Source organism: Ursus maritimus, unplaced genomic scaffold (genome assembly GCF_017311325.1).
Source record: "Ursus maritimus isolate PB19 unplaced genomic scaffold, ASM1731132v1 scaffold_24, whole genome shotgun sequence".
Taxonomy (NCBI): Eukaryota; Metazoa; Chordata; class Mammalia; order Carnivora; family Ursidae; genus Ursus; species Ursus maritimus.
In genome coordinates this window covers 41,765,732-41,837,397 of record NW_024424897.1, presented here as the reverse complement: position 1 = coordinate 41,837,397, position 71,666 = coordinate 41,765,732, and the positions used below count along the sequence as shown (strand labels likewise).

At 41.4% G+C, this 71,666-nt stretch overlaps 2 protein-coding genes and 1 pseudogene across 2 annotated transcripts; 1 reads left to right on the top strand and 2 right to left on the bottom strand.

The window, feature by feature from the left end:
• Positions 1-21,619: 21,619 nt before the first annotated feature.
• Positions 21,620-23,859, bottom strand: LOC103667402 (annotated as a pseudogene).
• A 5,383-nt stretch (positions 23,860-29,242) lies between these two features.
• On the top strand, positions 29,243-60,497 carry NUFIP2 (nuclear FMR1 interacting protein 2). Its single transcript, XM_008695324.2, has 4 exons — positions 29,243-29,964; positions 35,077-36,801; positions 49,270-49,302; positions 51,942-60,497. Exons 1-4 carry the CDS (start codon positions 29,673-29,675, stop codon positions 51,992-51,994), a joined length of 2,103 nt encoding a protein of 700 aa, XP_008693546.2. The 5' UTR covers positions 29,243-29,672; the 3' UTR covers positions 51,995-60,497.
• Positions 58,799-67,418, bottom strand: CRYBA1 (crystallin beta A1). Its single transcript, XM_008695323.2, has 6 exons — positions 67,388-67,418; positions 65,979-66,043; positions 64,548-64,666; positions 63,229-63,370; positions 62,343-62,485; positions 58,799-61,678 (listed from the first exon to the last, which is right to left on the bottom strand). The coding sequence occupies exons 1-6, from the start codon at positions 67,416-67,418 to the stop codon at positions 61,531-61,533; spliced, it is 648 nt and encodes a 215-aa protein (XP_008693545.1). The 3' UTR covers positions 58,799-61,530.
• Between the last annotated feature and the right edge of the window lie 4,248 nt (positions 67,419-71,666).

Here is a 71,666-nt window from a genome sequence, read left to right as displayed (position 1 = left end):
CGCTTAACCGCTGAGCCACCCAGGCGCCCCTAAAATTGGGCAAAGGTCTTGAATAGACATTTCTCCAAAGAAGATATACAAGTAGCCAGGAAGCACATGAAAAGACACTTGACATAATTAACCATCTGGGGATCACGATATACCATTTCATACTTAGAGTGGCTATTATATAAAAAGAAAACAAGTGTTGGTGCATTGGTGGCAAAAATTACAAATGGCGCAGCCACTGTGAAAAACAGTTTGGCAGTTCTTCAAAAAGTTAAATTTAGAATTATCATATGACCCAGCAATTCCAGTTTTCGGTGTATACCCAAAAGTATGGAAAGCAAGAACTCCAACAGCTGTTTGTCCATCCACATTCACAGAAGCATCATTCACCATGGCCAAAAAAGCGGAAGCAACCCATTAACAGAGGAACAGATAAGCAAAATGTGGTATACACACACAATGGAGTATTATACAGCCTTAAAAAAGAATGAAGTTCTGATACATGCTGCAACAAGAATGAACTTGAGGACATTATACTAAATGAAATAAGCCAGTCACAAAAGGACAAATACTCTATGATTCCACTTATATGAGGTAAGTAAGGTAGGCAAATTCATAGGGACAGAAAATATAATAGAGATTAGTAAGTGCTAGGGGGAGGGGAGAAAGAGGAGTTGTTGTTTAATGGGTATAGAGATGAAAAAGGTCTGGAAACAGACAATGGTGACGATTGCCCAACAGTATAAATGTGCTTAATTCCACTCACTTTCACACCTAAAAATGGATAAAATGGCAGATTTTATGTTAGGTATATTCCACCCCCACAATAAGAAATATGTGTAAAAAATTAGTACAGTTTATTTATTTATTAAAGTATTTTATTTTTAGGGCGCCTGAGTGGTTCAGTCAGTTAGGCGTCTGCTTTCGGCTCGGGTCATGATCCTGGGGTCCTGGGATCGAGTCCCACGTCGGGCTCCCTGCTCAGCAGGGAGTCTTCTTCTCCCTCTGCCCCTCCCCCCTCGCAAAAATAAATACATTTTAGAATTTAAAAAAATATTTTATTTTTAGGTAATCTCTACACCCAGTGTGAGGGTCAAACTTACAACCCTGAGATCAAGAGTCACATGCTCTTCTGACTGACCCAGCCAGGCGCCCCCAAATTAGCACCGTTTAAAAAGAAGAAAAAAAACCCTGCCACGTTCAGTAGATGTTCAATCATTGTCTTCTCACTCAGATCCCATTTTTTAGTGAACTTGTCCTTTCCATGTTCCCTAGGAGAGGGGGTAACCTGAAGCAAAATGGACCAATCAGATTCCCTCTCCCAGGAATTTGGAATTGAGATGCTGAGAGACTGAGGTAATTGGTGGATGGTGTGTGCTTGACCAAAAAGGGACTGTAGAGGTCAGGCCATAGCAAACCAAAGCCATGTGAAGGCTAAAGTTTGGGGAAGCACAGAAGCTCAACTGCAGGGAAAAAGGAGACAATAGACCAAGCAGTGCTAGGAGACGTGGAGCAAGAAACCTCTGTTACCACTTCATAGCTTGTCTTGTTCCGAGCTGGTAGCATTTAACTTCACGGGGTAGTCTTTGCCTTAGATGTCTTTAGTATCAGGAATCTGTTAACTTATCTCCATTATGACTGCTGCGACCCCAGACTAAAGCTTCATCATCTCGAACCTGCCTTGTTCCGAAAGTCTGTTCATTGGTCTCCTTGCTCCACTCTTGTCCAATCCACTTGCCATGTTATAGTCAGAGTGAGCTTTAAGAACATAAAGTAGGTCATGTTACATCTGTTTAAAATTCTTTTTTTTTCTTTTTAAAAAAGATTTTACTTATTTATTTGTCAGAGAGAGAACAAGCACAAAAGCAGGGGGAGTGGCAGGCAGAGGGAGAGGGAGAAGCAGGGAGGCGGAAGGAGAGGGAGAAGCCTGATCAGCGGGGAGTCTGATGCCGGACTCGATCAATCCCAGGACCCTGAAATCATGACCTGAGCCAAAGGCAGACGCTTAACCGACTAAGCCACCCAGTTTAAAATTTTTAATGGCCTCTATTGCTTTAAAATGAAATCTAAGCTTCCTTATATGGCTTCAAGCAACTGTATGATTGGGCTCTTGCCTCCCTTTCCAATCACATCATATATCGCTTTCCCCCCACACTCATTATCTTCAACCACTATTTGTGTGTGTGTGTGCGTGTGTGTGTGCGCGCACGTGCGATGGTCTACTTTCCTAACTGGAATACACTTCACTAGTTTTGAAGGCATATTTTTGTCTTGTCTTTCAGGTCTCAACTCATGTCACAAGCTCAAAGAGGTGTTTACAATGGTTCTCAACTGGGGGTCATTTTGCATACCTCCCCCAGAGATTTGTCGATGTCTAGAGACATTTTTGATTGTCACAACTAGAGGGGTTGTATGTTACTGGCATCTAACGGGTATAGGCTAAGGATGCTACTAAACATTCTAGTATGGACAGGACGGCCCCCTGCACAAAAGAATTATCCAGGCCAACATGACAATAAGTACGGAGGTCGAGAAAGCCTACTTATAACACCCTATTTAAAGTGGCTTTAGGGGCGCCTGGGTGGCTGAGTCGTTAAGCGTCTGCCTTTGGCTCAGGGCGTGATCCCGGAGTCCTGGGATCAAGCCCCACATCAGGCTCCTCCACTAGGAGCCTGCTTCTTCCTCTCCACTCCCCCTGCTGTGTTCCCTCTCTCGCTGGCTGTCTCTCTGTCACATAAATAAAATCTTAAAAAAAAAAAAAAAAAGAAGTCAAGCGTTGATTGAGGAGGGATACATAGAAGTAAAAAGGTCATGTATAGCTTGGTATGCTGTGGGGAATTAAGGAGACTATATGGTCTCTGCTCTCAACAGACTTAATCTCTTCCAGGGGTGGGGGTGTGGACCAAAGATGCAACCAAACAAGTACAAACACTAGAAAAGAACACAAACCGGAAAAGCAAGATCTGCACCAGCTAGGGAAATCAGAGAAGGCTTTGTGGAAGAGGTGTTGCTTGATTTTAGACATATAAGAAGACAGATGAGAGTTTGATAAAATAGAAGGAGGAAAAGGGGAGAAGGGGAGAGGGCATTCCAGGCAGAGAGAATGGCAAGGGCCAAGGCACAAAAGCGTGTGTGCCAGGAACAAGTAGACGAGTTTGGCTAAAGCACAGGAGACCAGTGAGCGCTTAGGCTGGGAAGGGAGTCTGAGTCCAAACTGGGTCAGTTGAATATGAATACAAATGACCCAGATCTTGCCCACATTTCCTATAATTTAGAGCAGCATTTCCTTCATGCACACCGGGAAAGGGAAGCTTGGAGAAATCTGGTGACTCACGAGTCATTAGTAGACTTTTGTTGTTTTGACTGTCAGGATTTGGGGGAGGTTCCTGGCTTACCAAACCTCCCAGGACCTTAGTATGATGACACACGTGAAGGGACCGAGCTCCTGATTTATAATAGGGACACTTCCTGTCTCGGTGTATAAACAACGTGTTGCCAGATTTAATTTTTTGGGGGGGGGATTAAAAGGCTCAAAAAGGAGTACTTTTCCTTTTATTCCAAGGTATGATAGGAATGGGCGTACGATAATGAAGGGAGAATAAGGAAACAGGAGGGGGACCAAATAACGGAAAGAATAGGTCAGTTTGTTTGAGAAACAAGCTATGCTGAAGTATTTGTTTGCAAAATTCCAGTTGCCATAGCAATTGGATGCTGTTCTTTCCACTGTTCCTCCTTTTATCCTTTGCACGGTCTTTAAAGAAGTCATTTCCTAGACAGATGTCGTCCTTGCCGTTTATCTTCAAGATTTTGGAACATTTCTTTCCACTTGCTTTGCCTCTTCCCTTTTAATAGTCCAAATCCAGCCACTCACCTGGAAAGAACTGGATGGTGTGACCATTTCAGGAGCAGGATCTTAGAAACAGAGGAGCTTTACCCAGCCAGATCCTAGTGGAAATGTCCAACTTCTGCCTTCTGAAGCGTCCCAGTGAATAAATAAGTGAGAAGTATAGGGACTAAGTAAAATGTAGACTGGCTTGGGGAAACAACAACAACAACAACAACAACTTGCAAGTTACAGACGGACTAGTCAAAATTCTTGAATACCCAGAGTAGGAATTATCCCTTATTGGGAGGAAATGATAATGGCTATGAGTTTCATATCGTCTTATTCCAGTGGATCCTCCCAGTAACCCTGTGAGCCAATTGTAGCCAATATTTACTGAGCACTTATTTTGTGCCAGACACTGTTCAGACCCTGTGTTATCTCATCTAAACTATCACAACAACCTCTGTTGCAGATGATAATCATTATTTCAAAATTGAGAAAAGAACATAGGCTTAATTATTGGATACAGATGATGTGCCAAGGTGTTGGCATGCACTTGGCATGCACTTTCCCGTGGCGAACCTCGGAAGTGATTCTAGGTTTTACTGAGGACCAAGGAGGTTGAATAGCTTGCCCAAGTCTATATAGCAAAGTATAGGAAGAAGCATGATTCAAAGCTAGGCTTTCTTATTCCAAAGCCCATGAATTGAAGCACTCCAAAAACAGAAGTGGAATTTTGGAGAGTTTAGAAGACTTGCCCAAATTTACACAGCCAGCAAGTTGCAGATTGATAATCTCAATCCAGGTTTGTCGACTCCACAATTGAAATGCTGACATTTCACTATAAGGAAGATAATCGAAAATAATTCCGTTCTTTCATTTGAAGCTAACTCTGAAAGCAGAGTCATCGAACTGGATTTTATTTCACTATATGCTTTAGTTTTTTAATTTTTTTTAAAAGATTTTATTTATTTATTTGACAGAGAGCGAGAGAGCACAAGCCGGGGTGGGGGGAGCGGCAGGCAGAGGGGGAGGGAGAAGCAGACTTCCCACTGAGGAGGGAGCCCAACACTGGGGCTCGATCCCAGGACCCTGGGATCATGACCTGAGCCAGGACCGAATGAGCCACACAGGCGCCCCCACTGTACTCTTTAAATATAGTTTCCTTAGAAGTTAGTTTGTGAATCACTAGCCGGACTTCTTGGTATCAGGCTACTAAACTGTAGACTTATGGGTCAAATGGTTCCTATTCTAAAGGTGTTTACCACCTGTTTAGGGGAACTAGACATTTAAAAGGAGAGAAGGAAGGGAGCAGACAGGCAGCTAGGCAGGGAAAAGGGAGTGTGGGAATAAAAATAATAGTAAAGAAAGGGAGATAGAGGGAGTATTTATTTTTATCTTTAACTTCTGGACCTAGTGAAGACTGACTTTCATTACATACGTTTTGTGGTGAGACCAGGATGGATTTTGCTCCTAACTGGTGAATGTTCAAACTCTGTGCTTTTCAAACTTTAATGTACAGACCAATCACCTGGGGGATCTTGTTAAGTGCAGATGCTGACCGAGTCCTCTAGGGTAGGGTTGAGATTCAGGACGCCAGAAGAAGCTGATGCAGCTGGCTGTGGTTCACACTGAGTAGCAAGGCTCTAGTGATGTGACTCTTTTTAATGTAAAAATGATGAACATAAATTTGTAGAAGAAAAAAACCAAATCCACATTAAACTGTAAGTATTTACACTTACCTTATTATTTAAAGATCGTCATGAGGATCTGCTTCCTCCAAAATAAAACTTCCACTGGCCTGTCACAGCGTCCAACAGTTTTCACTCACAATTCTTTGAGTTAAAATATCCTCATTAAGGGGTTCCTGGCTGGCTCAGTCGGGAGAGTGTGCGACTCTTGATCTCAGGGTCGTGAGTTTGAGCCCCACATTGGGCTCCATGCTGGATGTGGAGCCTACATAAAAAAAAAAAAATAGGAGAGAGCTATCGGGGATGCTGAGAGAAACAGCATATTCCAAGGCTGGGATATGGAAAATACAAAATAAGTTTGGTATATCTTATTGTGCCAAAAAAAAAAAAAAAAGCAGTACTCAAAAGAATGGGTTATGTCAAAAGGACACAGAAGCCAGCTCAGAGGGGCTAAATCTGGGACAATTAGAGCCTCAAAACAAATAATGATAGTAATAGATTATACAACATAGGAATCTATGAGTCCATATTGGTATAAATAAATGAATGAATAAACAAACAGTAAAACTAGAAAGATGTTCTTTACACTTAAATGGTAACTAATAATTGCAGAAAGAAGACTAGAATTAGAAAATCATCATTTGGCAACCATAGTAGTCATAGTTAATTCAGCCAAGAAACATAGTGAATACTAAGATTAATGGGTGAAAATTTGATGAGAAACAGGATATTTACATAGTCTCAAAATACTTCCCCACAAAATACTTAATTACAAAGTGAAAGAGAGAAACTTCACAGCGGCGAAACCTGGCAAATACAACATTAATCAAGTGATCAAAGTTACCATCACCAGTAATAGCACAAGTTGAAATTGTGTACCATTTGATGGGATGCAGTGAGAGAAAAATACAGCATTGCTTCTGTGATAATTCTGCCAAAAATGCATTACCTGAATCTAATCATTAGGAGATAGCAGACAAGGGCCTGCCAGCCCCTGCTCAATAAGGAAAAAGAAAAAAAAAGGAAACATCAGACAAACTCAACTTAACAGATGGTCTAGGGGCCCCTGGGTGGCTCAGTCGGTTAAGCATCTGCCTTCGGCTCAGGTCATGATCCCAGGGTCCTGGGATTGAGCCTCATGACCGACGCCCTGCTCAAGGGTGACTCTGCTTCTCCCTCTGCACACCCCCCCCCATGCTCTCTCACCCTCTCTCTCAAACAAATAAACAAATCTTTAAAAAAAAGAGAGATAGTTTACAAAATAATTGGCTAATAGTCTTCAAATACGTAAGGTATTGAAAATCATGGAAAGATTAAAGAGCTACTATTACGGAGTGAAGGTCACAACTAAATGCAACACGTATCTTAGATGGACTCCGTAGCTACAAAGAACGTTATTGGGACAACGGGTGAAACGTGAATAGATTCTGAGTATGATATGGAAGTTCTCTATCAATTTTGATGGTTGATTTGTGGCTATATAGAAAAATATCCATGTTTGTAGGAATTACACTCAAACGTATTTGTGGATAATGGGACATCATGTTCACAACTTTCACCCAAATGGATTGGGATGGGGAGGGGTTACTCATATTATGCTTGCCAAAAAAAAAAAAAAAAAGAAAAAAAAGAAAAAAGTAAACTTATGACATTGAAGAAGTGACTCATTAAGAAGCTCCGTTATCAATAGCATCTATTAAGTGTACAGGATATTAGTATCCAAGCAGTGTATTTTCTGACTCTAGCCTATGGGCATGATGACATTAAATAATTGCTATTTAGCAGTGTGGTTGACCCTGTTTGTTGCCTTCCCAACTGCTGCTCCCTTCTCCCATTTTTTATTGCTAACAGAACCCCAATTTTATTGAGATATGGATACCTCAGTCCTTCCTATCCCCTGAAGGTGAATTTTAATTTGGTCTAAGCCACTCATGGTTTAGGCATGGGCATGTAATATAATTCTAATTAGGGGGCGCTTGGGTGGCTCAGTCATTAAGCGTCTGCCTTCGGCTCAGGGCGTGATCCCGGAGTTCTGGGATCGAGCCCCACATCTGGCTCCTCTGCTGGGAGCCTGCTTCTTCCTCTCCCACTCCCCCTGCTTGTGTTCCCTCTCTCGCTGGCTGTCTCTCTCTCTGTCAAATAAATAAATAAAATCTTAAAATATATATATATAATTCTAATTAATGATACATGAAACAGGTCTGCTGGGATGGGCGGGAGACCCTTGGGGAAAGACTTTTCCTTGCTAATAATAAGACATACAGAATGAAACAGTTCCGCTTAACGTGATCATGTCTACATGAGACACCCTGGAACTGCAGCAGCCATCTTACAACCATGAGGAGATAAGCCTGAGGATAAAAGCCAACATGCTAAAGATGACAGAGGAGAAAGATGGGGGGGGGAGCAAGAACCCCCCAAACCTCCTACATCCATGATAATGTCATTTGTTGCTAAATTAACCAATTTAATAACCACCCTATCTCCTATTATGTGAGATAATAATTTTTCCTTATTTATTTAATTTTTTTATTATTTTATGTTTTTTATGTAAACTCTAAGCCCCAACAAGGGGCTTGAACTCACAACCCTGAGATCAAGAGTTGCATTTTTTACCAACTGAGCCAGCCCAGCACTTGTAAATTTTCCGTATTAAAATAATTTGAGCTGGAGTTTTCTGTTACTTGCAACCAAAAGCAGCCTAATTGAGAAAGACAGCCCAGAGAAATTTTTAGTACACACATTTTCTAAGATAAGCCTAGTTCCCCTAAGAGGAATAGCCCTCTGCCTGGGTAAGATAACGTGTACCGCATTTCCACAAATTTGGATGGAGTTTGAGCTCATGGAAGAAGACAGTGAGCTAAACGCTCCTTTAGCTCACTCATGAAGCTTGACATAATGTTTCTGGAAACCCAGTGGTGTTGCACAGGCTGGAGTACAGGCCTTTGATTTGACACTTCCCACCATCTGGACCGGTCTGCTTGATAGAGTATAAATTTTCCTCAAAGATTCATATGGAACATTCCATTCTTTAGCATAATCCCAATGATATATGCTATTGTTTATTCTTTCTCATCTCTTTATCTAGTAACAAAGTTTAATTTAAGGGGCAGAAATGAAAATGTTGCGAGAATCTCTGTTAACTGCATACTAAATAGATTCTCACTGCACAAGCACATCCTCCCCTTGCCCTTCCTTCTTAGTCACATACTAGAAGTGCTTGAATAAGCTTTGTGTTTCTGTCTTATTTTTCAAATAATCTTTATTTGTTTTATCAGATTTTTCCCAATGTTCAATTTCTGTCTTTTTGTTACTCGTTTGGTCACATGTTTATTCTTGGATTTAGAATAATATGATGGTTTAAAAGCTCGAGATGGGCTTTTCTTATTTGCTTGATGATCTTAAACAAGTTATGTCACTCCACGGGGCCTCAATTTTCAAATCCAGCAAATGGGGATTCAGACAACACCTACTTCACAGGGTGATTGTTAGAATCAAGTGAGAAAATGAATAGAAAGATCTTTGTATAACACCTAAGCCTTCATTTGGTAACTCGTTAAATAATAGGAATGAAGTGCTAAAGTATCATCTACACATCACCTTACATAACTTTCTGCAGAATTTTATTTATTATAATGTGTTTAACTAGTTCTCTATTAATAGACTTCAGGAGATAACAGTGGTTGGGCACATTTGGCTTTGGAATTGAGCGGAAATGTTTGAATCCCATCTTTATCACTATTTATTTATTTATTTATTTATGAGGGTTCATGAGCATTTGAATAACACCTTCTAGTTAGACATGAACTATTTGTTAACATCATCATTTATTTACTTATTGGTAACGTGAATTCATAGCAAGTATACGGTCGCTTTTATACTGGAGCAAATCGAGACACTTGCCATCACCAAATCTTAATCCTCAGAGAACATCATCTCCGTGAGGCTGGCCTGAAGACACTCGGATTCTACCAGTTTTTGAGGTGTTCCCTATTTAAGGAGTGTAGGCACTGCTGTTACTTTCAGGTTTTTTCTGAAGTCATTATCTGGATCTTTCCATAAGGTGTTTCTCCTCCTTGGCAGTAGATGAACACACACCCTTCACTAATACGCTAATATGCTCCAGCCCCTCTCCTATGACTGCTTCCACCTGCCGCGGTCGTCGGTCGGGGCCAGCTCCTGCCTGCAGCATCTTTGGATGCTCTTGCCATCATGCTGCTCCATGCCGGTCTGAAGTCCTCCGAGCTGCACGGTTCACCTCCTCCAAGGCCGCCACCAGGAGGGTTCACCACTCAGGGCCTGCAGGTCCTGGAAGACTCTAAAGGCCGCCTGTATTTTTTTTTTTCTTTTTAAGATTTTATGTATTCATTTATTTATTTAAGTTTTTTTTTTTTTAAGATTTTATTTATTTATTTGACAGAGAGAGACAGCCAGCGAGAAGGGAACACAGGCAGGGGGAGTGGGAGAGGAAGAAGCAGGCTCCCAGCAGACGAGCCCGACGTGGGGCTCGATCCCAGAACGCTGGGATCACGCCGTGAGCCGAAGGCAGACGCTTAATGACTGAGCCACCCAGGCGCCCCTATTTATTTATTTTTAAGATTTTATTTATTTATTTGAGAGAGAGAGAGAGAGAGAGACGCAGCACAAGCTGGGGGAGAGGCAGAGGGAAAGAGAAGCAGGCACCCCGCAGAGCAGGGAACCTCATGAGGGGCTGGATCCTAGGACCCTGGGATCATGACCTGAGCTGAAGGCAGCCGCTAAACCGATTGAGCCACCTCGGGGCCTCTATTTATTTATTTATTTTAGATTTTATTTATTTGAGAGAGCGAATGAGAGAGCTGGGGTAGGGGCTGGGAGAGGAACAAGCAGAGTTGGCACTGAGTGCGGAGCCCGATGTCGGGGCTCCATCTCACCACCCAGAGATCACAACCTGAGCCGAAATCAAGAGTTGGCTGCTTAACTGGCTGAGCTGAGCCACCCAGGCACCCCTAAGATTCTATTTTGAAGTACTGTCTACACTCAGCATGGGGCTTGAACTCACAACCCTGAGATCAAGAGTCGTATGCTCCACTGACTGAGCCAGGCAGGCGCCCCTCACCACTTTTTTTTTTTTAAGATTTTATTTATTTATTTGACAGAGATAGAGAGCCAGCGAGAGAGGGAACACAAGCAGGGGGAGTGGGAGAGGAAGAAGCAGGCTCCCAGTGGAGGAGCCTGATGTGGGGCTCGATCCCAGAACGCTGGGATCACGCCCTGAGCCGAAGGCAGACGCTTAACCACTGTGTCACCCAGGCGCCCCCCCTCACCACTTTTTATTAGAATGATCTTGCGGAATGACTTTACCTCTCTGATCTTCAATTTCTTCATCAACCTACTGTAGGTCCGCATTATTTACAAATTCTGTGTTCGTGAATTTACCTATTTGCTAAACTTCCTTTGTAATTCCCGAATCAATACTGGGGTGCTTTTGTGCCTCTTTGTAGATGGGGGCAGAGCGGTGAAAATTTTGAGGTGTCCCACTTGCAAGTTCCTGGCTGAGGATGAGAAAAAGCAACACTCTGCCTTCTTGTTTCAGCTCTCATACCTTAAACGAGTGTCCTTTTAGTGGTCTATTTGCTGTTATGTTTTTTGTATTTTTACACTTTCTGTTGGTGATTTCACCAAGTAAAATGGCCTCCAAGCGTATCGCCGAAGTGCTAAGTGCAGGAAGGCTGCCATGAAGATGGAGAAAATATGCGTGTTAGGTAAGCTTCATTCCGGCCTGAGTTACAGTGCTGTTGGCTATGAGCTCAATGTTAGGAGTCAGTATATGTTAAATATGGTGTCTTGAAACAGAAACACACATAACAAAAATGTTATGACCAGAGGCTCATGGGAGCCTAATCTGGTATTTCCCTTAGGAGCAATGGTTTGTTATTCACTAATTAAGTGTTCAGGGTCACATCATAGAATAGCTACTGTAAATAATGAGAACTGATTGGATCTCATAGGGTTGCCAGAGCAAGGCTTAATTGAACTATTGTGTGTCCATATTCAACATTATGCCTGGCACATGGGGGTTAGGCCCAGCGCAAGGAGGGGATGGTCGGGGGGAGAGATTTTAGATATATTCTTGTCAGTTTGATCCTGACACTTACCTAAGCACCACATGGTTTAAAGCAAGATTATATTTGAGTTAAAGCCATGAAGATCTAGAAACTTCACAATGAAACTCTCAGGCTAAGCCACTGGGTTCCCCTTGACAAAGCTTCAACTAGACCATTTCCTTGTACATAAGAGTTTACTTCTACAAAAACAGATGACCTATCTCACGATCGTAATTAGACTTCTGGAACTGAAGGACAACTGCAAATGAGCAAATACAGCTCCCTCTTTCACTCTCCTAAACTGGTGGAGAGTTCCAATTTCTTTTCCTCAGAATGGGCATTTTAAGAGTAAAAACGCCACATTTTGTTGATTATTCCGTTACACATATGCTTAAGTAAGGCCATAAAAAGGGCAAGTGTTTTACAGATGAAATATAATGCATTTCCACAGGAGGTTCCAGAAGGAAACCCATTAATTCTCCTTTCAAGGATGTTGAAACAAGGCCCACCAATAAAGTAGAACAGCTAAGTGGCAGACCTGAGTAAGACCTGTGCGTTGTGCCACGGCGCCGTGCTCTGCGACTACCGACATGAGCAACCGTGGAGCCTGGACATGCCTTTCCATAGGAGCCTGCCCTGGCCTTCTGATTACCCCAAGGCTCCAGACTTTGTTTCCACCGTACGGCCTTTGCATATGCCATTTTCTCTTCCTGGAATACTCTTCTTCATCCTTCCCCTAACTCTTACTCATCTTCTGGGTTCTGGGTGAAATGTCACTTACTCAGAGAGGTCATGTCTAACCACTCTCTTCACCTACCCTAAAACGTCCCCTCCCCCAATTCTCTTTCATAACATTCCGTATTTTCCTCCATAGGGCTCGTCACAATTTGCAATTATATGTCTATTTGTTTTTTTAAAAGATTTATTTAATTTTTTGAGGGGGGGCAGGGGGACAGCACTAGCAGGGGGAGGGGCAGAGGAAGAGGGAGAGAAGCAGACTCCCCGCTGAGCATGGAGCCCATGCAGGGCTCGATCTCACTGTGCATGCCATCTCTCCACCCCGAGATCATGACCTGAGCTGAAGTCTAGAGTCAGAAGCTCAACCGACTGAGCCATCCAGGTGCCCCATTATATGTCTATTTGTACAAGTATTTGTCTGTCTTCTCCACTAGGCTCTCAGCCCCATGCATGCAGGGAACCCATCCTCCACTGCAGAGCCACTGTGTAGTACAGGGCTGTGTGTGTAACAACAGGCTCGTAAATAAATATTCGTTGAAAGAATAAACGAATGGATGAAATGTCATGTTTCACACACTATTCTGGTAAAAGGATAGCTTGCAGTGAAAATGGATGTTACTAGTAATACTTTAATGATTGGTGGTGGGTTTCATCACCCTCTACTCTCACCTTCTCTCCCAAACCTCTATCCTCACCATCAAGTAGTAATTGTCTAATACATCTTAATCTCCTAATGCCAGACCTGGTCTCTGTCAATTTAGAGACTGGTTTTTGGAACGGGTACATGTACCAGGACTGATTCAATTTGTAGGATTTCAGGCTTAAAAGTCCGTACTGAAATAAAGTTTGATTTCATATTATTCTGGAGTAACTCCAGGCATTCACCATTCAATGTGAATAATTCAATATTATTCTGGAGTAACTCCAAGGCATTCACCATTCAGAGAAAAAGATATTTGTTTTGCTTTGCTAAAACTGAACTCAGGCTATATGAAAGACACTGCTGTGTTTACAAATAATTTGGTGCCTTTTAGGTATCTAAGAAAGGATATTGCTTTTGGGTGGTTATAGTATATTCTCTCTATTTATATTGATACCCTACAAACATTTTACTACATATTTTAATTATAACTAATAACTTTTTTCTAATTGCAAAAAAGCAAGCATATTCTCTGTAGAAATTTTGGAAAATGCAGAAAAGCAGGAAGGAGAAACAAAAAGTATAAACAAACAAAAATCATTCAAAATTCCAACACCGAGAGATAACCATTGTTAACACTTGGGTATAGTTTCTCTCGGGCCTGTTTTTATGTCTATGTGTGTGCAGGCACAAACACTCATATTATACATAATATACTATACATAACATATATATATATACATTATATAATATTTGGGCGCATATATACAATATGTGTACATACATATATATAATTATATAATCTACAATCTGTTTATATTTAACACACACATATATATAATAGTTATCATTTACTGAGTATGCCAGATACTTTGGTTTTCTTTTTATGCATATTGTCTCTTATAATCTTCTCAGGGGTTCTCTGAGAAGATATTATCATTCTCACTTTACAGGTGAGTAAATTGAGGATGAGAGTGTTAATTTGTTGGCCTGAGGTCATTAGTCGGTAAACGGTAGATCTGAGACACAAATCTAGATCCGATTCTAAAGTCTGTAATCAACCATTATGCTGCAGGGCTGCCTGTCCCTTTCTGCCTCTTCAAAACTAGGAATTACTGTAGAAATCATTTTGATCCTGCTTTTTATTATATTTTCTACAACATTTCATATCCTTTACTAACCTAATGTTAATGGCTTTTTGATATTCCATAAGATTATGAAATAATAAATGAATGAATGAAATATTATTTATCATACACTGCTTTGGTAAAGGACAGCTTGGGTAAATGCTCTGATGTTTCAGACTCTTTCTGTCATCTTATTTTCTCAATCTTTTTTTTTTCATATTCTGCATAATTTTCTCTTTTTCTTATCTCTTATTACATGAGCTATGTATTCTTTGCTTTTTTTTCATTTATTTTTAAGATTTTTATTTATTTGAGAGAAAGTGCGTGAGAGATCTTGAGCAGGGGGAGGGGTAGAATGAGAAGCAGACTCTTTTTTTAAGATATTTATTTATTTATTTATTTATTTATTTATTTGAGAGAGATAGTGAGAGAGAGAGAGCACAGAGGGTAAGTGAGAGGAAGAAAAAGACTACTCGATGAGTGGAGAGCCCAGTGCAGGGCTCGATCCCAGGACCCCGAGATCATGACCCGGACCAAAGGCAGATGCTTAACCGACTGAGCCACCCAGGTGCCCCATATATCCTGTTTTTATTCTGAAATTGCCTACCTTGGGGCACCTGGTGGCTCAGTCGGTTGAGCATCTGCCTTCGGCTCAGGTTATGATCTTGGGATCGTGGGATCAAGCCCTGCATCGGGCTCTCTGCTCAGCAGGAGTCTGCTTCCGCCTCTCACTTTCCTTGTGTGCTCTCTTTCTCTCAATTAAGTAAATAAAATCTTTTAAAAAATAAAATTGCCTACTTTTAAATTAAAGAAAAACATGCTCTCGGGGCGCCTGGGTGGCGCAGTCGTTAAGCGTCTGCCTTCGGCTCAGGGCATGATCCCAGCGTTATGGGATCGAGCCCCACATCAGGCTCCTCTGCTGGGAGCCTGTTTCTTCCTCTCCCACTCCCCCTGCTTGTGTTCCCTCTCTTGCTGGCTGTCTCTATCTCTGTCAAATAAATAAATAAAATCTTTAAAAAAAAGAAAAAAGAAAAACATCCTCTTTTCAATACCACAATGAAATAATAGCTCTTGATTTCTACAGTGCAAGTTGTGGCAACTTTTATTTCCTCACATACTTTTTTTTAAAGTAAGGTCTACACTCAACATAGGGTTTGAACTCATGACTCTGAGATCAGGAGTCGCGTACTCTACTGACTGGACAGTCAGGTGCCCCTCCCCTCATTCTTTACCCTCATTCTTTACCTCCCACTGTCCACCCCTCCCAGCTTGATTTTAATTCGCACAATCTGGCCTTTTCCACCTTGATTATTCTTCTTGGAAAAAGAAATTTCTTTTCTTTCTTTCTTTTTTTTTTTTACATTATGTATTTTCTCTTATGAGAGTTATTTTAGACACTCAAATAAAGATCTTTTAAGCATAAGTCCTTTCATGCCATGACTTTTTTTCTTTCTTCTTGAGCTCTAATTCAGCGGTATATGTTTGAACAGATTTTTCTTTCAGAAGAGATAACCTGGAAGGTTTAATTTTTGAGCCTTTACACCCGAACACTTATTTTTGATGTCTTCACAACTGCATGACAACTCGGCTAAGTGTAGAATTCCTTTTTTTTTTTTTAAAGGTTTTATTTATTTATTTTGATGGGGGGAAGGGCAGAGGAAGGATCCCAAGCACACTCCACACCCACCGAGCCCGATGCAGGGCTCAATCCCACGACTCTGAGATCATGACCCAAGCCGAAACCAAGAGTCAGACGCTCAACCGACTGAGCCACCCAGGTGCCCCTAGAATTCTTAAGTTATAAACATTTACCCTGAGAATTCTGTACGATGTGCTTTGACTTCTGTCCTATAGAGTTGCAGAATTCTGAGGCCAGCTTGAGTTTAGTTCCTTTGGAGATGATCTGTTTTATTTTTGTTTTTGTTTTTGTCTTTTCCCTGGCTGGATTCTTGAAGGTTTTTTTCTTTCTCTTTGAAATATTTAAAAACGTCACCTTGGTTAGTCTAGACATTGGTTTCTTTTCGTTCATTTTGCCAGCAGGCGTATGTCTTAGGATAATTATTTAGTTATTCCTTCTGTTCCTACCCTGTTTCCCCCTTCTGAGATCCCTTTTTTTTCCCCCATCTTTTTGATGTAATCTCTACTCCCAATGTGGGATTCAAACTCATGACCCCAAGATCAAGAGTTGGATGCCCCACCAACTGAGCCAGCCAGGTGTCTCCCCCCACCTTCTGAGATTCCTAATGTATTCAGCCAACTTATTCAACAAAGATTTATTGAGCACCTACTCTGCGCTAGGCACTGTTTTCAGTAGTGGGGAAACATCATTGGGGAATTAAATGCTTACATTTTGTTGATTGGATTTCCTGAATCTGCTCTACGTATCACCCACTTTTGTTCTGATTTTTCAAGGGGACCTCATACTTTGAGCTGTGACATCTTTGTGGTTTTGTTTTTTTTTTTTTAAGTAAACTGTACCCCCAACATGGGGTTTGATCTCATGACCCCGAGATCAAGAGTCACAGGCTCTAGTGACTGAGCCAGCCGGGCACCCTGAATGAGGCATCTTTGAACGCTCCTATGGTTTTTCTCCATTTGCTCATCTTAACAGAGAGAGGTCTCTGTGTGTCCAGCTTTGGTTAATATTTAAGTAGGAATTACAGTGGGTTTTGTTAGAGATTGAAATGGGTCTGAGTGTGTGCCTTGACTATCTCTCCACCTGCTCTCACGCTCTCACCTAGCCTTCAATCCTGAATAAGAGAATGCTCATGGAATTCTATTGGGATGATAATAGATTTTACAGAAGTGGAATCTTGAACTAGCCCTTCCTTCTAATTGAGTCCTTTTACATTCTAACTAACAGAAGTTCCTCAAAGTTCCTGGCATGCGGAAGACTTCTCCTCTATGTTTACTCCTTTGATCTTTTCTATGTAAATTTAGAATGAGGTGACTTAGAAGCCTGTCCTCACAAAGCCATTTTATTTAAAAACCCACAAAATAACATTTTCCCCCTCTATGTTAAGAGAGCAATAAAAAAAATGCTCAAGATTCATAATTATATGTGGTTTTGAAATGTTTCATAAAGGGTCTCAAACCCCATGTGGGAGTCAGGAGAATGGAATCTGATTGTGATAGGTAATTTCACTTGTGGCTTTAAACAAACAATTTGAACGTCAGGTTCTCTAATCTCAGATCTTCTTACGTCATAGTGTTACAGGGAAAACACCAGAAAGAAACAAATGTGGAAGCTCTTTGAACTGTTCAAAGACAGACACTAAAGAAATCTGAGGATTTTTGGTTATTGTCTGAATGCTCTTATAGCTTTGGGCACTTTCAAGCTAGCCCAGTGTCTGCTGGGGGGATAGCAAAAGAGGTCCGCTTGCTGCGAAGCCCAGATACGTGAAGCATTTCTGAAGTGTAGCTGGGAAGGAACACTGCTTTGGACGCTGTCGTGCGGTGTAAGACCCACAAGAGTGGTAAAAGTGGACCCGCTTTTCTGTTAGGTCAAATTACTATGCAAAGCTTATCTGAAATTAATTTGCCTCTCCTTTTCATGAAAATGAAAGCCTCTGGGTGGGTGAATCATGCCTTAATAAACCACTTTAGTACTTCTGGCCAGCAAAGGCGGCACATGTCTGTCTTTGTGAGATGATTTGAAAGTGTGCAAAGAGAAACATCCGTACAGTTACCTTGGAAGCTTGAAGAAAATATCTTGTTGCCGCCAGGGAAAACTTTCCAGGTTCTACCTCTTCACAACTAGTAAGTCCTTCTATATTTTATGATTCAATTTCTTTATGAAATTCCTGTAAATTTCAGTATGAAATTTTCCTAATCATGGGAAAAAATACTGTCTTTACTAAGATCCATGACACTGCAGCTGTTTCTGCACTATGGAGCTAAATGGCTCTCTGTGTCATTTGTCTGAGACAAATGGACATGTAATGGACATGAAATGGAGAAATGAGAATGTCTCCCTTCTGTGCAATGTTGTGCAAATTACACTTGTAACATGGGCTAAAATAGAACAGGGCACCTTCATTCATTCAACAATTGATTAATCCCCTGCCACGTACCAGACCCTGCACTAGGACCTAGAGATACATCAGTGGACAAGACATAGTTCCTGCCCTCACATAGCTTCACATCTAGTAGGGAAGACTAGTCAAGTATTTTATTTTTTTTAAGACTTTCATTATTATTTATTTGAGAGAGAGAGCGTGAGAGAGAGCACGAGGTGGGGGGCGTCGAGGGAGAGGGAGAAGCAGACTCCATCCTGAGCAGGGAGCCCAACACGGGACTCGAGCCCAGGACGCTGGGATCATGACCTGAGCCAAAGGCAGATGCTCAACCGACTGAGCCACCCAGGCTCCCTAATCAGGTATTTTAATTGGGATAAGATGCTATGAAGGAAATGTATGGAATACAGTAAACACAAATCAAAGTAGAAGAGGAAGGATCTGCTTAAATAGGGCAGGAAGGGAGTCTTTGAAGTGACACTGACATTAATGTTTAGAATGAGAAGGAACCCGCTAATGGGAAAAGCTGGAGGAGAAATATTACACCAGAAGAAACAGAATGTGCTACGGTTCTTGACTTGTGCAAAGAAGCGAAAGGCGCAACGGATGGTCTAACATGATGGTTGAGCAGAGTGACATAACATGAGTATGGAGTGAAATGACCTGATGGGATTCATATTTTAAGGTAACCCCGCCTATTTTGCTAAGAATGGAAGTAGAGAGACCAGTAGCTTAGACTAGGAAGTAGTGGAGATGGAAAGAAGTAAATGCAATTCAAATATATTTGTACGTCGAGCGGATAGGACTTGTGAATGAACTAACTGTGGGGGATGAGAGAAAGAGAGGAGTCAAAGAAGACTCCCGGGCTTCAGGATTAAGCCACTGGTGAATGGCAGTGTCATTACAGATGGAGAGGGTCAGAGAGCAAAGGGTTTGCAGGAAAAAATAGGAGTTTGCTTTTCAGACATGATAAATTTGAAATGCCTGTGGTATAAGGAAGAAAGTATAACAAGTAACAGTTGGGAGTCTGAGCTCAGAGGAGAGGACTGGGGTCAGACATAAGGAATAACACCGGAGGGATAATATTTTAGTCTTGGAGATGGGTGAGATCTCCTAGGAAGACAGTGTAAAGAGAGAAGAAAAGAGAGCTGAAGATTAAGTCTGGAGAACTAGCCAGGTGAAGAGTTGGGCTACTAAAAGAAATACTGAGGGCGATTAAGAGGAGCAAGAGGGTTGAAGAGTAAATTGATGCTTTATCTTTGGCACTTGAGACGTTTGGGGTACTGCTGGATTCTTGTCATTTCTGGTGGTGCCAGGACAAAATGTATAGGTCCCCTTTGTAACATTAATGCTCTATTTATATTTTATTTTGAAATTCAGTCTTAGGATAACTGCGAATTTTCAGAATAAAACATTCCTAATCATGGCTGAATTGGAGTTTGGAAGAGGAGAAAACTCCTAGACTAAGATCCATGACGCTGCAGCTGTTTCTGAATTATGGAGATAAATAGTTCTCTATGTCACCAGTCTTAGACAAGTGGCCATTTCTTTTTTCTAATGGACATGAGATGAAGAAAGAATAATTTGTTCAACGTTTAGTAAGTGTACTTTACTGGTTGTGTGCAAGCTGAGGAGAATGCACTGACACTACGCATATAGTGTGTCCCTACCATGTTCCAGGCACTGTGTTAGGCTTTGGGGATAGCTCAAAGAATAAGATTTACAGGACTTGGAGCTTGCAGACTAATAAAGGAGATGAAAAAAAAATTAACTTACAAATAAAATAACTACAAAGTGTGGCAAGTGCCGTGGAAGAAACAAACACAGGAAATAAGTGGGGGGTGCCACTTCCAATCTAGACGTCTAGGGAAATGTTCCTTGAGTAGGTGACATTTACTTAAGTTGACTCCTAAAGGACCAGGAGTCAGTCATACCAAGATTAGGGGGTGTGGCTGGCCACTGATGATCCACCAAATTGTTTTATGCAGTATTTGGTCCTGAGAAGTTAAGGCAGGCTGAATAGCTCATGTTGGAATATTTAATAGTGGCACACCCAGGGTAGGGGAGGTATTGGCAGTGGTCTGCCCTTATGGGGAGAATTTTATCACTGACGTTGCTTAAAATTGCCTGCATGTGGTAATAATAAAAAGTAGACTGACATTTAGTCAGTTTTATTATTATTTTAAAATTCTTTATAGACAATGGCCCTGTTGTGGGATGAATGGTTGCCCCCCAAAAGATGTGTCCGTGTCCTAATCCCTGGAACCTATGACAAGCATCTTATATGGTAAAAGAGTAAATGTTACCTTATGTGAAAAGATAGGATTAAGGATTTTGAAAGTGTATATCAGATTATCTTTTAGTTGAGCTGAATGCAAATATTAGACTGAGAAATTGGGTTACCCAGTTCTTAAGATAAATAGATATGTATTCTGTAGAATTTGATGCTGTGTTGGGAGAAATGTTTCTTACTTCTAAGTTTGCTTATATCCAAGTAACTTAACACAACTTAAGCTACCTGCCTGGCCCATGTAGGCATTTTATAGTTCCATTCCTATTGTACAAGGAGGCCTCCCGGCAGCTCACATGGGCCCTCTCAAGATGGGACAACAGTCCTGGGCCTGGTCACAAGTTTTGGTTCAGTAATGACCAGAGTTAGCAACACTCAAACACAGTAACCAAATTCATAAGTCTGGTAAATGACAAAATTCAACTGTTTAAGAATATTTACTGATTTAATGAAGAATAAGGAACTTGTGTATGCTATCAGTCTACTTTCTAACCTTACAGGCAAGTCATATATAATATGAAATTATATTCAGAATACAGCTGGGTGGTGACATCATAGCAAGCAGAATGAGTCTGATGAATGTTTTTATCTCTGCAGTAGGCAGCCTCCCAGATGACCGTCGTCGATGAGAGTGTAGTGTTCACACCCTCCTGTGATCTCTCCCCTCCTGTGTAGGTTGGACTTCTTTCTTTCTTTTCTAAAAAAAAATATATATATATATGCTTTTATTATTATTATTTATTCATTTATTTGACAGAGAGAGATAGGGAGAGAGAGAGAGAGCACAAGCAGAGGGAGCGGCAGGTAGAGGGAGAGAGAGAAGCAGGCTCCCTGCTGAGCAAAGAGCCGGACATGGGACTCCATCCCAGGACCCTGGAATCATGACCTGAGCCAAAGGCAGACATTTAACCAACTGAGCCACCCTGGCACCACAGGTTGAACTCATTTCTAATAAATAGAATGGAGCAGAAGTGATGGGATGTCACTTCTGAGATTAAATTACAAAAAGACTGTGGCTTCATCCTGAGTGCTCCCTTTTGCCTTTCTTTTTTTAAGATTTTATTTATTTATTTATTTATTTATTTATTTATTTATTTATTTTAAAGATTTTATTTTATTTATTTGACAGAGAGCGCACAAGCAGGAGGAGCAGCAGGCAGAGGGAGAAGCAGACTCCCCACTGAACAAGGAGCCCGATGCAGGGCTCAATCCCAGGACCCTGAGATCATGACCTGAGCCAAAAGCAGACGCTTAACCACCTGAGCCACCCAGGCGACCGAGTAATGCTCCCTCGAGTGCTCCCTCTTGTTCTATTATTGACTCTAAGGAAAGACAATTGCTATGTTGTGTGCTGCCTATGGAGAGGCCTCTAGTCAACAGCCCATGAGGAACTGAGGTCCTCAGTCCAACACACCATAAGGAACTGAATCCTACCAACAACCACATGAGTGAGACTGGAAACAGATTGCTCCCAGTGATTTCATGAGAGCCAGAGGCACCCACCTAAGCAGCAATTGAGCCTCAGAAATTCCTGACCCTCAGAAATGATGAGATAATAAATGTTTGTTGTTTTAAGGCACTAGGATTTGGGTAAATGGTTACACAGCAATACATAAGTAAAACACCCAAAGAGAATGGGGGGGGGATAAAATTGATACGTTGTAGTTTTCATGGCTATACTATTTTTTTTTTATAGCTTCTTAGGCATTCTAATCACACTGACTAGATTCCCTATTAGTGGTTAATTTCATCCAGTTTATGTGGAGTCTTACCAGTTTTATTCTTAGGGAGTGACCTTTTATACAACTTCTGGATGCATCTAATTATGGACTCCAACAAACTGAGCATACATACTGACAACTAAATATTTATTGATTCATTCAAACAAATTCATTTTATCTACTAGGGCCTCAAAAAGGAATCCAAAATGTCAGATTAATTCTCTCGGTCTTTTTTTTTTTTTTTTTTTTGGAACAATGTTCACCGGATAGATGTTGAATTCATTCATTTTTTAAAAATACTTTCTTCTTTTTATAAAAGGAATAAATGCTTGATGTACAACATTTAGAGAAAACAGAAAAGCAAAAGAAAAGAAAGTAGAGTCGACTCTGCACGTGCTACTCGGAGAGGACTGCTATTGAGACTGAATGCACTTGCTTTTCGTTGACATTTGCTTATCTTTTTTCCTTCAACGTCTCCAATGACACGTTTGGTCACCATTAAATGTCTAAATTTTAAACGCTTCTTGGACTGGTGGCTCATATCTATCAACTTCTTCCACTTCAGCCCCTGTCTCATTCTAAGTCGTTTCTTCAGAACTACCACCTTCATCATGAAGCCCCGTGAGTTTTCCCAGTACAAACTCAGGGTTTTCAGCATCTTTACTTTTCAAACAAAAATATCATGGAGTGGAGGCGCCTGGGTGGCACAGCGGTTGGGCGTCTGCCTTGGGCTCAGGGCGTGATCCCGGCGTTGTGGGATCGAGCCCCACATCAGGCTCTTCCGCTATGAGCCTGCTTTTTCCTCTCCCACTCCTCCTGCTTGTGTTCCCTCTCTCGCTGGCTGTCTCTATCTCTGTCAGATAAATAAATAAAATCTTTAAAAATATATATATCATGGAGTGGAGAAACGGATTGGCAAGCCCTTTCTATGTCTTTTCCAGTGCTGTCTGAAATAAGTTTATTGACCACTTCTTTCAAGTCATTTCATTGCACCTCTCAGGTCATCATTTCCATCATCTTCTCCCACATTTGGCAGACCTGTTGGTGCTTAGCGGGAGAGGTCTTCCAAATCTGATTATCGAGAATTTATTTTTAAGTAGGCTCCATGCCCAGCGTGGAGCCCAATGTGGGGCTCGAACTCACGATCCTGAGATCAAGACCTGAGCTGAGATCAAAAGTCTGATGCTTAACTGACTGAGCCACCCAGGCGCCCCTGATTATTGAGATTTTTAGTAAAACCAACAACAGAATAGCCAGAGAAAATAACCGTTAGTAGTCTTGACATCAACATGGGCTTCAACCATGGTCTGCTATTTTTGACCACGGAGCACATTTTATCACTGATAAAATCCATGCCATGGAAGTTAGTCAGGCAGTTTTTGTCCTGAACATCCTCAGTAATTAGCTTGGATTTTCTAAATGCAACTTCATCATTCTGCAGATCTAGCAAGGCTTACTTCAAAAACTCTACCCTTGAGGCCATCAAATGCAATTTTCATTCCTTGAGTGCTCTAGACTAGTGTTTTTATTTCTTACATTGAGCACAGCTGGTGCTTTCACACCATACCATATTTCTAGAGAATGGATTAGCCACTTTCGTCTTGGCAACCTTTTTGCTACCTTTCATTAAGTGCTCGGTGCCTCCCGCCATGGTGCTGCTCAGCCCGCCAAAAGGCTATTTGCCTATCCCTTCAAAAACTGGGGCTGTTCTTGCTTAACTTGCTAATTGATTTCTCTGAAACTCGGTTTCTTTAATGAAATGTATTGGAGAGTTTACCTTTATATATCTAATATTTAATAATTTAGCATCACTAACATTTCATATTTGGTACCACTTACTAATATGATAACATTATACTCAACAACTTTGTTTATATTATTTAAACTTCACTACACCTTGTGATTTAGGCACGAGTATTACTTCCATTTTTCAGCTGAGTAAACTAAGGCTTAGAGAGGTTAAATAATTTGCCCAAACAAGGTCATTAAGCTAAGCATTTTCAGAATAGAGATCCCATCTCATTTCTGACTACAAAACTTATACCACTCTGCTGTAGTTTCTCCCTCAAACTTTCCCCATAATACTTTTCATAAAAGCAAAATGTCATTTTTTAAAACTTTCGTATTTAGAAAAGTTGTCATATTCCGGTTATTAAAAGACTAACCTAATTTACTCATACCTCCGTTCAATTCCTTTGAAAGTTTTTTGAAGTTAGTGTCTCTAGGCAAAAATATTAAGATCTAAAGGAAATATACATGAATAAAATTCTTTCCCTGCTGAAATAAAACAGTGGATGCTACTAGTGACTTGCCTCATTTTGAAACTGGAACTATCATCAGAAAGCCAATTTCCATTTACATAGAACTACATACTATTGTTTCTGATTATAAGTTCTGTAAAGTTATAATCAATTGTTACGGTTGAAAAACTCAACTTTTATCAGCTAAATTTCCTGCTGTTGTATAGTTTTATTATAATGACACAAAGGGCTAATCTGGGAAGAAAGAGCAGAGATATATAATCATGACATGTCAGAATGGGAAGAAATTTGGAGGCCTCTTTGCCCATTCTCCATATTTTAGAGCAGAAAACACTGAGGTCCAGAGAGTTAAATATTTCTGTATCTCTTAAGTTGTCATAGTACCCAAAGTGTAAGATTAAAGGTGTGTAAAAAGTGATTTCATTTGATATTTAAGACAGTCTTGCAAATATATTTAACCAAGTTCCAAAACTGAATCAATGCGAGAAATGGATTTTAAAAAACAAAACAAGGGGTGACTGTTAACCAGGGGGAACCTCAGTCTGGGGAGCCCTCCCTCATTAAGGAATAAAATACAAAAATATATTACTTAAAAAAATTTTACAAAATAATGAAAACACATTTGGCTCTTTCAAAAGGTCATTTCTAGGGCTTTGAAGGGGCCTGTGCAGAGAAGGACCCCGAATCTTCATTAGCTTCACAGTATACCCACCTCTGTTAATAACCAGACACCATCTTCATTAGATTATGATGCAGCTCAGATGGTTTCAGAAGTTTACTAAAATTTTCGAAATGATCACTTTGATCATGTTAGAAATTCTTTCTACCCAGCCAACCTGGAATCTATTTCAGGCCCTGTTATAAATTTTGTGGCTTTTCACTATAAGCAAGTCTCTTAACTTCTTCAGGCCTCAGATTCCTTATCTGTCGAATGGGCTTAGTATCTAAAGACTTACAAATGAAAGCAAAGAAAATACTTGGTACAGTTACTGGCACATAGTAAATGCTCAATAAATATTAACAACTATAGTTATAGCAATAGTTAAAACATTAACCTACCACATATAGGAAACTCCTCTCTCCATTGTAACTTCGCACCTTGACTGTAGGTAAATTAAGCTGTAAGATGACTTTCAAAGGATTGAACAGATTCAATTTTTTATTACTTTAATTTTTTTAAATGTTATTATGGAAAGTAATAACTACATAACAGAACACTTGGAAAATAGAGAGAAGGTAAAAAAAAGCATCCATAATTTTACCAGACTTGTTATATTTTCTTGCTGTGTCTTCCTCCTTAGCACAGATGCTATTTAAAAAATGCTTGAAATAAGTATACCCAATTATTCTCTTTTCACAGAGGTTTAATATTATGGCATCATTGTTTTCAAATACATGGCAGATCTCAAATATATTTTACATAAAACTTTTAGAAAAACCAGATGGGAGAAAAAGTACGTATTCTGCTGTATTTCCATACTTATTTTTAAAATATTCATGTTTTTACAAGGTTATGATGCTAGCATACATTGAATTTAATATTCTGCATTTTTTCTTACATTATATCACAAGCCTTTCTCCATACTGTTGCATGCTACCAAGGCAACATCCATAGTAACCAAAGCGCCTGAAGCCAAGTCTTAATTGTCTAAAATTCGTACAACTGTATCTGAAGAAAGTAAGGTAGGCTAAGGTGTGGTAAGTCAGCAGCTCAGAGGAAATGCTTTTGGTTTGCCTGCAACTATAGCGGAGAAAATGGAGAAAACTTAGAACTCAGGAATTCTTGCCTTCCAACTAAATGTCTAAGTCAGGAAAGGAATATACAGCCCTATCAACATAATTCTAACTTGTACATGCACTTTTATTTCTTCTTTAATAGATGAGAAAGTGGTGGAATACTACTCAATGGTAAAGACTTATTTGTCACAATGTTATTGGGGTTTTAGCTCTCAAAATTGGGTAAATGTTCTCCCCACCACACCCTAAAAGGGGTCTTTCTTCAAAATTTAGCGAGGCAACACAAATCCTCACTGTAAAGAACAAGTCAGGGGCGCCTGGGTGGCTCAGTCGTTTAGCGTCTGCCTTCGGCTCAGGGCGTGATCCCGGCGTTATGGGATCGAGCCCCCTGTCGGGCTCCTCCGCTATGAGCCTGCTTCTTCCTTTCCCACTCCCCCTGTTCGTGTTCCCTCTCTCGCTGGCTGTCTCTCTCTCCATCAAATAAATAAATAAAATCTTTAAAAAAAAAAAAAAAGAACGAGTCAAGATCTGGTCATGGTTGTCTGGATTCAGTGATACACGCTGTTGTAAAAAGGCTTTTACCTTTTAATTATGATTTGTGTTGATATTCACTAATTTCAGAGCACAAACTTTTCCCTAAAAGCTTCTTTATTCCTTTAATATTGTCCTGCTGTATTAAATCAAGCCACATTTTGTTGTTTGTTTATTTATTTATTTAAGATTTTTATTTTTAAATAATCTTTACACCCAACCTGAGGCTCAAGCTCACAACCCCAAGGTAAAGAGTCACATGTTCCACTGACTGAGCCAGCTAGGTGCTACGCAAGCCACATTTTAAAAACTGTAAAATATACATTGAAGAAACAATCCGTATGTCCATTGCCAAATGAATGGATAAACAAAATGGGGCATATACATACAATGGAATGTCATTCAGCATTAAAACGGAAGGAACATTTGATACGTACCACAATACTACGAACTCAAAGATGTGTTACGTGAAATAACAAAAGGACAAATACTGTATGGTTCGAATTGTATGAGGTTTCACAGAAACAGAAAAGAAAATATTGGTTAAAAGTGGATGTGGGGGAGGGGCGCCTGGGTGGCTCAGTCGTTCCTTTGGCTCAGGTCATGATCCCCAGGGTCTTGGATTGAGCCCCACATCGGGAAGCCTGCTTCTCCCTCTCCCACTTCCACTCCCCCTGTTCGTGTCCTCTTTCTCACTGTCTCTCTATCAAATAAATAAATAAATAAATAAAATCTTTAAAAAAATAAATAAAAGGATGTGGGGGAGGAGAATGGGGGAATTATTGTTTAATGGGTGCAGAGTTTCAGTTTGGGATGTTTAAAAAGTCCTAGAGATATGATAATTGTCTTTCTCTGCTTGACTTATTTCACTTAGCATAATCTCCTCTAGTCCTGTCCATTTTGCTGCAAATGTTGGGTAATCGTTCTTTCTGATGGCTGAGTAACATTCCGTTGTATATACGGACCACATCTTCTTATTCCAGTCGTCTGTTGAAGGGCATCTCAGCTCCTTCCACAGTTTAGCTACTGTGGACAATGCCGCTATGAACATTGGGGTGCATATGGCCCTTCTCTTCACTACAATTATCATATGGTTTCACTCATTTATGGAACATAAGAAATACCAGGAAGATCGGAAGGAGAAGGAAGGGAAGAATGAAGGGGGGGTAAACAGAAGGGGGAATGAACCATGAGACACTGTGGACTCTGGGAAACAAACTAAGGGCTTCAGAGGGAAGGGGGGTGGGGATTGGGCTAGGCCGGTGATGGGTATTAAGGAGGGCACGTATTGCATGGAGCACTGGGTGTTATACGCAAACAATGAATCATGGAACACTACACCAAAAACTAAGGATGTACTGTATGGTGACTAATGTAACATAATAAAAAATTATTAAAAAAAAAAAAGTCCTAGAGATAGACAGTGGTGATGGTTGCACAAAAATGTGAATGTACCTTCTGCCACTGAACTGTATACTTAAAAATGGTTAAAGTGGAAAATTACACGTTTTATGCTAAATTAAAAAAAATCCCAATATAACATACACCGAGAATAGTGTATTATACATATATACATATATATATATATATATATATATATATTCGGTTTAAGAAGTAATTATAAAGCAAATACATGTATCATCACCATCTAGATCAAGAAATAAAGTACTATCAAAGGGTACCCCTGTGCCCCTCCCCAACACAACACTTCTCTTCTTTCCTGAGTCATCACTCTCACTCACAACCTTCCTGACTAACATTTGCTTTTAAAAATCAGGTTGTGGGGGCGCCTGGGTGGCACAGCGGTTAAGTGTCTGCCTTCCGCTCAGGGCGTGATCCCGGCGATTTGGGATGGAGCCCCACATCAGGCTCTTCTGCTAAGAGCCTGCTCCTTCTTCTCCCACTCCCCCTGCTTGTGTTCCCTCTCTCGCTGGCTGTCTCTCTCTGTCAAATAAATAAATAAAATCTTTAAAAAAAAAAAAATCAGGTTGTGATGTGATCATGTAGGATAAATTAAACCAACATTACAAAAGCAAGAGTATTTAAATTCCAATATTTTCCATACACGCAATTTTTTTTTAAACTTAATAACTTTTAAGTGCCCTTTCCCCTGTCTTTTCCTCTTGAAACTCTTCGTATTCTACAACTTATCTTGGTTCTACAGTTGACCTCACCTGGAGTTAACAACAACAACAACTCAACAACAACAAAATTACTTCACTGTAGATTTTAGATTTTCATTCCTCCCGCTCTCCCTTGCCTCCAACTACAAAGAAACAATGATTTAAACCCTTTGTGCCCTTTTAGAAAATTACACAGATACCCCATTGTGGAACCCTATAATCCCTTCGTGGAAAGGAAGAGATTAGCATATGAATACAAAGCAAAATGAATCCAGAATACAAAATGATCTACTGGATTGTGAAGCTCTTGTATTCTTAAAAAATGTATTTATTTCCTCTTTTTGTATTGCCCCTTTAGTGGTCTCAGGGTTAAGGGAACTGAGCTTCTCCTCTGGTTACCCGGAAAAGGATTAAAAAAAAAAAAAAAAAAGCCAACAGATCTAGGAGGTGCAAAACCAACAGATGGCTCCCAGAGCCAGTAGAACTGCCAGTGGAATCGCCAGTGGAATCTGCTACACTCGACGTGAGTTTGCTTGCGGGTGAGGAGTGTAGAAAGTGCTGTTCGCAGACTGCGCGGTGAGGGAGAGAAAGCGACAGAAGAGAGAGCCATAGTGCTGACGTTGAAGGCCCGGCCCTGTGAGGTTGCACAGGGTAAGTGGCGTTGGCCAGGAGGCAGTGGCGAAGGGGAAGGAAAGAGGATTTGGGCTAGGGGCGGGGCCTGCGGCGCAGCGTGGCTCCTGATTGCTGGAGCGCCGCTGCCAATCTCGCAGAATCGCTCGGTTAACCAGTGCGCTGGCTAGACGCGCTCAGATATACTGAGTGAGCGCTGAGAAGCAGTCTCAGATCCTGACGGTGCAGCAGCCCGGAGCCTCAGCCAGGGAGTCCCAGCCGCTTTCAATGGAGGAGAAGCCCGGCCAGCCACAGCCTCAGCACCATCACAGCCACCACCATCCGCACCATCACCCCCAGCAGCAGCAGCAGCAGCAGCAGCAGCCGCCGCCGCACCACCACCACCATTATTATTTCTACAACCACAGCCACAACCACCATCACCACCACCATCACCAGCAGCCTCACCAATACCTGCAGCATGGAGCCGAGGGCAGCCCCAAGGCCCAGCCTAAGGCGCTGAAACATGAGCAGAAACACGCCCTCCAGCAGCACCAGGAAACGCCGAAGAAGAAAACAGGTCTGGGAGGGAGGACGAGTGGGGGAAGGGGAATGGGGGTGGGGGGTAGAGGAGATGGGGGTGGGGCTGGATGTGGAAAGCGCGGACGCGGTCGGAGTGGTGTGTGTGTGTGTCTGTGTTCTGCGGCTCTGGGGAAGCCCCCTTCCATTCTCCCAAAGCCCGGGCTGGGCCGCGGGGTTTGCAGCGCCCTCTCCTTCCCCCAACCAGGCCAGTGTGACCTTCCCGGCCCCCGCCCGGGCTGGAGGGAGACCCGGAGGGTCGGCCTTGGAAGTCTAGCCTCATTATTCCTTTCCCGTTTACCTTCCTGAGGCCCCGCAGGAACCTTAATTTGGCAGCCCTGAGTTGGGGTGAACATAACTCCCCCCCAAAAGCCTTCGGGGTGTATCTCAAGAAGGCCTAGCGAATCCCGACTCGGGTGGTGTCGCGAGACCCTTTTGCAGGCGGCGAGGCGAGGGTAGGTGGGCAGAGTTGAGGAAGTGTCCTCCCTCACCCGCCACCCCAAGCCCACCTGTGGCCTTGGGGTTCCCCGTCTGGGGGGGCGGCCGGGACCCCTCGTCTCTCGAGTCATTTCCACCTCTAGACGCCCCTTTTGGACACCGGACCCCGCAGTCTACCCTCGCGGCTCCTCCCGAGGCCGGCGCCCCGGGCCCGCTCCCCCCAGAGCCGGCGCGGCTGGAATGTTCTCTCCTCCTCGCGGGGCCGCTTCCTGTCCGCCATGTTGGAAGCCGATTCCTGTCACCGACTCTGGCCCACTGAGGAGCGGAGGGGGGAGGGTGTCGAGGGGGCTCGGCGCGGCGGAGCTGGGGGGCTCGGGATCCCCACCCGCGGCCGCCTTGCCCCCGGCACTGCGGGGGCGCCGTCGCCCCCGGCCCGTGGCCACCCCTCCCCCCGTCGCCGGCCGGGTTGTGTAACCCGGTGGCGGCCGCGCGGCCCCGGGCGGGTCCCTGGGGTGAGGGGCGGGGGCGGTTGGGGTGGGGGAGGGAAGCGGCCACGAGGGGAGCGGCCTGCACCGGGCCCCGCGCGCCGGCGGCCGCGTTTCCCGCTCCCGGGTGCGGCGGGAGGCGCGGGCGGCCCGGGCGGGGAGCCGGCCTCGAAGTGGAGTCGGGAGCAGGAGGCCGCGGGCGGCGGCCGCGGCGCTCTTTGGGGCAAGAGGGCTGGGGGGGGGTACATTTTGGGTAGAGGCGGTGCCTGAAGGCCGGGTGGGGTACCCAGCGGGAACCAGGCTCCCCGGTCACGAGTTTCTCTGCCACAGGAACCTCGTCTCCTGCCAGGTTCGCTCACGACTCCGCCTCTCAGGCTTTCACTCGGGCCCTTTCCTTCTAGCAGCTCATTTTTACAAAAAAAGCTTGTTCTAGCTCCCTCAAGCCCCCCAGCATTTACCTTCTGGGCTTGGGTAGTGATTCCGAGGAGAGAGATTAGAAGAATAATTGGATGGGGGAGAGGGCGAGTTTTTTTTTGACCCCTATTTCTTGTCCTTAAAGGAGAAACGAGGTGGCTCATCCATGAGGTTGGTTCACTACCATCTTGCCTCGGACGAGGCTTTTTTCCCTGTTAAAAGGAAAGGTGTTTTCCTATTTTCGAATTGATGCCGATCCCCATACTCTTGGTTTGGACAAATGTTAAATTGAGGGTAAAAGTCGTTTTAGAAAACGTTTGAGAAGAAATGAACTTTTGTAACCAGGCAAATTTTTACAAATTAAAGGTTCTTTATAAATTGAAGAGAAATGAAGGGAATGGTAGGAAAATGGATGTTAAACCCAGCATATCAAATGTGATATAAGCAGTTACTGAGAGCTGGAGAAAAATTGCTGTTCTATTGAAGACTTAATGTAATTTGAAGACTGAAATTGCAATGCCAGATTTTCCACTTTTGGGGGGTGGGGACATCAGGTGTGCAGTAGAAATGAACATATAAATGTATTGAGTATTTAATCTTAACGGATTTGGAACAGGTCGAAAACTATTAGAAAATATACAACACTAAATGTTTTAACCTTAGGTCTTTTTCAACTTAGAAGAAAATCTTACTTTATTATGATTGCTTGGAATATGAAGGAGTGTTACTGTTCAGATTGGAAAATTTTATTTTGTTGGTCAGGTATTAACATACCCCTGCAGGAATCGTCTCTACATATGGAAGCAGCCCCTGAACCATTCAAGGTGGCATTCTTCAAATTGGTCTTACCAGGAAGAGAATAAAGAGGAGAAACTGGGCTTAGCAGTTTTGAGAGAATGTAAACAATTTGGGATGAACAATTTTCCATGTGTGGCGTGGTCACAGTACTGTTGTTTCGAAATGTATAATACTAATTTACTAAGAAAACTAAAAGCATTTTTGAAATATATCTGTAACATGTTGAAGCGGGCTTTTATGACCCATTACCCACAAACCTATAAAGAGGAACCTGTTTTCTTTTTCCAGAAGAGGGCGCAAGAGAGGGCCAAATGTGTTAGTAATTTCGGTTTCTAATCCAAAAGCTAGATTTATCAGGACTGAAGTTTTGCAGAGTCCATTTGAAGTAGGGTTAGGTGCTTTAGCGTGGCAAACCTGAGTAATAAAAGTGCAAAGAGTCCTTTGATTTCTCTCAGTAATTCTGTGGTGTTTGCATTTTTCTTAAATACCTAAGTTTTTAAAAGAAAATGTCTCTGGTCCACTTCGCATACCAACAAAGTTACCATAGAATTTTTTTTAAGACTTTATTTATTTGAGAGGGAAAGAGAGAGAGCACAACGGGGGTGGGAGGTGGCACTGAGGGAGAGGAAGAAGCAGTCTGCCCGAGAGACCAGGACCCTGAGATCATGACCTGAGCATAAGGTAGACGCTTAACCGACTGAGCCGCCCACGTGCCCCTGGAAAAAACTTCAGTTAAATGAGAAATGGTTTTTGTTACTAAAACTTGGGAGTGGAAGTATAGTGGCTTTTGAGCTGTTATTAAATTGTTTGGTGATTCCTGATGCTGGAACCACTAAATACTAGTAATTTTAGGAAAAATTATTCTGGTTCACTTAGAAGTCTTGGCTTTGGTCCAAGTTAGTTTGGACATTGGAATTTTTTTTTTCTTAAGACTGCTTGCTTACCTTTGAGAAAGTTGTGACTAATGAGCCCAAGAGTACAAACCTTTGTTTAGCTTGTTAGCATGTTTAAATGGTATATGTAGTTTTTAGTCTAGAGTTGTACACAGGTAAACTTGGATCTGTTAAAAACGTTGAGAACCTCTATTTAGGAACTTGCTGCTTTCCTAAGGAAAAAAAGAACCTTTCAGAAAACATCCTAGGCAGTGATCTCTTCTTGACTGGTAGTTTCATACTTAAGAATTTTTCCACCAAAAGTTTGATTTGATTGGCTATCCAAAAAAAACACAAAAAACTCAGAAGTCAAAAAAATGAAAATATAACTACAGAAGTTAAGAGCTTTAACAAAATAAATTTTTTATGGTACAAGTTTTGTGGCACTCAATCTTAGGAACAATTATAGTCTTGAGTTATGTTCTGAAAGTTAATACAGTAGAAGAAAATGCCTTTATTTGTTCATCCCAGGGTCCTTATCTTTTTCTCTGATACAGAATGAGTGCCTTAAAATTATAGTAAATCCTGTTGTGCATCTTCCCAGACTATGTTCTGTTCCACAGCAAATTCTTTTTAAAACAATGGTTCTCACACTTGTTAAAAAAAAAAAAAAAAAACTTAGATCCCTTATGCTTTTAAAATTCACAAAGAGATTTCACTGTTAGTTTTATCTATTGATCTTTACCATATTGGGAATTAAAACAGTTTCAGAACAAGAATATACAGCTCACAATTCTTTTAGCCAACTTCACAGGCTAAGGCCTACAAGAATGAAGGAAAGTGACAAAGGCAGATTATTTGGTATTCTTATTGGACACCCCTCCCCCAATTCCCTGAAAAGCTGCCTTAAATGAATGTGTGTATATCCTTCTATTATGTATCTGTTTCTAATTACTTCAGAATGTTTTTGGGAACATTTCATAGAACGGTGGATAACTAATATCACTATTTTACTGGTAAGGAAATGGGAAAAGCTGTCGTTATCCTAATTGAATAACATATAGTAATGAATTGTTTATGGCAGTTGAAGGTCTTAAACTTGAACAACATAATAACACTTTTTAAAATTAGATACCTTTCATTGTAGTTTTGTTAGTAAATAATACTGCGTCACTTGTAGGCAGTATTACATAGTGATAGGAAACTGTGTTATAGGCAGACTGGAGTTCAGATTTCCAGTTCTCTGCTTTGTGACTTGGGCAGGTTAATTTCTCTGAGAGTCTACTTACCCAGATGTGAAATGAAGAAAATATATCTTAAAAGAGTTAGAAACATCGGTACATAGGTGTTTTGGTTTCATACATTAACAATATGATCTACTGTTTAGGAAATACCAAAATAAATTCAAGACCACTATAGAAAAAGTTCACGAGTATTAGATTTTTGTTCAGTAGAATGCAGTAGAAACTGCTTATGGTGACTACCAGCCACTTACGGTTTCATAGAAACGGATTTTTTTTTTTTTTGAGATTTTATTTATTTGAGAGAGAGCACGAGCAGGGGGGAGGGGGCAGAGAGTGAAGAAGAAGCAGACCCCCTGCTGAACAAGGAGCCTGATGATGTGGGGGCTCCATCCGAGGACCCTGAGATCGGGGCCTAAGTTAAGCCAGATGCTTAACTGACTGAGCCACCCAGGCGCCCCTAGAAAGGGATTCTTTAGTTTCCCTGTAATACATACAATTAATGTATCGACATAACTTGATTTTTGCCCAGAAGGTAGCTGCGCTCTTAATTGTAAAGGAAATTTTATAACAGCCTTGTGAGAACAATGGGGAAGTTGATTCTGTTAGATGAGAGGTATTATGGCATACTGCTTAAGAGATCTTGTTCTTTCTGACCTCAGACTTTGGTTTGAATCCCAGCTTGGTTCAGTCTCTTGCTTGGTAGACTTCGGATCAGTAATAAGGGGCTCAGAAACTGTTTTATCGTAGTTGTGAAATAATAACATAGTCAAGCTTATGCTCATAGCAGTGTCTTTAAATGTTAGGTACTATTGTAATTTATATATTTTGATTGTAAAAAAACCTTTTTTTCCCCCCTCTCTAGGCTATGGTGAACTAAATGGTAATGCTGGAGAACGAGAAATATCTCTAAAGAGCCTGGGTTCTGATGAAACTACCAACCCTATTTCCAGGGTCCTCAATGGCAACCAACAAATTGTAGACACTAATCTGAAGCAGACTGTAAAGGCCAGCACCTTTGGGAAAGCAGGAATTAAAACCAGGAATTTCATTCAGAAAAACAGTATGGACAAAAAGAATGGGAAATCTTATGAAAATAAATCTGGAGAGAACCAGTCTGTAGACAAGACCGATACGGTAGCCATTCCAAATGGTGTTGTAACAAATAATTCTGGCTATATTACTAATGGTTATATGGGCAAAGGAGCAGATAATGATGGTAGTGGATCTGAGAGTGGATATACCACTCCTAAAAAAAGGAAAGCTAGGCGCAATAGTGCCAAGGGTTGTGAAAACCTTAATTTAGTTCAGGACAAAATAATGCAACAAGAGACCAGTGTCCCAACCTTAAAACAGGGACTTGAAACTTTCAAGCCTGACTACAGTGAACAAAAGGGAAATCGAGTAGATGGTTCGAAGCCCATTTGGAAGTACGAAACTGGGCCTGGAGGAACAAATCGAGGAAAACCTGCTGTGGGTGATACGCTGCGGAAAAGCTCTGATATTAAACCTGGTGTGAGCAGCAAAAAGTTTGATGATCGGCCCAAAGGAAAGCATGCTTCTGCTGTTACCTCCAAAGAGGACTCGTGGACCCTATTTAAACCACCCCCAGTTTTTCCAGTGGACAATAGCAGTGCTAAAATAGTTCCTAAAATAAGTTATGCAAGCAAAGTTAAGGAAAACCTCAACAAAACTGTACAGAATTCTTCTGTGTCGCCATCTTCATCTTCATCCTCTTCGTCATCTACTGGGGAAACTCAGACCCAATCTTCAAGTCGGTTATCCCAGGTCCCTATGTCAGCGCTGAAATCTGTTACTTCGGCCAACTTTTCTAATGGGCCTGTTCTAGCAGGGACTGATGCAAGTGTGTATTCTCCAGGGGGTCAGCCACTGCTAACTACTGCTGCTAATACTCTAACACCCATCTCTTCTGGGACTGATTCAGTTCTCCAGGACATGAGTCTGACTTCAGCAGCTGTTGAACAAATTAAATCTAGCCTTTTTATCTATCCTTCAAATATGCAAACTGTGCTGTTGAGCACAGCACAAGTGGATCTACCCTCTCAGACAGATCAGCAAAACCTGGGGGATATCTTCCAGAATCAGTGGGGTTTATCATTTATAAATGAGCCCAGTGCTGGCCCTGAGACTGTTATTGGGAAGTCATCAGATCATAAAGTGATGGAGGTGACATTTCAAGGGGAATATCCTGCCACTTTGGTTTCACAGGGTGCTGAAATAATCCCCTCAGGAACTGAGCATCCTGTGTTTCCCAAGGCTTATGAGCTGGAAAAACGGACTAGTCCTCAAGTTCTGGGTAGCATTCTAAAATCTGGGACTACTAGTGAGAGTGGAGCCTTATCCTTGGAACCCAGTCATATAGGTGACCTGCAAAAAGCAGACACCAGTAGTCAAGGTGCTTTAGTGTTTCTCTCAAAGGACTACGAGATAGAAAATCAAAATCCTCTGGCGTCTCCTACGAACACTTTGTTAGGCTCCGCCAAAGAACAGAGATACCAGAGAGGCCTAGAAAGAAATGATAGCTGGGGTTCTTTTGACCTGAGGGCTGCTATTGTATATCACACTAAAGGTAACTCATTTGTTCTTATATAAAGATTCTTATTGGTCGATTAAACATACATTTATTAGGTGGTGTATTAAGGGTGAATTTTGGAAATTACTTTGAGATTCTCAAGAATTTGGGAACTAAGTTGAGAATAACAGTGAATAAGCAGCTGATAAACTAATTCAGGGTCTTTGGAAATAGTACTATTTAGAAGGAATGTTCATTTTTTCAACATAAAAGCATTTTTAAAAAAAATATATGTATAAGTATATTTGACTTCCTGCACTTCGTGAAGAGAGTGAAGAGGGGTGAGGTTGTGCCTAAAGGGATGACATTATATTTTCTCTTGCGTTCTTTTTAAAATTTTTCTTTGAACAGATGTTCCCTCGCCTTTGCTTTTTATATCATATGCTTCCTTATTAGTGAGCTCACTTGATAGTTCTAATTTGTGTAAAATGAGTAGGAGCAGTGTTTTTGAGGAGGAGTCCAAAAAGATGGAGTGTCAAACTATTTTTTCTCTTATACGAAGGAATAATGGGTGCTGAATGGTAACTGGAAAATAATTTCAATAACTGCAACAGCAAGCCCAATTAGCATCATAGGAGCCAGGCTCTTAGAGTCTGTACTTTTCATAGCCCCAAAGCCTATGGAGGAATACAATATCTTTCAAGTTCCATTCTCATAACCTTTTTAGAATATGGTTTATTTGTGTCTTTTTTTTTTTCTTTCAGAGAAAGCAAGTGTGGGGAGGGGCAGAGGGAGAGGGAGAGGGAGAGGGAGACAAGCAGACTCCCTGCTGAGTGGAGAGTCCACTACAGGGCTTAGTCCCAGGACCCTGAGATCATGACCTGAGCCGAAATCCAAAGTCGGATACTTAACCGACTGAGCCACCCAGGTGCCCCTCTTTGTGTCTTAAAGAAAAATTTGCTGTATATGGTAACTTACTTAAATCACTACAGCAAATAAAATGAGGCTTAGTGAATGATGTTTACAACCTTGGTGCTTTTGAGAAGAGTGGTTTTCAGTCTTCCATATTCCCCTCCTCCCCTAGCAGAAATCTATACCTCATGCATGCATACACCTAAGTAAGATATGCTGTACATTCCCATTTTTAACGTTGGCTCGTTTAGGCAGTGACTTGGAACTGCAGGAAAGGGGCAGCATATCATATAGTGGGGATGAGGTAATTCCCATATTCTCCCTAGAAGAATCGCTGCCTCAGAGATGAATAACAAAGCTATTTATGTGACTTTTAAGCAAATTGCTTCCTCTGCATACCTTTCCTTATCTGCAAACTGGAAGACATTAGTAAAATGAACAGATGTCCTTTTTCTATTTTTCTTCCTTTAAGAAATGGGAGTAAGTAGTAGTATTGCCTTATGGGAGTTTAGGAGTAGTAATCCTAGCAGATAAAATTACCTGTCTTCTCTTTTTTCTCCAGCACTGCTGTTTGGAAGTAAATGAATTAACCAGGAAGTGGATGTTTTTAGGAAAGTTAGGGCAAAAATTTTGCTTAGTTTCTTAAGACTTGTGGTTAATTACAAGTTAAATTCTGTGCTTTTGGTGGTATTTTCTGTGCCATCTGCCCTCCAGAGACATTTACTGGGAAAATCTTTACTGAGTATTTTGTATTGGTGGTCGTTGTGTGAACCTGAGAGGCTATCTCGTTATGTTCTTCCACAACCTGCGAAAAAGTCTGGGACAGGTTGTTCCATTAAGTGGTTGTTGTTTGGTGGTTTTATATAGATTTTTATTATGGAGAATTGTAAGCCTTTTTAAATGGGAGTGTTAACTCCTGTTTATTTCTAGGTATTCTGTATGCATTTTTCCTACGTGTAGGCTAAGTAGATATGAAGTCAGCAGTATTTAGATGAGCCGAATACCCTTACATGGATGCAGTAATATTTAATTTTGCTGATATTACCAAATGATTTGCGTTAGTAAAGTGCATCAATTTGAGTTTTGTAGTTAGATATTATTGAGATTAAATTGGTATTGATTGTTTTCCTCCCCTCCCCCGCAACAATGGATAACATTCAGTTCAGTTAGTTCCAAAGTGGCAGGTTCTTTGAATTACTGCCAAATGTGGATTGGTTCGTTAGGTCACTAATATCTCTTTTCTTTGAATTTGTTTTGAATTACAACCTTTTGAAGATCTGAAGATCTTATAAGTGAAGGCTGGCTTTTTTTTTTTTTTTTTTTTTAAGTTGTCTTAAACTCTAAAAGAGGTAATAATCACAGTTGGGCTTGTTCTTTAAAAGAGCACCTGTATTTTCTTGGTTCTTTAGTGTAGTCTTCTCTTTAAACATTCAAAGGCAATCACTTACTGAGTTAAAGTTAGGCTCAGGAATAGAAGTTCTTATACATACCTCCTAACTTCAAAAATAAGCTCTTCAACAACTTTATTTGGAAATAGTAGGTAAGAGGGTGCTTAGTGTCAGTTCAGTAGGAATGGTGCATTTTTTAGATTAAACATTAATTACTTACAGCCTTAGAAGTACTGCAGATTTTTTAAAAATCTGAATGTTCAGTACATTTGAGGATACGAAATAAAGATACAGTGAGGCATAAAAAGGATTGGTGGGAATTCTAGTTCTTGGGATTTTTCTTTCAGCTTGTGATACATACTATGTTATTAACTTTTCTTAAGAAGCAGGAGGGTTAATCTTCATATTATCTGGGGGGATATTGTATCATTACATAGCAGTATTAATATTTATGGTGAGACATAGGTCCTATTTTCTGTTTTTCTCAAGTGGCTATTAAGGGTAGAACTTTAAAGTGATATGTTTTTAAATTGACTATGAAAAAATTGGAAAAGTGGAACCTGTAATGAACCCCAGTGTACCATCGTCCAGCCTGAACATTTAAAAAGCACAGTCATTCTTGTTTAACCTATCTGCCTTCAGGCTTTCTTTGCTAGGAGTGTCAAGAGCAAATTGCAGGTATCCTAACATTTTGCTAGATGATACTTGTGTTATGTTAGAGTGATAGCTTTTAATGCACATACGCAGGACATATAACTGTTGCCTCCTTTAAAGCATTTACTTTTCAGAGGCTTGTAACACTGGACCCTAACTTTTTGTGGTGAATCTTTGATTTTGAAATGGTCATTTGAAGTCATTTGATTCAAAAAAGTCATTTGAAGCCAAATCTGTTGAAATTAGGTTGGTGTGAGTTGTGTGTTTGGTCAGTGTTCATTTAAACTAGGTTGATTTATCTTGCCTAATACTGCACTGAAGGTTATCAAGCATTCAAAATGCTGATATTTTGGAGTACTCATGAAAAAATAATTTGATAAGGTAAATTTTACCCAGCATGTAGAGATGCAAGGGGAGATGAACAAGTAAGGTGTAGTTGTTGATGGTTGAAGTGAGTCAACATGACGGTTATCTAGTATAAAATATCCTCGAGGGAACACTAGTCTACAGTATGAAGCTTTAAGAATTTGTTTCTCTTACTTCCATAGGTTATTGGCATAAATGCTTTGATTCACTAGATCTGGGCTACACCCTGGAATTAAAAATGTATTTTAACTCACTAGGTGGTTCTCATTGCCAGCTATGGTTGGGAACTCTTTAAGTCTAGAGAGCGTTCTTCAGTTTAATCCTTTTTTCTTTTCTCTGTCACAGTTGTGTAGTAATATATGTGTGTGTGTGTGTGTGTGTTTTCCTTTCCCTTATGATGTACTTACAGGCAGAGCACTTAGCTTAGTTATGGAAGACTTATTTTGAAAGGGTGAGTCTTTTTCTTTGAAGAGCTTACGTAGAGGCGAAAATAATACACAAGTTTTATCAGGCAAGATTTTAAGTGTCATACAGATATAAATAACTAGAAGACTTCAGTGGAAGGAGAATTTCTAATGGAGTAAAGGTGGGAGGAGTAAATGCAGGGTATGTTTTCATGGAGGCAGCAGCATTTGAACTGAGTTTTGATGGATGGGGAAGATTTTTTGACTTACGGAAATGCAGAGAAGAGGAAGATAAAGAAGAGTTAAGTTGGAGAATCCTGAGTAAATGTAAATATTGAAAGGGTTCTGCTTTGGATGTGGTGAGGGGACGTAAAAGAGAAGGAAGGTAAGTGCTGCCAGATCCATCAGATCAGTCTGGAGGTAGGTGGGGAGCCACTGAATATCAGGGAGGTGGGCTGGTGGAATGGAAGTGACTTAAACTGCACAGAAGACGGGGGTGAATACTGACGTATTCTTAATTCCTGTGTACCTGAGAAAAACCATTTGTCGTTTTTAATTAAGCCTGGGCTTCTAAACGTATAAAATAGCATATCAGCATGTGTTTCTTGTGCTGAAGTGCTTTAAAAACGGAGTTGTTAATTGACTTGCATTCAGGTAGATTAGTATGGCACCAATTTGTAAGGTAGGTTGGAAGCCATTTCTCTGATGAACTCTTGGAATAGTCTAGGCAGAGGGTTAACAAGATTTCCCTTTTGTATTTGCAGTCATATGAATGTATTATTTATCTGAAAATATTTTTATTTTTTTTTTTTAAAGATTTTATTTATTTATTCGACAGATAGAGACAACCAGTGAGAGAGGGAACACAAGCAGGGGGAGTGGGAGAGGAAGAAGCAGGCCCATAGGGGAAGAGCCTGATGTGGGGCTCGATCCCATAACGCTGGGATCACGCCCTGAGCCGAAGGCAGACGCTTAACCGCTGTGCCACCCAGGCGCCCCTGAAAATATTTTTAAAAAGCATTTTAGGTTTGGGAATGAGGAAGCTGATCTACAGGGTACGAGGAGGCAGGAGGCAAGTTATAGTTAATCCATCAAAGGGAAGGGGGGGGACCATGTATACAGTTCAGACTTTTGTTTACAGAAGGATCTGAGTACTAAATTTTCTCCTTTTAACAGAACGCTGAAAAAGTATTTTCACCTGTACTGCATTTTATTATTCTCCGTGATTGCTTATGGCATCACAGCTGTCTTTCTCATAATCTTATTAACATTTATTAACATAGCAGGTGCCTACAGATTTGACTTTGGTTTCAGCCCTAGTTGAATTTCCTAGATTGGTGAAGGATCCGTTAGTCCCCCTCTATAATATGGGACATACAGGAATATTTGTAACAAGTAATTTAATGTGGTTGTGAGATCCTTTTTTTCCCCAGTGACTTACCATTTGAGCATGGATGCTTGATTTTTCATTAAGTCTACTTTATGAGTGCAATAGTAATGAATTTACTTTGGTATTAGTCTGAAAGGTAACTTGTAAGGAATTTATAGAAGGTAAAATTTCACCTGCAGATTTTATTAGCTTACCTCCTGAAGGTAAGGGAAGAACCACCCATGCTATAAAAGCAGAAATGGTCTATTGCTATCTTAGTAGTAGCACTTCCGTTCCAAGCAACTTGAATTTGATATTTTACCTTAAAAGTAAACTGGATTAGAATAAGCATAGAAGTAGAAATGAACCAAAAACAAAACCTTAAGCTCCAAGTTTCTAATGTATGTATTTAGAGGTGGTCCAGACAGTTCTATTTAGTCTGGTTTGGTGTAGCTCCAAATCGGGAATATAAGATTGGAATTGATGCAATGAAGAGTTTTTAGGTATTCCTGAAAAGGTAATGACTTCTAACGACTTTAGTAAAATTTACTTGAAAATAAGCTGTTATCAGAGTGCCTGGCTGGCTCAGTCAGTAGAGCATGCAACTCTCAGCCAGTCTAGGGCTTGTGAGTTTGAGCCCCACATTGGGGGCAGAGGTTACTTAAACATTTTTCCCCCTAAGATTTTATTTTTAAGTAATCTCTTCCCCCAACATGCGGCTGGAACTCAAACCCCAGACCAAGAGTCGCATTCTCCACTGATTGAGCCAGGCAGATGTCCCTAACATTTTTTTAAAAAAAGAAAATAAGTTGTTAATTCTCTGGTATAGTCAAAATGGAAATGAAAAGGGTGGGGAGAAGATTCTGAGTCATCTTTGCAAAGGAATAGGGGGGTTCTGTGAATTGGTTGGGGAAGGAAATCAGAATAGCAAAACATGGTGATGAGATAGCCAGTAATGGCCTGATAAGGGATTGGAAGGCAAGATCAGTGGTAAATTGATCTGGGGGTTCTCAATTGTGGTAGTCCCCTTGTTTGGCCTTATATTTGATTTATTTCCTTTTTTGGTGGGGAGACATGCTTTTTATTTATTTTTGTTATTTAGACTTTTTAAAAACTTACTTAGAGTGCATGCATAGGGGCGAAAGGAAAGGGAGACAATCTCAAGGAGACTCCCCCAGCACAGAGCTGGATGTAGGGCTCAAGCCCATGTGAGGTCATGACCTGAGCCAGAACCAAGAGTTGGATGCCCAACTGACTGGGCCACCCAGCTGCCCTGAGACATGTGCTTTTTAAAATGTTTAAATGTTTTCAAAGGATTTTTTAAGATACTAATATTTTTTTTGAGAGAGAGACAGATTGTGTGGGCGGGGACGGTGGGGAAGGGCAGAGAGAGAGAGAATCTTAAGCAGGCTCCTCACTCAGCACAGCCCAGTGTGGGGCTTGATCTCATGACCCTGAGATCATGACCTGAGCCAAAATCAAGATGTAGATGCTGAACCAGCAGCCACCCAGGTGCCCCTTAAATGTTACGTTAAACTGGGACAATACTGTCATTCAATTTTAAAAGTTAAAAAAAAAAAGTTAAGCCTCAAGTTGGGTTTAACCGTCTTAGCTACTATTAGTCTTTTTCTTTGAAGAATTAAATGCTGAAATTTTGGTTGGATCGTATGCAGTTGCTGTTTTTGTAGGTCAGAAAAGGTTGCATATCAGTTTCAAACGGGCCTAATACTACTTTGTTATAGTATTACTTTCTGACTGATTTATGAGTAGTGTTTGTTCAAATGTTTACATAAATTGCACTAAGCTCTGTGTGAAGCAGTTGTGATAAGTAGATGAAAAGAGAGGATTCATGTCTTTAAGGAGTTCAGTGTAGTAGGGAAGCATACATGGAAAAGAAGTACGTGACTAGTGTGACTGCTCTTTAGAAAAATATATAAAATGTGTTTGGAACATAGAGAAACCCCTAAGGGGGAATGGGAGAGTCAGGGAAGGCTAGTCAGTATTCAAAAGAGAAGTGGAAATTGGCTTATTTATTGTACAAGGAAAGTCAAAATTATTTTAGGTGGAGGAAATGGAATAGTATTTGAACATGCTGGTCATTCATAGTGATTCAAGGAAGGTGAGTGGTGCAAGTTAAAAAATCTTTTAATTTAGTCATCCAGTTTACTTATTGATGTACAGCTGTTTCAGATGCTAGAAATTTTATACAAGACAAACCGATCTAGTCTCCCTGTAGGCAGTGGGAATCCATTGAAATGTTTTGGTCCCTTTCAGGTTTATATTTTTAGAGGAAGAGAATGATAGTCATGGTGTAGAAGATAGAAAGTGAGACTTGATTAAGGGCAAGAGAGGCCTGTTAAAAGATTACACTGCAGAAATATTCATAAGGTACCACTGCTTGAACCAGGCGGTGACATTTGGCTGGAGAAAAAGAGGGTGACTAGAAAGTTAAAAGTGTCTTAACTTTGAATAAAAATTGCAGTAGTTGAACACTCCCTTCCTAAATTCTCTAATTTGCATTTCCTTAACTCTATCTACTTTCCTACTTTTTACATCTTCAGCATAACCTTCCTGGTATCATTCTCTTTTTCTCAAATGTTGGTGTTCTTTCAGTCTCCTTTTCATGCTACTCAAACTCTGAGTAATCTCATCCAATTCTGTCGCTGTGTATTAAAGCTCAAAACTTCAACTGCTTTTACTCTGAGTTCAGACCACATATATTCAACATAACCACTCTAATTCTTTATATATAAAACTAAATTCATTTTTTTCCAAACCCTGATTATTAGGTTATATGGATCTTGTCTCTAACATACCCATTTTTTCCTTTCTATCTCTAATACAACCGTCCTAATTTCACTTTTGCAGTAACATTTACTGGGCTCTTTCTCTGTACAGTAGTCCCACCTTATCCGTGGTTTTGCTTTCCGCGGTTTCAGTTGCCCGCGGTCAGCTGCGGTCTGGAAGCAGATGATCCTTCTGAATCGTCAGAAGGTCAGTAGTAGCCTAATGCTACATCACAATGCCTATTGTCATTCATCTCACTTGTAGGCATTTTTTCATCTCACATCATCACAAGAAGAATGGTAAGTAAGTACAGTAAGATACTTGAGAGAGACCACACTCATATAACCTTTTTTGTACAGTGTGTTGTTATAATGGTTCTTTTTTATTGTTAACCTCTTACTGTGCCTAATTCATAAATTAAACTTTATCATAGGCATATATGTATAGAAAAAAACATAGTATATGTAGGGTTTGGTACTATTTGCAATTTTAGGCATCCCCTGGGGGGGGGTGTCTTGGAACTTATCTCCTGCAGATAAGGGGGACTACTGTATTATCTCTTCATCCATATTCTTCAGTTACCTCAGTTATTACTAATATTTAGAACAATAATCTCATATTTTCAGTGACTTCCTTTCCCTAGATGATTTAAATAGTAAACTTCCCTTTGTATGTGCCTTTGTGCTATCCCATGAGTAGCAAAGTAGCATTTATCTTTGTGTGAATCTTTCCTTCTTAGTGACTTTTAGCTCTGTTCCCTGAATAGTGTTGTTGTCTGAATCTTTTTGTCTTAGTGACATCCAGCCTTATTAAATAATTGTGACCACCAAAGCATAGGTTAGTAAACTTTTTATATGAATGACCAGATAGTAAATATTTTAGGCTTTGTGAGCCATGGGGTCGGTCTCCTTGCAATTCTAGTTACATGGTTCTGCCTTGTACGCAAAAACAGCCATGGGTAATATATAAAATGGGTGTGGCTCTGTTCCAAGAAAACTTGATTTGCAGAAACAGGCAGTGGGTAGAAATCAGTTTGCTGACCCCTGCTTTAGCAAACCTTGTACTTTACTATCACCAAGCTTTGTTCATGCTGGTGCTTCTATCTAGAAAAGCTGTCTCTTCTGCTGAGCTTACAGAGGCACAGCCTTTCTGGTTTCACATCTATATCTCTAGCCCCTAAGTAGTACATTTTAATCCACTTGGAATTTAGAACTTGGAGTTTATTGGACATCTACAGGGAGCATTGTGGTAGGGAGCTATGTAGGAAGTAGAAGTAGTCTGCTTTAGAAAATTGAATGTTAAATTGTCTTTACTGATGAGGCATAACTAAATATTTGAAAAATTTTATATAGTAAAATTTAACATTTGCATGGTGGCAGTCTAAATAGCAGAATTTTAACAAAATTGCCTACTTTGGTATATTTTAAAAGCAGAAACCTTCACTTATATTAGTAAATTTGGTCCTGTGGCCATTTCTCAATAACTATTTGCATAATTGGGTGCTGGGCTCAAACTTTAAAAAGAACTGGGAAGTAAAAGACCTCGTAGTGGGGGGGCAAGGGCAGTATTAAAAGTAGAAAGATTAATTGCTGTGTTATGATTTTGTATAGTTGAATGTGCCTTATTTTGTTCAGCTTCTGTTGTGGGGTAGTTAAAACAGTTACACAAAGTAACTTGTTTTATATTTAGAATCTGCATGGAGGCTTCTGTAACTTAGAAGAGGGCAAAAATACAATTTTCTCCTTTCCTAGATATTACTAGCTTCTTGTTAGTCTTAGTATGGTTGTTTAAGCATAGCATGTAATCATGCAGACAATATTTGATTTATTTCCTCTTCTTTCTCATCTTCAGTTAAGTTTCATGGACTTGAAATTCTAATCAAGGACATCAAGTTGCTACTAGTTACAGAAGTATTTAGTATTAAATAACTGGAAGGGGAATTGCATTCATTTCTCAGTTCAGCACTTCAGATAATGTTGATTTATTTGTTGGTTTGAAGCTAGGTTGGCTCATGACTAATTTTTTTTAGCTAGGTCACACATCCCTTTCTTCTCAAAAAGCATGATCAAATTCACTACCCCTTATTTAATTGTAATAAGACTTTCTTATCAGAAATCATTTAAAATCTGTGTTTAAAACCTAAAGCTGAATGTTCTGGATTAAGCTAAAGGAAATGTCTTCAATCCATTAAAGACCTTGGGTGGTTGCAAATAGTTATTTTTGTCTTTAAAATTTACATGTTTGCCTTTAAAGTACTTTAGTTTTTATGGACTCCTGAGTGTAGTTCCCCCTGCCCGGTCTTCCCCACCAAGAAAGGGTGGAGGGGAAGAGGCAGATTGAGGTTGGTGGTAGGGAAGAGAAAAAGAAATGTTAGAGGATAGGGGGTCAAAATGAAAAGTTTGTGTTTTTCTCAACATACAGCCAAGTACACATTTATCTTTACATTAAATAGACTTAATAATGAGCACCAAGTAATCAGTACATACAGAACTCAGGAATTTATTTGTTGCAAAATGTGAGATTTCTTTACTTTCACTAAAAGAAAAAATTTTTGTGTTGGATTAATGTTTTTGAAGTCAGGTCAACCAAGAAAGGCTTATGTTTGGACTTCTTAAAATAAGCCATTCTGAAATACAGAAATGTGCAGGATAATGGCTCTAATGACTATTTCAGCTATTTCTAATTGTCCGAAACTAATAGAAGTAGAAATTAGAGGGATAGCTATGAGTGCCATGACTGGAATAACCTTCCTGATATATCTTCTTTTTTCCAGATTAGATTGATCACAATTCTCTCCCCTTCTTAGACCTGGGAGATGGGGATTTTCCTGCCAGTCTTTGGATGGCTCTCTGTCCAGTGATTTCTTTTTAAAATTTTATTTATTTGAGAGAGCACATGGGGGGGGGGAGAGGGAGAGGGAGAAGCAGAGGGAGAGGGAGAAGCAGACTCCCCGCTGAGCATGGAGCCCAATGGGGGACTTGATCCCAGGACCCTGAGATCATGACCTGAGCCCAAGACAGGTGCTTAACTGACTGAACCACCCAGGCGCCACTGTCCAGTGATTTAAAGCCCATAGCATCCATCTATGCTCTTGCACCAAGTGACAGCTAGTGTATTATTTCCCAGTCTTTGTTTAATCAGGCATTTATTGTGATACCTTGAATGCAATTTTACTTAGAATTACTTTAGTTTGAATAATTAACCTGTTGTTCCAAATATCCAATTCTGACAAATTTTCGAAACTTAGAAGTTTTTTAGGAATGAATTTGGTGGGGGATAGAGGGGAGCAGGGAGAGTATGATCTACCATTCTCTTCCTCCAACTATAAACATGAAAAAGTAATAATTTGAGATTTTTACACTTTTAGCCTGGGGAGAGATTATGTTGTACCTTAACTATAACCCATGTCCAGATATATCCTATCTTAATGAGCTCCAGTTGTATTTTTCTTTAACTATAATTGACTGCTGATAAATTATGTGGAATACAGTTACACAAAATCCAATTATACAGACCTTTTTGTCTTCTCAAAATGGCAGTTGTATGGCCATGGAAAGAGCACTTATTCTCAGTCATAGTTATAGTTCATTCCTGTTACTGTGTGGTCTTTGTGTTTACATTGTAACCCTAGTAGAGTATTTCCTTTCAAGGTATTGTAGTTCCTATTTTCCTGTTCTTTGGTTCTTGTGGTATAGTAGTCATCTATTGTCTTATTCATCAGACCTTCAAATAAGCCCTCTGTGAAGCTTTCTGGAATGCTTCCAGATAGAATTTTTCTTGCCTTTTCCCTGTACTGTCACTATAGTTTCGTCATGTACATATTTTCTTCACCGTAAGTTATCAAAGTAAGCACATTGTGATCACATTTCAGTAGAATTGGGACAAATGAGGATTGTGTTTACTAATAAATGGGTATGGATTGGCATTTTGACTTATGGGTTAAAAATAAGCGTAGGTGTGGTTTGAGTTAAGTAAAATTTTAGTAAGGCATTTTAAGCATAGTGCTTAATCAAATTTGAATGCTTCATTCAGAAGACTTGAGTACCACAGTGGCTTATGGTGGGTTGCCAAAAAATACTTCATTTTTTTTTTTTAATAACAATGAGCTTCTACAAGAAATACCATTTTATCTACAGCATGCTTAAGCATATCTTTGCTATTTGTATAGATAGAATTGCTCTCTTGGTAGTTTGATTTCAGATGATAATTCACTTTTTTTTTTTTTTTAAAGATTTTATTTATTTGACAGAAAGAGAGCACAAATAGGGGGAGCAACAGGCAGAGGGAGAGAGAGAAGCAGGCTTCCCGCTGAGCAGAGAGCCCGATGCGGGGCTTGATCCCAGGACCCTGGGATCATGACCTGAGCTGAAGGCAGACACTTAACCGACTGAGGCACCTAGGCGCCCCAATAATTCACTTCCTATAATCAACTTAAGGCAGTCTGAAAGACACTTCTTGAGAATTCCAAGAAAATAAGAGTGTTTTTGTCTAAGGTTCAGTAGAACTGTGCTATTTCAATTTCAACCCTACCTCCAGCCCAGCAATAACCAGTCTAAGTTTTTTAGGTTTAAAGTGAAAAGCATAGCTTTAAATTTTGCTCTATAAAACTTAGTGTATAAAATAATCTTTTTTTTTTTCTTTGCAGAAATGGAATCTGTTTGGAATTTGCAGAAGCAAGGTAAGAATGGTTAGGTTACCTAAAATGTTAGTGCTAGTGACTAATTCGTGTATGTTATGTTCGGGTGAAATAACGTAAATAGTGACCCACCAAGTGTACAGGCTTTATATTGAATTATTTAATAACTGCGGTTAAAAGACATTGGCTGCTGTACCAGGATTGCTGAACATGGGGTAACACTGTAAATGAAAAGAGTATATGAAAATACTCTTCACCTGCTAGGTGAAGAACATGAATATTTTCCCCCTCTGATTATGAAAGTAAGACAGAACATAAGTATTTTTAATCTAGGAAACCAACATGAATAAGTGTTTCCACTTACAGCCAGTCTTTATCTGTATTTGTGTGGTAGACAAGTGGTAGCCTAAGAACTGAAATTCATAGTTCAGGAAAATATTAGCTGTTTAGAAGCCTTATTTGGGCTGTATATTCTCTGAAATAATGGTTAAAAATCTAAAGAATAGCAGATTAGCTTCCTTCACAAACCACATGTATAAGATGTGAATAGCAGGAAGGCAAAGGGACTGAGTAGTCCGCATCTGGATTGTTTGGAATTTTCAAAAAATTTAAATTGGTTATCCTAATTATTGTGTGCTTTTCCAAATATATTAAAATGTGGTAGCTGTGGAATACCTGAAATAAAGTAAATTTCAGTCTGGAGAACTAGTCATAATAGATTTGGGCTTTTATAACCCCGTAACTGAATTGCATCCCATTTCCCACCCACTTTGCTAGCTAATGTAAGTCAGAGAGGTCACTGTGTAAGCTAGAAAGCGGCAAGATTAAATGTAGGTTTCCCTGGGGGCGCCTAGCTGGCTCAGTTGGAAGGGCCGTGGGACTCTTGACCTCAGGGTTGTGAATTAGAGCCCTACATTGGGTGTAGAGATTACTTGAAAAATAATATCTTTTAAAAAATGTAGATTTCCCTGATTGCCCCGCATTGCTCTTCCTTCCATCTCTCTCTTGTACTTAGGCCAGGTCTTACTTGTCTAACACAGCTGTGGCCTGAAGATAACTAGCAAGCTAAATTATTTTGAGTTGCTTTCTGTGTGCCTTCTTATTCAAAGGCAAACAAAAAAAAAAGGTAGACCAGAAAATATACTCTGCAAAAGTAGACCTCCTGTATTTACTGTAAAATGGCTATTTAACTATTAAGAACTAGCATTATCTTCATGGCAGTTTGCTAGAGGATGGCTGTTACAGTCCTAGAAAGGATATTATATTATCTCTGCACTAAATTGGGCTGACTGTTAGGCTCAGGTGAACTTGAGACCTTTAATATTATTTTTAGGCCTTTATACGTTTCCATTAGGTGACAAGTTTTATTGGTTTTCTCTTTTTTATTAAAAGCATGTGTACTTTTAATAAAAGTTCTTAAACGATAGGTGGAAATGGCATGTAATGAAATTACTGCCTCTCCAGAAGAGGGTAGCATACAGCTAAATAATTGGAATTTAGAATACCACCTGAATCTTAGATTATGCACATTCCTGAGAATAAAGACTGGTGGTGCTATGGGAAATTTGGAGGAAGGAAGAAATAAGTCATGATTAGGTCTGAACTGATAGTTTTGCCAAACTTAACCAAAAGTTTTTGGTGCTAGATGTGCCTTGAACAGTTCCTTAGTAGACAGTCCATGTAGATTAAAGTAAATTTTACCTTGATTTTACTGAGAACAAAAATAAATCCAAATGTTATTTTAGTATTGGATTATTGCCGATTTAAGCTTTTATAATTGGGAGAAACACATAAACCCTTGTTAGCTGAACTCAGCCCCTCTCTGATCTGTAGGAGTTGAAGCCCTTGCTGGCTAGAGGACACTGTTGCTGAAAATCCTTTGAGATGCCAAACTATTAGGTTGTGGAAAAGTAGATCATATATGTGTGAATACGAAGAAGTGGTCTTTATGTATGTATGTATTTTAGAGGGGGAGGGGAAGGGGCAGAGGGAAAGAATCTTTTTTTTTTTTCTTTTTAAGGTTTTATTTATTTATTAGAGAGCACAAGCTGGGAGGAGAGGGAGAGGGAGAAGCAGGCTCCTGCTGAACAGGGAGCCTGTTGCAGGCCTCGATCCCAGGACCCTGGAATCATGACCTGAGCGAAAGGCAGACTTTTAACCAACTGAGCCAGCCAGGCGCCCCGAGAGAGAGAATCTTTAGATTTTATTTTTTTATTTATTTGACAGAGACAGCCAGCGAGAGAGGGAACACAAGCAGGGTGAGTGGGAGAAGAAGAAGCAGGCTCCTAGCGGAGGAGCCTGATGTGGGGCTCGATCCCAGAACGCTGGGATCACGCCCTGAGCCGAAGGCAGACGCCCAACGACTGTGCCACCCAGGCGCCCCCGAGAGAGAGAATCTTAAGCAGGCTCAATGCTTAAGCAGACACCCAGCACAGAGCCCAGTGGGGAGCCCAAAGCGGGGCTCGTTCTTAACCCTGAAGTCATGACCTGAGCCAAAATTGAGTCGGACGCTTAACTGAGCAACCCAGGAGCCCCAAAGAAGTGGTCTTTAGATTGTGTTTTCATAAAAAAGGCAGATGAAGTGATGATGGTTATTTAGGATTTGTTATTGGAATGTTGGCCTTTTGGCATTCCAGACCTTATTTTTTATTTATGTATTTGTTTTTTAACCTTCTCTCCAGATCCCAAAAGGATAATCACTTACAATGAAGCCATGGATAGTCCCGATCAATGAAGGACCAGACTGCCTATTTGTAACCTTTCTGCAGCATTAGAGCCACCGTTCATGGGGGACACAAGGCTTTTATGCTCCTAGAACTTCAACGCAGCAGAGGAACCATAAGTAGAATCACAGGATAATATATACAAATATATATATATACATATATATATATAGTTATTTAAAAAAAAAAAGGCAACTGAAAGTAATTAGACTTCTTAAGGAATCAAATTTATTTCAAGAGACTACACATGGTTATTTAATCTCCGGTACTGAATAGTTTTTTTTTTCTTTTTTCTTTTGTTAGTTTTTGTTTTTAAGTGTGAATGCAAGTGATTAATGAATACAGACTTATTAACAAGCGTGGTTCTAAAGTTCCTGCTGTCATCAACTTGGGCAACAAATGACCCACTGGAAAGGCAAATCCACTTAAAAGATCTCTGTATCTTGTTCTGTGACTAAAGTGATACACTAATCACGGGGAACCCAGAATGATTCACCATTTTCCCCCACTCCTCCCTTAATCTTTGGTTATACTTTGAGCCCTGCGAGAATGCTGGATAAATGCCTTGAAGTTTGCAGGGGTGTATTTTTTTTAGCGAATATGATTTGCATGTCTTGCCAGGAGTTAAGCAGCCTCTGTGGGATGTTGGGGAAATATTTTCTTTCTTTTCCTTTTATTTTTTGTGGGGTGGGAATAGGGGAGGGCATTGAAGTTCTATAATTCTGGAATAGTTGGTGGTACATAGTTCACTTGGCTTTGGTTACATATTGGACTTCAACAAGTGAAGAATCCATGAGTGTCATTTAAAGAAAAGTTACAGAACAAACAATTGGCTTTAGATATATAATACGGAAAAATATTCCTTTGCCCATGTTTTAATGTAATTATATAAGTGGGAGCAAAAATATATTCTGCTTTTCAACTGTAGGTGCTCCAGACTTGCTCTCTGTCACTAACACTAAATGTGCTGTTTTCCTTGTTTTTCATTGAACATCTAAAGAGAAACTTCTGTACCTTTCTGTAAATTCTCTTTTAATTTCTCAGAAATATCTAAAAGGGGAAGAAAAATTTCCATGAAAACTATAAAACTTTTCATGTTTTTAGCCAGTGAGGAGGTAATAAACCCTGCCTATAGAAGGTGTGTTTTCATGCAAACTATACTTCTGAGCTTATTAGCTTCTAATTATATCTTAATAAATATATTTTATTACTAGAGCAAAATGGGTTTTTTAAGGAAAATAATGTGAAATTCTGGAAATTTTCTTTTGGGCAGAGAAGAGCATTAGCCCTGTCTTATCATCACATTGCCATCCTGTTGCACTGCAGCTTGTATATAGCATGCTAAAATAAGTTTTTGTGTGTGTGCAGAAACTAAGGGTCCAATTTAAGATTGGGTGATGTTAGTGGCATAAAAACAAGTTCTCTGGCCTGACATAGCATCACATCTCTCTCTCTCACACACACAGACACACACACACACACACACAGCAGAAATTAGTATATCCATGTATGTCAAATACAGGTTAAGATAGCAGGGCATTTATATAGAGAGGTGTAGTCTTCTAATAAAAGTAGACTGGATCCCCTGGGGTGTTTGGGGAAGAAGGTACCTACTTTTGCTCAAACCCTTTGCTTAAGAAATGTCCAGTTTTGAGAGACTGTAGTATGGATGAGTTTTCTTGTTTTGTTGATTATTTGAGACTTTTAACAAGTAGTTTGTGGAAGAAGCTGTTGGACTCAACATAGAGTAGAGAAAATATCTTTAGTCTGGATTTCTGCCCTGCTTAGATTTTAAAAGTATAAGCATGGATTGCCAATTCCACTTGATGTAAACAAAACTTTTTATACATAATATATATATATATAATAACTTATTGTATCAGTCCAGGTTCAGAAACTTGTGGTAGGCCAGTTCCAGATAGTTTCATTTCACCTGTAAACTGTATCACTTTTACTGATATTGTAATTTTCAAATGTATAATATGTTTACAGATGTGCCCTGCATTTAGTCCGCCTTGTTCCTATTTTGATTTTTGTTGAGTCTCCTGCCTGCTTGCCAAAAGCTAGGATGCTTCAGGCCCATGTACAATTGAAAGCAGAGGCATCCTTGAGCTTTAAAGCATTGAACAAACTGGAAAATGCAACATACCACATACTGAAGTGAAAGAAGTCTGTGTTTTTGTGTTTTTTTTTTAAATAAAAATTTTCAAAAAGTTAAAAAAAAAGATATAAGGTTGATTAAAGGACAAAAAAGGCTCCAGTTTGTTTTATAGGTTTTAAAGTTCTGCTGTGTGTTCAATTGCCTTGTGTAACCACTTGTCGCCTTAGGGCCAGATTCCCCCTGCACGCCCCTTTTTTTAAACGTCCATTTTGCTTGCCTGGAATTTAAAAGCTCTTCTGTCTCACAACTCACAAGAAACTTTCTGGGTTTGTGACATAGAGGTTGAATGAATATATATTTAAAAAGGAAAAAAAACCCACAACAGCCCCCATCTGAATTGGGCTTTCTAATTTAGAAGCAACACTTTAAAAAATATCTTTAGAAATCTCTTGTTGCTTTCCTACTTCCCTTCCATAGCCCTCAGGCCTCCGTGTTTAGAGAAGCCAAAAAGAGAATGTATCCCTTACCTGTTTGTCCAAAGGTTTTTGAGAGTCTCACTTCTAAATGAAACAATGCAACATTTCACCTTGATTTTCTCCACTGAGATTTCCTTGATTATATGGTTAGAGGTATATAGTTAGGAATGTCTCTTTCTGGGAACCCTACTGCCCCATCATATTAATTGTCAGTATTTTTGGGCATTGGGTTAATGGACTTAATTGCCTAGGTACAAGCAGGACTTTGGGACAAATCTCCTTTGTGCTGTTTGGTAACACTTAACTCTACTTGTCGCAATCTTTCTCCTTAGGTCCTCACACAATTCCTTACAGAGCACTTATTAAAAAAAAATCTTAAGAGTTGATCTGTTTTCTGATTATTTTTGTGTAAGCTTCTAAACAAACTTCAGCTGTGATTAATTTAGCACATTTAAATAACATTAATGTGTTATTGTTTGGTATAAAGAATTTTCCTTCAACTCAGAGTATTAGTACTGTAGCATAAACCAAATACAGTCTAGAGGGGATTTTTAACATCCCTCCATTATAAAGACTGAAAAAGGAGTGTGTGTGTGTGTGTGTGTGTGTGTGTGTGTGTGTGTGTATGTGTGTGTAGTGTATGTATGTGTGAGGGACAGAGGGAGATAGTAAAAAATTAGTAAATGAATGTGTGTAAGACATTATATTAGTATTCAGAGAATGAACTTGTATTTATTTTGTGCCATTTGTTTTCATTACACAGAATAAAAGTCAGGTGGTTTTAATCCTTAAAAGGGTAGTATTTGAAAAATGGCACTAAGAATGAAATCGTGACCTATTTTTTTAATAGCTATGAAGATACTAATTATGGGTGAGGATTTCTTTTTTAATCTGTCTTGATTGTAGGCTTCTGTGTCACATACCACTCTTCTTGTAGATGTCTTGAATAATTCCCCTTCCCCACAAAAGACAGGGTGTATTTATCTTTCTCTTTATTCACCCCCACTTTGCTGAACTGAAGTTAATTGCATAGCCTTTCCTCTGACTTCTTAGTAATGAACTATCACAAAGTATATTTACAGCATCTGTAGTTAGCCCTGCCTCCTCCTTTCTGGGAGGAGATAGACAATAATTAGGAATTTGTTGATGCCAGTTTGTTTTTTCTTGGAATAAATGGCTAGAGAAGGTATCTCCATTTTAGAATTTTGCTGTTCTCCTTAGTTATCTGCTTACCTAGTCCTTGAGAATCTGCAAAAACTTTATAAAGGAAAAAAAGTGCTGCATTGGTTTTTCAAATAACAGTTTCTAGGGAAAATATGGCAAACCTCAGTTACGAGCATTGTCCGCAATACAAAACGTGTTTCTTCACAAAACATTACATAGCAGCGGTAGTTTCGTGCTCGGTTTTTAGTCTTGTTGCTAACCCAGTTGGAGGCATCTAATGGTTTATCTTCTGAAAACTTTCAAACCCAAAAAGCCGTTCAGTGTGAAATTTTATGTCCTACCCAATGGCCACAGGCAAGGAAAACTGGAAGAGGACTTTGATTTTAAATTGTAAATAAAGAGGGAGTCATTCTGTCAAGGCTTTTTTCAGAAAAATAGGTACAAAAGTCCCATTTCCAAGGATTAGGAGTATAGTTAGGCCACTGGGCCATATCCTCGACACATGATCCTTACATACCTATGCTAACTGCAAAATAGGCTGTAGTAGGACAGGTACATATTATGGACAGTTTTTCTAATCGGGTCTGTTACGACGATGTACTAGTTGAGTTAGATTCTGTTTGGGCAGTGTCCTTTGATAATCCTACCTGTAACTGAACTGCTGCATTTTGAAAGAGGTTAGGATTTGCTCCTCTTCCTCCCCAAAGTATTGATACTTGTTTAAAGAGGGGAGTCAGAGGACAAAACTAGAGGTATGTGTAATAGCTGCTCTAAGTTTGCAGATGCATAGGTTATCATCAGTCCTTAATACTGATATTATTTTTATTGTGATTAATCAACAGAGCACCAGGATTATTTTATGGTGAGAAAGATGGGCTTATGCTTTGAGTATCTTAAAATGTTCTTTTTAAATATACTTAAATCTTTTCAGATGCATGAGAGCCAGAACCACCCTGGTTTGGTTTAAAGAATGATAAATCATTGGCTCCCCTCAAGTGCACTGCTTTACTGAGTTTTAAATTTCACACTGTTTTGCTACTCAATAAGAATAAGTAGAATTTTAAGTTGTCTGCGTAATAGAAACACCCGGTGAAGCATGAATGGTATGTTGCTTTTGCATTTCTGGGAGTGTCAAATAGCAGTTATGGGCAAGAACCTATGGAACAGCCATCCTCACATGTGTTGGGATTGCTGATTCAGACTTCCCTATTTATCCATAGAATTTTGCTTATGTCCAGAGTTCTAAAGCCATTTTCTAATACTGCAGTATCCCTTTTCTACAGCCTTACTAAAATAGCTACAAACATACTCCAATGCAGTATCCCTTTTCTACAGCCTTATTAAAATAGCTACAAACATTTTCCAGTTCAGTTTCACTTTTGTTGTATATCAAAGTTTAACTCTATAAACCAAGAATCCAACTTGAGGTAAATTATATAGCTTTCCATATACCCTTTTTTCCTCAGGTGCTAAACAAAGGCTCCAAAAAATGGATACTGCTTTAGTAATGTCTTTTATTCTTAGTTTATTTCTTTTGCTAGATGTAAAGATTTGGTGTTAAAAATGGTTTTACTATGTAAATATGAATGAATGCCTTCAGTTAGCCCCTGTTTGTCTATTTTTAGTCTGTTTCATTTATCCTCTATAGAGGATCCTTTCATAATCTTGAATACATTTCATTAGGAGTTGTTGCATTTTAGAGTGAAAATACAACTGTTTTCTGTCTTGGATTAATCCTGCTGCTGCTATGAGAAACTGAAAATCAAGAATGTGATGCACTTTTTACATTACTATATACCATACCTTTATAAGTTGCTTTGAATACCTTTCCTGTAGCACAGCCACTAACAAAAGTGAATGAACTAAAAAATTTTCTTCAGGAGGAAATTAGTACAAATAAACTTTATGGTATTGGCCTATGATGGGCAATACCTTAGGAAAATAAAAATTGTTAGTATTATGTTTTTTGGCCTTAAAAATGTCTTCTACTACTGAAAATCTTTTAAATCTTAGATTTCTCTTATTCCCTCTCTGCCTCGAAAAGAGGATTTGGGAAGAATGGTTTCAAGGAAGTATCATTGGTTTGTTGCTGATTTATCTTTTAGAAAGAAAACAGTCGTCTATATAAGCTGGGGACTGTTTCGTTTGTATACAGGAGAAATAATGCTATCCAGAGCCAATCCAATTTAGTGTAATCAAATCAAAACTATTCTGCTTCTCTAGAATATTTTTACTTAGCAAAGATAAACTTTAGTAGGAATGCTACTTGACGAGAGGAAGTCATTTCTCAAGCACATACCCAAACTTGAAGGAGACTGAACCCAAAATAATGGAGGAGAAAACACCAAATGGGGTGGAGGAATATGAGAAAGATATGTGGTCCAAAGCTATCTGGTTATATTTTGATGTTGCCAATATTGCCAAGCCAAAATTTTAATTTGCTTATTTAATATGTTTGTTGGCCAGAGATCTATTTTTATATCAATGTGCCTTGCATGTATATTTAAAAAGTTTGGAAAGGCCATGTAGTAATGCCTGAGATAGTTGATGGTTCTTACCACCTCACTAATTTTTATGCAGTATGAAATGCTCATTCTATCGCCCAACTGGTGCTCTCTGTTTAAAGTTATAGATCTTGTCACAAACTGGAACTATTTTATAAACCGGGGAAGTGATTTAATTTACTTTTTTTGTTGTTTCTTTTTTGTTCTTAATCTGTTAGTGGCTGTTCTGTAGTGGGAAATAGTAAAAGGGTTTTTCACTCCCTGTCCCTACCCCCTCAGCACCTTCTTCAAGTAATGTGATGACACCATTTCTTGTGTGCTTTGAAAAAAGTTTCAGCTTGCTGTCTCCTTTAGTGTTACAAAAAAGTGTTATAAAAAGCATTGTTTGCGAAATCTAGGGAGATAACGGAGCCCACTTTAATTTGGGATTCTGTGTGAGCTATGATCCAAGTTACTGGCTCTTTCCAACTTAAACATTTTTATTGTTAAAAGCACCTTGGCTTAGAAAATTTTAAGTATTTATGTCTGCAACAATTGTCTCAAAATAATGAACTGTGCAATTCTTGTCATTAAAAAAAAAAAAAAAAAAAGATCTGAACTCTCCCTAATGTGACTTGTTAGTTTCTCTGTATTTCCTGCCAGTGTAAATGTGAAAAGCTTTGCTTGCATTACGTTTTAGAAATGCATTTTGCACACTCGAATTTTGCTGAAGCTCCATGAAAAGGTTAGATCTAAGTAGATGAATAAAGCTATGCACATGTTTTGAAAGTTTAATTTGTGTGTCATTACCAAAAGTGACCTATCCTTATTACTTTGCTGTTCCTAGCTTTACCATCTTTAGAAACATGGCTCAAAGTAATAGTTCTGGGCTAGCTCATCAGTAGAACTAGAAGAGAGGAGAACTGGCACCTATTTTAATAAACTTCAGTTTAAATGAGAGCTGGACTTGTATCTACTAAAGGGCTTTTCTTGAAACAGGGCAGTTTTATCAGCTTTACAAACTTTTGGATGCTCTTACTTCCTCGTGGAAACTTTGGTTTATTTGATCAAATAGTAATGGGAGGTAACTCAAATATGAGGGAAGGACCTTTGCCACATGGAGTTCTGTGACAATTCTGTGTCTTAAGCCTGATTTAAAGGTAGGATAACATTTTTCCCTTTATTGCTTTAGCATATGTTTGGTTTTACTGAATGAATGACTTGTGATTAGAATCATTCAGCTGTTTAAAGATCAAAGCACAGGTTGTTTTAAAGATAATGTGTATCTTTTAAAAATTGCCCAAGCCGATTAGAATAAAGTTTAGAAACTGGGCGAATTTGGTTAAATTGCTGCAGTCTGCATGTACTAAATAGCTTTACTTCACATGTATGTGTACTTTAAACGGTTGTGTAGATGTACTGGCCAGGTTTGTCAGATCTTTTAAAAGATTATTTTGTAATCTCCTTAGAACTTTCATAGAGAGGCTAAATAAGTTTAAGTAGAAGATAATATTAATGGTATTTTCCCCATGCTCCTCGATGTAAAAGAAATACTTCTGATTTGTAAGTTTTTTCCTGTGTTTAGAAGAGGGTTACTTCCCTATCATCAAGTGTGCTCTTGATGTATGTTGTTGACTTAGAAAACAGCAAAACCCTTCCTTCTGAAAGTGACAGTCAAACACTAAGTCTAGTAGTCAAGATGGGAAAGGCAGCCCATCACGCTTGGCCTTCAGAGGCAGAGATGCAGGAGTGTCGCATCATCTTAGACGGCTGTGGCTACCCCGCAGCGTCTGTCAGGAGTTCGCTCGTGTTCAGTCTCAGAACATGTCGAAGGAGCAGAGAACGCTCTGTCTTGTGTACATCAGCACTTAGGAGCCGAGTTACCTCTTCTTGATCTGTGGGAAAGGATAATTAGTGGACTGCCAATTATGTTGGGCGATGTTTCTCCTTCCCTCCCCCAATTAAAAGAAATTTTTTTCAGTGTTTGTTTTGCCCAGTCAAAAAGGCCTTTTTTAGATAAAAGAACAGTGGCCAGAAATTTACCCTTTTGCTAATTGCTTAGGTATCTGCCATAGCTGTTTCTGATGTCATGGATTCTGAGGAAGTGTCAGTTACATGATCTTCCTTTATTGATGTCTTACTCCATGTTCAGTGTTTTAAAAAATATAAATTACACTCTACATCCATACCCAGATTTACTTATTTTATCAGAAAAAAAAACCTTGAGAAATTTGTAGATCAAATTAAGAGACAATAAGTGTACATTGTTGAATAAAAAATTTTAAAGTTTCTGAGGCGTTTGTGTTATCTTTTGTGTGCCTTTTTTAAAAATCTGAAAACTAAGATTGTGACATTGATAATGATATTTTTTTCAAAGGGTCAAATGTACAAATTAAGTCTTAAATGTGCCATGGTCATTTGTCATAAGACATCATACAGGTTATCAAAGAGCTTAGAATTGGCATATTTATGTGCAAATGAGCTGTGAGAATAGCTATCCTACCTTTTTGCATGCCCGTTGAGCTTTATGTTTTTCCAATTGAAATAAGCCAAAACTGAGCTAAGCAATTAAGCAACTAGAATAAGTTGCCAAGATTCTGGATTTATTTGTAATTTTATGTAGAAATCCATGGCAATGCATATTTGAGAAACTTCCTAAGTTTGTGTAGCATTGATTTGTCACAATTTGAAAAAAATCAATGCTAATATCAACATATTAGAGTAGGGAATGAGGGGAAGAGATGTAAAAACATTGACCAAAACTGTGTCTGCCACTATATAGACTGATAAATTTCATATGCTTTTATGTTCTTTGAGTTAGGGAATAATTGTCCTTGGCCTGGTGAGTGACCTGCAAGGATGCAAAAGGGAATTTGGGGTTTTATTGAAGTTCGTCTTTAAAAATTCTCAGCCCCGTAGGTGTGATTTATAGAAGAGTATGGTGGGATGCTTGGGTGGCTCAGTTGGTTAAGCATTCGACTCTTGGCTCAGGGCATGGTCTTGCTCACAGTCGTGAGTTCAAGCCCCATGTTGGCCTCCACTAGTGGCGCCGTTAAGCATCTGTTTCTGCTCAGGTTGTAATCTCAGGGCCCTGATCTCAGTTTTGAGATGCTCCGCACTCACTGAGTCTGCTTGTTTCTCTTTCCTTCTGCCCCTCCCCCACTGAATGCACACTCTCAAATCTTTGAAAAAAAAATAAAAGTATGGTAGCTAATTCAGTCTACACAGTTTTTTTTTTAATGACATTTATTGTGGATTTCAGCAGCTAACATAAAACTCATTCTAGATTGCTTAGCAAGGTTTCTCTTGGAGCTTCTAATCCGCTACTGTTGGATACGGCGAATTGATTGAATCTGGGAAGTCTGGGCGTGAGAACCCCACTCTCTCCAGTGTTTATAGTCTCCTCCATGATGGTCACATTCCAAGATATATTGATAACCACGGTATCCAGGATACTGGTAGCAGACCCAGCTAGAAAATCCAAAGCACATTTGATTATTAAACTAGTTAGGAACGTGGTCATTACCCTAAAACCCGAGCCTCTTTCCTCAGCACCATTGGTACAGAATGCCTTTAGGCTTAGGAAATAACAGCCGTCCTAATTGTGCCAGGCACTGTTTGTGAGCATAATACGGCTACGCTAGTTGAAAATTAACCTTGATCATGAAAAAAATGTAAAAGAGGGCTCCTGGGTGGCTCAGTCGGTTAAGCGTCTGACTCGATTTTAGCTCAGGTCATGATCTCGGGGTTGCGAGATGGAGCAATGTGCTCAGTGGGGAATCTGCTTCTCTCCCTCTCCCTCTGCCCTTCCCCCTGCTTATGCGCATGCGTGCGCTCACTCTCGAAAAAAAAGGTGAAAGAGTAGTCAACATAATTCCTTACAAAAATATTTGAGAGGGGAAAAACTGACCTTAAGTTGGTACCAACTTAAGCTGGTAAAACTGATAGTAGGTAAAACTGATAGTTGGTACCAGCAGCTTGAAATTTGAAAATTAATAACTAGAATGTGCCAGCCAAAACAATATACTAATGTGTGAAATCTGGTAAGATGTAACCATTGATGGATTAGTATTCACAAGATCTACATTTGCAAGAGTTACTTTGAAATGTGCCCCAACATTGTTTTTGCACTTACGCCCCACATTGTATCTTCATGGAACCAACTTCGTTGTTGAGCCAACCCATGGCTTGCAAGGAGGGGTAGTCATCACAGATCTCCCATTGGCGTCCGATGAAGTTTTCCTTCTCAAAGATGGTAATCTTAGACTCCTTATGATTCTGTAATCCAGAAATTTAAAAAAATCGTTTGGTACCAGTGGTAAAGGCTGTTGTCTTAATTCTTTGATGATCATATTTTTCAAATTCAAGACACTTGTGGTTTACAGAAGGAGGTACATGATCATTGATTGTAAAAATATTTCAGGCAATACGGAGGGAAGAATTAATCCTGTCCAATCCAACGTAGTACCATAACATTTAAAATGTACAAATAACTGATGTAATACTACGGGGCAACAAAAGATGGAGGAAGAAAATATAAGAGCAGGAAAAAATACTTGCAACACACAGCCAACCAAGGGATTAATATTCACTAATGTGAGAAAAGATCACAGAAATTAATAGAAAAAGTAAGCCCGTGTGTGTATGTGTTGTGTGTACGGTGTTGGAAAGAACCTAAAGTCCAGTAGGGGGTATGAATACTACACAAGCATTAAGGCAGAGACTAACCTGTATGAAGTACAAAAACTAGCTCTCACTAGTTACCCTACTGCACTTTTGAAGACCTGGGCTCTTGAGTATCCACTTCCTGCCACTCTTTTAGCTTAATGAAAATACCTTTTAGTAGGAAAAAACCAAATGGCAGATTTAGAAACAGAGGGACCAGTGTTGTTCTTTTCTCTTTTTTTACTTTTATCCTTCCTGCTGCATTTCAGCATAACTGATGAGAAGTGTCAGTCCATATGCACCCTCTCTTGCCCCATCCCCCCCCATGCACAGAAGTGAAAAATTCAGAGACTCACAGCTGAACAGATGGGGCGGAAGGACATGAGGCGCTCAATGTGGTAAGCATTACTCCCGCTCCAGGCGTCCCAGCGAGGGTATTCTCCTCTCTCCAGGATAAACTGTTGCCCACAGAAGCTGGTATGCTCATAACCAATCCAGCTGCCGAAGACAAGCAGTGGTGTTCGTGGCGCTCAGGGCCTCCGTGGCCTCAGGGAGAAGGCATCTTTCGTTTTAGATGTTAAAAGTCCGGTAAAATATCAAGCCAATTCCAATGGAGCCATGTCACAAGAGGTGGGGAGTGGGCTGGCAGCTACATTAATAGGTTTGTAAATGTAATATTTGTTTTGGGATTATCCGCTGAAAGGGTCTGCTTCACTGACCTAAGTAACGTGTATGAGCAAAGTCAGTCTAAAATTATATCTCCTTTCTCTCCAAGTTACCTTATTCTCTACTTGGAGCTCCAGGTTCAGCCAAACCTATTGGCTTCTTCCTAAGGAAGCCAGTCTCCCGTTTCCTTTTAACTTTGTGGGTTCTTGCTCCCACTGTCACATACCTACCGATTCCTTATTTATTAAAACACCTCACATCAACTTTTCACAGCCAAGTCTCAATTACCGATGACACCTCAAAGTATTTTACTCCCTTTAAAGGGTTAGCTCAATTTGGTGGCCTGCAACTTTTGGAAGCCTCTCCCTGTGCAAAGCCCGTTTTGCTTAGGCCGAAAGAGAGTCCTTTCCTTGTGTTTTCAGGCTGATGATAAAGGCCTCAACTATCCTGCCAAAGAGTCAGAAAACAAAGCGAGAGTCTAACTTGTGAAAGAAATGAATCATCGACAAGAAACTCCTCGAAGAAAGACTAACTGGGACCTAATATGGCTCTTACGTCCTGGGGTTGAGTTTCTTTTTACACAGAGAAATGAGGGAGTTAGCTGGAAAGAGGTTGCAGCTTGATGGTTTCCTCTATTTTCTGCAGGCAACACAAACTAAAGGGTCCTGTGGCTATTCTGAGAGAACCCTAGGTAGTGGCCTGCGGGCTCTAGAGGCACAGATCTGATCACTGGCACTGCCCCTCCCCATGGTCTACATTTCTTTAATGCTGCCCCCCGACGCCCAAAGCCAGTACCAAGCCACTAGGAATCTCATGTTCCTTCTAGCTTTGAGTTACTGAATTACACATGTAGTGATTTCTTCTGAGATTACATCCATATGGAGGCCTCTCTCCCAGAACGGAGTAGACTCTGGGGGGACATCTTCCTTCCCTGATCCCCACCTTTATGGCCCATGTCTACAGAGACCACAGATAAGGGCCCTGAGGTTCTGCTGAGGTCCGTACTCACGCGCCACATTCCACCTTGAGAGACCGGACATTATCGAAACTGCGCTCAGAGACATTCGGGCAGGAGCTGGTGAACTCCATCCTCTTGCCCTGGAAATTCTCCTGGTCATAGATGGTTATCTGAATGGAATTGAATGGGCAAACAGAGTTAGAACGTGGTACATCAGGAAGAAAGAGGCCCAGGTCAAGAGCTTAACTTTTGTCTGACCCTGTGTTTTCCATCATTAGCTGCAGCCCAGGATGTCTGGTAGGGTGGCTTCCAGTATAGACAGGATAGGAAGGGGCTTGGATTAATACCACTGGTTGGTGGTGTTTACATGCCCAGGCTAGGGATGAAGTGTGGGGATGGGTTTATGATAGGAATGGTTTGCCTGGAGCAGTACCTGGCCCAGTGGACAGATCAAGGACTCGTGGACTCCGATTCCACCATACTTTCTGCGTAAGTGTGGCCCAGAGGCAAGGACTCTGGGACTCCCAGGCCTTCCTGTCGATTATTTCTTACCTTATCCAGCCACACTCACTACAGAAACGCACGGTGTAAAGGGAGAATAGTGATAAACCCCTTTCGTACCTTGAACTAGAACTTGGCTCTTGAACCTGGCTAGAGGACAATCTCCCAAAGCTGTGAACTGTCCTCAGAGTTGACGCAGTGAAGACGGTAGGGGTGTTGGAAACAGTGAAAAGCTGAGGATCAGCCGCTTCCGGCCTCAGGTCGGGAGTCAGGATCTGGTTTGGGATCTGGTGGCAAATCTGTCTTCATTTCCGGGCCCCCAGTTTCTCCACGGCGGCATATTCCACTCTGGGCTGCTCTATTTTTTTTAATTCTTTTTTTTTAAATTTTATTTTCAAGTAATCTCTACACCTGGCGTGGGGCTCGAACCCACAACCCCGAGATCAAGGGCTGCATGTTCTACCGACTGAGCCGGCCAGGTGCCCCGGGGCTGCTCTGTTTCAAGATGATTTTCAGGGGCACCTGGGTGGCTCAGTCGGTTAAGCGGCTGCCTTTGGCTCAAGTCATGATCCCAGGGTCCTGGATCAAGTCCTGCATCGGGCTCCCTGCTCAGCGGGGAGTCTGCTGCTCCCTCTGCCTCTCCCCGTGCTTGTGTTCTCTCTCTCTCTCTCAAACAAATAAAATCTTTTTTTAAAAAAAGATGAATTTAGCAGTGCGGAGGAGAGGTGACCTAGAAAACTAGGTGTCATCTTCCACCCATCGTGGGCTTCCAGGGTCCTCCTTCCGTCGGAATGGGGCATTCTGCAAGATCCTTCCTGAGACAGCATCTGGATGTTGGGTCGCCCCTTCCCCTCAAACCGGTATATTGTCGGTCGGCCACTGTCCCATGGAAGAGCACAGCCCCGGGGCCGCTCTGGGGTGGCATCTCACACCCTGCGCCGTGGGACCGCTCAGTAGTCCTTGTGATGGGGGTGAGCTTACCTTCCATGGCCCCACGGACCCCGGCATGGGGCTGGGTTGAGCCATCTTGGTGGGTGGAAGGGTTTCTGGAAGACAAGACACCCATCAGTGACACGGCCTCTGCGTGAAGGATGAGGTGACAGCACAGGCGGGAGGATAGGGGACTTGAAGTCCAGGAGGTAGACTTTGCCTGGGGTCCCGGCTGCGCCTCTCACTAGCTGAGCCTCCGTGTTTCCTGCTGGCACCTTCCACGCGTGGCGTTTGGGGGCATTGAAGCAGCAATGCAGGTAAGCTGCCGCCCAGGCCGCGTGACCTCTTGATTTGTGCGGCCCTTGCCCTCTTGCCGGCCTCCAGGTACCCCCTCTGGGTGGCAGCACTGCCTCCGTCTGGCCTACCCCAGTATCAAGCCCTGGGCGACCACCCCGTCCCTGCGCAGCGGGGGTCCCCTCCCACCCTGCTCAGTCACAGCCTGACACCCCCGCCGCCGTGAGCTCGCGGCCACGCGCTCCCAGAGAGCCGGGCTGCTTCTCGTTCACGTTCCCTGTCCCCAGCGCTCGTCAGAGCACTCGTCTGTCTCTCTGTCGAAGGTGTCCTGGGTGAACCCGTCAGTGGCGTGGCCTAGGTCTCCTAACTTATGGATTCGGAGCCGTGCTGGGCCCAAGTCCTGGCCGTTCGGGGCCGAGGGGGAGGAGGGGTGGCATTGAAAAAGTCTTACTGAAGGAGAGTGAGCAAGACAAGGGGGGGGGATCATAGCTAGCAATGGCTCACTCTATGCCAGACCCCGTTCCAGATGCTTGGTGTGCGTTAATACATCGAATCTTTGCACCAAGCCTATGAGGGAAGTGCTGTCATTCTCTCCATTTTACAGGTGAGAATACTGAGGCTCACAGAGGTTGGGTAGACAGAAAAGAAGGTAGCAAGAGTAAAGGAAGCAAGGATAGGAGGGAGGGAAGGAGGGAAGAAGACAGGCAGTTTTCGTGGCTCAACACAGCCATCGGTCGCCCTTCTTCCTGGCTCGTACCCGGCCCAGGGGCTGATGCACATGGAAACTGTGATATAGCCTTCTGTTCTGCCCCTCTGACTGAGCATTTCCCAGCTCCTGCCCCCCGGACCTTCTCCCTATGCCCGGGAGCCTGCTCATTTCTTGGAGCCCCACGTACCCTCCCAGCCCTGATGGCGACGCCGGGCTCAGTGCCATGTAAATGACTCCTCTTGGGGTGGCGAGAGAAGGCTGCCTCCCCCCCGGAGTTCCCTACTCTTCTCCAGCCAGGCCAGGAGGCTCGGAGCACAAGGCAGAAGCCCGGGCCCCATCCTGGGGGGGGGGGGGGGTGTGNNGTGTGTGCATGTGTGTGTGTGTGTGTGTGTGTGTGTGTGTGTGTGTGTAGGGGAAGGAGTGGAATGGCCAGGGCGCCCTGCAGGGCCTTACTCACCCAGCTCCTGCTGCACGGTCTGGGTCTCCATCTGCTGCCACTTCCTCCGCGGCCCTGCTCTTTATAGCCCTGCGGCGGAGGGCCTCTGGCCCTGTCAGCACTCTGCCTTCCCTCGGCTTTTGTCTCCCCTGATCCCCAGAGCTTTGGTGGCTCAGCCTGCTGGGCAGGCACCCCTCAGGCTTTTGTTTAAACTGGGGAAACAGAAATCCAAAGAGGCGCGGCTGCTGTGGGCAAGGCTGGCGGCTGCAGACCTCGGAGGCTGTGGTCTTGATCTCAGCCGCAAGGTGAGGACGGGTCCCCGTGTGAGTGCGGGTCCCCTGCCCTTCTCCAAGTTCCTTGCGCTGCCCTGGGACCTTCCTCGGACCCCACGTCCTGGCCAACACATCAAAATGCACCTCAATTCCCACCCACGTTATACATTTTTTTTTGTGAAAAAATGTGAAAGGACTATAGACATCCTGAACTTTATTAGCCCCCCCGCCAAAAAGAAAAGGTTCACTGTGTTCTCAGGAATCTTTATTATACTATATTTATATAGAAATCTGATGAATCGCAGACCTGTGCCCCTGAAACAAATAATACATGATATGTTAATTAATTGAATTTAAATTTTAAAAAATCTGTAAGAGTTTAATTCAATGGTGCTTGACAAGTGGACACGAATCTCTCTGTAGCTATTGTAGTAAATGTTCTAATTAATTCTGCAGTTTTATTTTAAAATTTGCGGGCCAGTGAATCTTTGGGGGTTAATTGTACGGTTTCAGGAACTTGGAAATCTCACAGGCCCAAGGTATTCTGCCTCTAGCACCCTAAAGTCTACGATGATTTCTCCCTGGAGGTTCAGCGCATCTGGGGACAGGAGTGTAGGGGAATCATGGGCTTCCCCAGGAGCCCTGGGGGGAGGACGTGCTGCTCAGTCATCACAGCTGCTATGAGAAGCAGGGGTGAGGAGGGCCCTGAGGTGGGCAAACATGGGTTCAGATCCCAGCTCTCCTGGCTGGGTGATTCTGGGCAAGTCACTCAGCCTCTCTCAACCCTGCAAAAGGAGATCATATCTACCTGACACATTACAGGTTCATTATTGCTTATTACCCTCCTCTCTTTCTGGTGACAGATACTATAGAAAATTCCATAGCAGCTTGGAGAGAGGAAGAAACTTCTCCCAGTAGAGTTCTCCCAATCCCTCTCTGCCATTCGGGTCCAGCCTGTGACTCAAGATTTGTCGGAGCCCCCTTTTTGTAGAACCAAAACCCGGGGGGCGAGTTCTGATATAGATACAATTATTTGCAGATTTGGGCCGAACATTCCAAACATATAGGTCTGATGCTGAGCACAACGTGCCACCCTGCATGTTTCTGCTGCTTATTAATTGGTGACGTCTGGATCAATGGCCGGCAAGGGACAGAGTTGCCTTGGGGATCATGGCAGGCTCTGGCCGGCTGGTGGCCGAGCAAGGGCTTAAGGGACCAGCTGTCGTGGCTGTTGGTTCTTCCTCACCTTTCCTTCTCTTCCCGCACAGAATTGGGGTCTTAGGAAAACACCTACCTCGTCGTTCGTTACTCGTTCGTTCCCTGCCCCCTGGACTGGCAATGTGCTCTCGTGGCACCCTGCACTTCTCCCACGATCGCATTGGTGACACTGCAGAGAATACTTCAGAAACTAGAAATACTGGGCTCCAAGGAGGGCCACTGAGGCACCGGGGGCTCAGGTAGAGGACAAAATGTTTCACGGTGTGTTTGTCTGTACTTTTTGAGTTTTGAACAACGTGAACACAATTGCTATCAAAATCACTCAAGCTATTTTTGAAAAGAAAAAAGCCGAATTGCTGAATTATCAGCCTCTTCTACTAGACCTCACGCTCCGGGAAGGCAGGGACTGCCTGTCTCGTTTGTCATTACATCTTCCGTTCTGGGCATGACTCCTAGCTCGGTAGATGTGTTTTGAGTGAATGGACGGATACATGAATGACACCCTCTGATGACGTTTAGTACCTCCGGGGGCACAGAGGTAACCGTGAGATAGTCCTTTACCCTGGTGACAGCTGACCTGCTTGGGTTGTGTTTCTGCTTTGTACACTCTCAGCATCTTCCTTTGGGAGCTTTACACCCCATTTAAGTGTTAGTACAACCAAGACTGATCACGCCAATTAATTAATTAATTATTTAAGATTTTATTTATTTATTTGAGACAGAGAGAGAGAGCACAAGGAAGGGCAGAAGGAGAAGCAGACTCGCCACTGAGCAGGGAGCCTGACGTGGGACTTGATCCCAGGACCCCGGGATCATGACCTGAGCTGAAGGCAGATGCTTAACCAACTGAGCCACCCAGGCGCCCTGATCGAGCCAGTTTATACTTTTTACAGAAAAGTGGCTCTTATGTTTGATCAAAAAGCCCCAGCACACACACACTTTGTGTGTGTAGGGGGTGGGGCGGGAGTCAGGGTTATTGTGCGAACAATTCACAAATATCCGTCCAATGTTGCTGGAGTCAAGAGCAGCCCAGCCTGTCCTCCTGCTGCTTTCCTCAGTGACCTGAGGCCTGAGGAGGCTGGAGAAGGATTACCAGATCTCCAACTAACCGTTATGCTTTCCGAATATCACCTCCATATGATTTGTAACCAAGTTCTAGAGGATTCTCCCTCTGACGTTGTCTGGAACTGTTGCTTCCTCTGCCCTGCGGTGGTTACAGCCTGGGGGCTTCAGCCCCCTCCACCGTCTCGTTCCAGGAAAGTCGGGCAGAGCCGCTCCGGGAGTGGAAATGAGGGGAGCAACCAGCTTGCAATTCCTTCTCCCAAGCGGGGTGTGGGTCTCTCCTGTTCACCCTTAATAGCAACGCCGACAGCGCCCGGAGCCTTTACTGTGGTCATGACAGGACCTCGTCTACCCTCCCAGCAGCCGCACGGAGTTGATCATTATATACGCACTTTACCTACGAGTTGGCTGAGCTTCTGAGGGGCCACGTCCCGGCCCAGGGAACCCAGCCGCGACTTGGACACACGTCTGTCTGACTCGAAACACCATTGTCCTTCTCTGGGCAGCCCTGCGTCTCTGGCGTCGGGTAGGGTGACAGCGCCTGCCCGACTCGCTGCCGTCGGACGGAGGGACAGGACGGCTTGAGGGCAGCGCCAGGTACTCGGAGCTCAGCAAACGGCAGCTGTGCTATCGATTGTCCCAAATCAGATGCCGTCTGCTGCCAGATTCTCTCGGAGACAAGTGCGAGCAGGCCGCAAAGATCTTAGAAAAACGGATCAGAAGAATGTTTTCTTTTGGGGCGCCTGGGTGGCACAGCGGTTAAGCGTCTGCCTTCGGCTCAGGGCGTGATCCCGGCGTTCCGGGATCGAGCCCCACATCAGGCTCCTCCGCTATGAGCCTGCTTCTTCCTCTCCCACTCCCCCTGCTTGTGTTCCCTCTCTCTCTGGCTGTCTCTATTTCTGTCGAATAAATAAATAAAATCTTAAAAAAAAAAAAAAGAAGAATGTTTTCTTTGAATTTGGAAAAGACCACGTTCATTCAGGTTTTTTCCCCCATGTTTTTGTTTATATGGGTTTTGTTGTTGTTGTTGTTGTTGTGTGGGTTTACGTGGTTTCAGCAGTACATTCTGTCACATTCTCTGCCGGTCCTGATCTACTGGCGACGTGGGCTGTGAACCGTGTTCTCAGCCTACCTACTCATTGCAGGACGCAGCGGGGGACAACTGGCTGTCCAGCGGGATGGGCCGTTGATTGGGAGGCGATGAAGGCCCTTCAGGGGAACGAGACAGCCCTCCAAGTGCCACCTGGTCCCTTTAAGCTTCGGGCCCCTCAAGATTAGGGCCGCAGGCCATGCATGGAAGAAGCGCAGTAGAATCTTACAGACGGCTCTGACCGCTGGCCTTGCCTCTGGGTCCAGGGAGCCTCACAGGATGAGGCCCAGTGCAGGAGGGGTGAGGTCATGGGGCCAGGGCCGCCCCTGGACTCAGCACTTTGTGGCAAGAGCATAATGGGGCTGACCAGGCGGCTGAGCAGCACTTCTGTTGTTCGGGAATAAGCAGGATGGGTACAAAGCAAAGGGCTCAGTCAGCGTTCAGCCAGCACCTACCTCCCCCACAAGGGGCTGCTTCTGGGGGACCCGTTCTGCCCTAGCCCTAGTGGGAGAGCCAGGGCCTGGCTGGGCCCGAGAAGGCGCAAGCGCTGGGAGAGAATGTGGGGGGCATCCAGAGCCTCCCATTCTTTCTGAGCACTTGCTCTGGGCATCCATTCCTCCGCGCCCAGGAGCAAAGGACCCCCACCTGCTGGGGAAGC

Bases quoted from the DNA above. Each gene is read 5' to 3' on its own strand.
- NUFIP2 (XM_008695324.2), top strand. From the start codon at position 29,673: ATGGAGGAGAAGCCCGGCCAGCCACAGCCTCAGCACCATCACAGCCAC. The intron at 36,802-49,269 runs GTAACTCATTTG...TTTTCTTTGCAG, and splicing joins TATTGTATATCACACTAAAG to AAATGGAATCTGTTTGGAAT. The intron at 49,303-51,941 runs GTAAGAATGGTT...CCTTCTCTCCAG, and splicing joins TTGGAATTTGCAGAAGCAAG to ATCCCAAAAGGATAATCACT.
- CRYBA1 (XM_008695323.2), bottom strand. From the start codon at position 67,418: ATGGAGACCCAGACCGTGCAGCAGGAGCTGG. The intron at 64,667-65,978 runs GTAAGCTCACCC...AATTCCATTCAG, and splicing joins GGTCCGTGGGGCCATGGAAG to ATAACCATCTATGACCAGGA. The intron at 62,486-63,228 runs GTGAGTCTCTGA...TCTGGATTACAG, and splicing joins TCCGCCCCATCTGTTCAGCT to AATCATAAGGAGTCTAAGAT.